Source organism: Enoplosus armatus, chromosome 13 (genome assembly GCF_043641665.1).
Source record: "Enoplosus armatus isolate fEnoArm2 chromosome 13, fEnoArm2.hap1, whole genome shotgun sequence".
Lineage (NCBI taxonomy): Eukaryota > Metazoa > Chordata > Actinopteri > Centrarchiformes > Enoplosidae > Enoplosus > Enoplosus armatus.
This window is the reverse complement of record NC_092192.1, coordinates 14,840,313-14,891,303: the sequence shown is the minus strand read 5'-3', so window position 1 is coordinate 14,891,303 and position 50,991 is coordinate 14,840,313. Positions and strand designations below refer to the sequence as shown.

Genomic DNA, 50,991 nt, shown 5'->3' with positions numbered 1-50,991 from the left:
TTTGGATCAGCACTTAGTAGTTAAACATGTCACTGCTTGAGAGAAAGAATCACACCTTCAGCTTTGGCCCTCTTGGACTTTGATGGCTCTCACAGCCTCACCACAGCAGATATTATCATGTTTGGCCACTAGTCAGGGGAGATCATTTAGATTTATCGTAAAACATGAACAATGCCTTTGGTGAGACATTTTCTTTAAGTGCATATTCCTCTTCACTGTGCAGTTGTATTAATGCAAGGCGAGCAGTAAGTGTGTAGGTGGAGTGCTGAAAATGAAGACCTGCTGGTATCCTGACATTTGACCTTTACAACACCAAACCCAGGGAGTGCATAATTCAAAACCCTCTTCTGCCAAACAGAAGCAAAGAAAACTTGCTCTGGGAAATACATTTGCACATTCTGTGGATCAACTGGTATACTGTGAGTGCACTTATTATTCTACAGTCGAATCAAATGTTTAAATGTCCTGAGTCAATGTTCCACTTGTTCAGTGTGTCAAGTCCCCTCACTGTCAGCACATTTTTCATTGTGTGTTCCCCGCTAATGTGTAACTACAGACAGCATGCTTTACATGTGGGACAAGAAAGTAGCGTGTCATGCGTTAGAAGCTGTATGATGTGTGCCCTCTCCGCCAGCCTGTCGTGTAAATCATAAGTCACTTTTCAAAGATTCCCGAGAGGTCACTGCTATTATAAGACAACCACTGGCCTGGCACCTCACACACTCAACACACCACATTACACTTCTCACAGGAGCAAAGTATCAGGCTCACATGGCACAGTGATTTGGGTATTTCTTTCCCCCCTTGGAGCTGTTGATTCGGGTGTGAACATTGTCCACAGCTGGGGAGTTTTCATGCTGCTGCAGCTGCGCAAATTGTTTGTTTGCAGACGTTCCCTTTCCAGAGATTCTTTAACCAGCTGTTGCAGTTTGAACTCTGTGGGAGTAAAGAAAGTGTGTACAGGGAGACTTCACACCAGGCTGCTCAGGTGTGGCAGTGCCTTCTGTTTTACTCAAAACACCCCGGGAAACAGTATAGATCTTTTTAAACTTGCCTCTCATTAGCACATTTGGACAAAATAAACTACCTACAGCTACCTCATAATTTGCAAACTAAAAGGTAAAGAAAGATACTTTTTTTGTCTTGTTTCACAATAAACGGTTGCTGCAATTTGAATTTCAGCCTGTGAGCACATTTATCCATAACAAGCAAATAATGTGGCAGTGTTGTCCCGGATAATTACATGAAATGTACAAATCACCTCGCAAGTTGTAAAATGTAACCTCAAAATGGTTTGCAATAAAATGTTTCATGTTTCACACATCAATTAGCTGAAAGCCAGCAACCTGGTGGTGTCTCTTTAAATAGCCTGCAGTGGCTTCCTCTGAGGAATGTGTGCTCTGGATAATGAAAGTGTTTTGTATTTTTGTCTCATTGGTGTTTGGTCCAAAAAAGGGTTGGGTGGGGTGGGGGGGCATCCCTGATGCGTCCCCTCTTAAAACTCTGTCAGAGGTCGGTTTGTGACCCCCTGGTGTCAGAGTGACAGATAAGCTGCAGAATGCCATGTCGTATTACTGAAAACAGCTGTTTGCAACAATAATTCACACTCCTAAAACTCCCAAAACTACAATTGTTTATTCCGGATTATCCTTCATGTAGAAATTCTTTGTACACATTTACATTTTTCATTACATTTTTGAGAAACACTAGTGTGAGTTTCCAAACAAACTATAAACACTCGAGAGCTCTATCATATATATATCAAAGCTGTCTAATTTAACTGTCTAACTTCTAAAGTCAGAAGGCTTAGCATTACTAGATGTGTTTCAGCTAGAACACATGGAGCGAGAAGTTCAGCTTTTTCAATATTTATAAAGTGGAAAATGATGCCATAAATACATTAACAACAAGCCTGTCCTCGTGAAATGCTACAAAAAGAATAAAAAAAGGAAATGTGGAGATAAGTCAATCCCTTTAAATGTTCAGTCACTGCACATTCAGGTCTGTGCTGAGAATCTACGGCCCTGTTTCTCTAACAATAGAGATCCAGGTCAACGTGCGGTGGAAACATCCAGCATCGGTGGCTCGTGCCTGTCCAGAAAGCTCTCTGGGCTTTAGCTTTGCCGCCTCACCCCAGATACCCGGCAGGGCTGAGAGAGACCCACTGGCTGCACAGGAGGAGGGGTGGTGGGGGTCCTATTCATACAGCCCTGACCTAAATTAGGCCTTCACAACCTGCCTAAAAATAACAAAGAGGGCAAAACAGCAAGAGAAAGACAGAGATAGGGTCTGTGCTCACATACACATTGGCAGCACACCTCCTGCATGGGAACTTGTCTGTGTGTGCGTGTGTGTGTGTGTGTGTGTGTGTGTACATGTTGTATGTGTGTTTTTCCAGTGGTGGGGGGTTGAGAAAGGACTCAGTACATTGCATCCTCGTATACGTCCGTCCGCAGGCAGAAGAGGATCCCACCGCCCAACATGAAGATGGTGGCTCCCCAGCCGAGCCCGTAGCCCCAGTTGAACTCGTGATAGGTCTGAAGAACTGTTCCGTCGATGAACTTGATCGGGTAGAGGACCAGAGCACAGGCCTGCAGAACCACTAGAACCAAAAGAGAGTCAGTCATAAGGTTTTACCGAAGAAAAACAAACAAACATGTTTCTTGTTTCTTACAAAATGAAGAATTCCAGCCTCTCAGTTGTAAAGATGTGCTGCTTTTGTGTCCTTTTACTGTGAATGCTTCTGCTTTTTCTTCCTACTCATATTTCTTCATAAATTTTGTATTTGACTCTTTATTTGTTAAAATGTCAAAGTCTGCTTTTCTTCTTTCCACCATCTTTATGCTTCGAACTCTGAAGGTAATCGTTCTTTTCAAGATTAGTCCTTTTTATCTATTCTACGTATTTCTTCTGACTCTCCTCGTTTCATGACCTAACGAGGACTGTGTTTGTGCGTTCAACGATTGCATTTAGTCCATAAAAAGCCAAATGATAAATATTCTTCTTCAAATAAGAAACGTGACGTTAATGGCCTTGCTTATGTAAAGACACCGATCTGACAGCTAACGTGCTGCTGTAAAGGCAGAAATGTGACTGTGGCTGGATTTTGAAAAGAGGCTGAAGGATTTTCAGCGTCTGCAAAGAGAACCGAGAGTCGCTGAAGGTAACCAGAGAATGGTTATATAAAGTGATTATCTTCCTCAAGTCAGTGTTTCTTCTGCTTCAGATCATCATCAAAATGAGCTTCTCTTTTTTTTTTCCCATGACGGGAATAACAATGAAAAGTTTGAGAGTTTTTAGGAGCCTATGGATGAAAACAGGAATATCTCAAAACAGGCTTATGTAATTTCCTTCCTCTTCCATTGAGCTGTGTACTATTTACATTCAGTGTGACTCCTCAGTACCAAAGGTTTCTTACTTTACTGTACCTCTGAATAAAACAAACACTAATCAGAACTATCTAATTACAAAACAAACAGTATATAAGAGATTTGAGGAGTAAACAGAGATTCATTACTCTTGAATCATGTGACGATAATAAAACAAATATTGTCTATAAAACAATAGTAAGCATATTCAACCATGATGCATTTTGTTGACAAGCATATAATAATCATTTAACCTTTATAGGACCAAAAAGTGCCTTCCTGTGTACGGTAAGATGAAGTGCAATAACGAGATATAAGATATGTTTTAGCATTTCTCGCCCAGTCTGACATCTCCATAAAAAGACAGAAAACTCTCTTCAAGAACAACAATCTTTGTGTGACACACCTCCCTGTGGGTTTCTTACTTCGTGGAAAGTGAGGACTCTTTTGAAGTGGCCTGTCGTTTTCCCCTGACAGTGACTGATTTAAACATCCCAAAAAGCCTGTGCAGTTTCTTTATTTTGTGACATGTGGAACATGTGGAAATCGTCATTATTCTTTTGACCTTCACACCACTGAAGTAAAATTACTTTAATGCCTCCATCATTGTGAATTATTTTCCCCTTTAAGTCATTCAGGACCATGAACTACTAGTGGTAAATGTGTTGGCGTCACTGTGAGTGTACATGCATGTGTGCGATCAAAGGCGTACTGTGGTCTACTCTCGCACCAGATCCTTTGCGTGCATGCTAGGTGACTCTTGAGGAAGGGACTTTGTAACTACGACTCCGCCTTTCCTTCCTACAGGATGGAGCAGTGGGCGTGCAGGAGGGAACGACGGCAGCCCAAGAATGTGGCGGTGTTGATGGAGCCCAGACTGAGCCTGCAGCCCGCTGAGGTCATATTTCCGGACAGAAAATAAATACCACGCAGCCACGGTCCTGCCAAGGGGCATTTAACAGTCCAATCCCACTGCTGCTACTCTGCTGAGGACTGTGTGCCTGTAAGGAGACCTTATTCTCGCAAGGCTCTTAAAGCAATTACACACAGGAAAGGATAACACTGCATTCCCACGCTTTTCAGTAAATGGTTAACAGTCAAAGGCACAGCCATTAAATCGACAGCACACACTGGTCCTTTGTGACTGACAGAACAAGACAAAAATACCTTATATTTCCCCTTCAAAGTCAGATTAAACATTTTTACACACTGTTTGACAACATTATATATCATTAACATACAATATCTGCTTGTTCCAGCCATTCAGTCTGATCTATAAAATGGGCCACACCAATACATCAAATGGAAAACACAAGATGTATTGTCCATTATTTTATACAGATTTCTACAGTAATATATCCTCTTCATACTGACATATTTGAGAATTAGATGAGACGATTGATACCACACTCATGTCTGTCAGCCAGCAGCTGGTTCACAGGTAACAAAATCCGCCTACCAGCACCTCTAAAGCTCACTAATAAACACGTTATATCTTGTTTGTTCAATCCGTACACAAAACCAAAGTGTAAAAATGTCAAGTAGTGGTTTTACAGGGATTTATGTGCCAGACTATCTCCTGAAGATAAGACCAAACGTGCTCAACTCTCGCATGGACGTTGGAAAGTGGGTGCTGGATCCTAAATGTGGTAAATAATGATCCACCACATGAACCTTTCAGGCAAGACGCCCTTCTTCAGCGTGTATTCTGGCTATTTCACAATCAATATACACAGTTGGGGTTAATTATAGGTGACCACAACCAGCACAACAAGTACATCCCAACAGGGAAGCCACAACCTTGTATGAGTCTCATGATGAAGATACTAAAACATTAAAAATACTAAAACTAAAACTATTTCTTGGCCAGGAGCAGTGACTAGGTTTTATTTATTTATTTATTTTTTTAATCTTTTTGCTTTTGGACAGAGCCAGACCAGCTGTTTCCCCCTGTTTCTAGCCTTCACGCAAAGTTAAGCTAACTGGCTTAATGTTTAACGCAGAGTGATATCAAACTTCTCATTCACAGAAACTCTGAAAAAGAAAGCAAATATGTGCTCCCAAAACGTCAAACTCTTCCCTTAAGTTTAGTCTACAGGCACGACGTTATTTGTGATGCATAACTTTCTTATATAATACAATCTTATTTTGGAAACTGGCAAAACTGGAACTGGGCACGAGTTAAGTAGTGGTAAGTGGTTAGTGTTTCATCACTGTTGTTAAAAGTAAAATAAGCACAGGCTATGACTCAGTTATTACAGCGCCTGTATAGTATATGGAACAATGTGTCTTCACTGCAAAACCTTTGGTTTTAATTATATGTTTTATAGATAGATCTTCCCTCACCAGTGTCAAAATTTGGCTTCACCCAAAGGACCTTCTCACAAAGCATGCAGGAGACGTGCAGTCCAAGTATGAGGCAGTGCTGGGTGAGGAGTCTGTGGTGGCTCCCCCCCCCCCCTCAGTGACTTCACTTTGTTGGTTAAGTCTGCAAATTCTGCGGCTGCTTTTTCTTGGCCCACGAGCCGGCAGCTCCCCAAACTCCACACCACAGAAAAAATGAGCTCAACCAACAAGCCTCGTTCAGCTGCTTCTTTCCTTCTGCACTCTTTTATTCCATGTGAGCACTGGAACAAAAAGCCCCCTGTCTATATGGAAATTGTTGTGGTTGTGGTGAATGTATATGTGCCGACTTTATGTTTCCAAATGTGCATGAGCGCGATGTGTTGGAACATTCATATAAGGCAGAAAATAACTTTTTGGTGGAAAAGTAAAAGAAAGGAAGAGAGAGGCGTACCTGCAGTGAAGAGGAACACAGCCACGGTGCGGTAGTGCCGCCTCTGTGTCCCCCGGCAGAGGGAGATCAGGGCCACCAAAAAGGCCACTAGAGTTGCCACGGCACCGGCCACCAGCAGCACTAGGGTGGCAATCTGCCAGTCTGCAGGACGAGACACACGCAGGTTAGAGTGGAGCATCCCAACAAAAGCTCGATTCACAGGACAGCACTGTTGAATTGAACCGCTGTGTTGACAAACACAAAGCAAAGGCTAATCCCACAGAGTGAAGTGAGTGAAGCAGAATGGATCAGGCCTGCACAGGAACCTGATCCAGTAGTCACAGTCTTTTGAAATATTGGCAATATTTTCATATTTCAGGTACAGTATTTTAAAGGAAAAGTAGACCAAAAATAAATCTCCACATACTGCTTCAGTGCAAGTTGGCCTCAAGTTATTCTCTCACACCCAAAAACATGATTTTATCCTTCTACCTGTTTATACGTGTTTTTTTTTAATTTCAGCAGTAATATGTAGAACATAACCATCAAGGTTTATTATATTTCTATTGATTTTTACATCTTTTAGTCTATTTTGGTGAAATTCTTGGTGCTAATTAATCATTACTGTGGTGTTTTTTAGACTCCAAATATCACGTGTAAGTCAGCGTGTTCAACACTGGGACATCTCCTTGGAGTTTGTGTTTGTGGCTGCCAGCCTTTTCCATGTTGGTTCAGTCATGGTGGCTTTTTTTTAACAACACATTTATTCTGTTTATTCCAAACAAACTCCAGTCGCTCCTCGTGGAAAAATAAAACTCACTTCCCCTGCGTCAGAGGATTCTTCCCTGGAAAGACCTACACAACACTAGGTTGTTAAAACAGCCCATTTTAAATCTTTTCTGAACGGAGCTTAACTCTCTATTCAGTAAACCATTGATACAGAATCTGAAACCAGAAATGTATTTTTTTTTTTAAATGTCATTTTTTCCCATTCCTGCCTGCATTGTGTATTCCCTCTTTGATGCCCCACTTTCCAGTGTCAGAGGAAGGCCTAACCTCAAAAGACTCGACTCGAAGGGAGAATTTGCATTTGATGAAGCTAACAAGCTCAGCGAGCAATCTTTGCTGGGTGTCTCTCTCTCTGAGCTCCCGATTCATTTGTGTTCAGGATGGTAAAAAGGAACTTCTCCCCAAAGAAACATCTGAACTCAATTTGATTCAGCCTTCAGGAAATATTTTTTTTCTAACATCTTTGGTCCATTATGTGGTTATAATTTTGGTTTGGACTAAAAAAATCCACCCTCTCTTCAAAGAATATTCACACAAGTATGTTTTTCTATCGCTCACTGAGGTAGCTTGCCATTTATTCTGTTCAGCAAGATTACGTCACTCCAAAGATAGACTGAAATTCAAGAATCTTGGGATAGGTATGAGAATATGTGCGTAGTAACTCTGCTTTGCCTTTTGGTGAACTGCCCCTTTAACCTCAACACGCCCCTCCACTGTTGCTTCAATGAGCTCTGCAGACACTCAAAGCAACAAACCCGCCTCCTATTCACCCCGACACATTCCACAACATCAGAGAGCGGTCAATGACACCGAGGCTTCGTCTCCCTCTGCATAGCTGTGCATGTTTGTGTCTCTGATGGTGGTGCACCAAAAGTCACTCTGTTCAAACCTATGAGCCTGATTTATATTTAATTTTATATGGTTTGCTCTTAGCCTTTTTAATTACCATTTTAATAGCCTACACAGTATGTCTTATAGAGACAAAGCTCCAGCTAAAAACAAGCCAACCTTCTGCACCAGCCACCAGCCAAGTGTTGGTAAATGTGGTACATTAATGCTGATTTCCTCCCCTGGTGGGGAGAGGAAGGGGGTTGGAGGCATAAACACTCTTGTCATGTGGCTTCTCTGCTTGACATAAGGCAACCTGGTAGGTCCAGGCCTGGTGAGGTGGATGATGGGGAAGATGCTGAGTGCGTCTCGTCTGGTGGTAGGAGTGGGTTAACTCTTTGTGTGCCAAAGGGATTACGTCTATGTTTCTACAGCACGTGTGATCCAATGTTCTTGTTGTTTCTTATCCTAAACATGGAAGCCGACATTGAATGGACCTGGAAATACTGTTAAAGCATCAAAGTCAACATTAAAATGTAAAGTGACTCACCAGCCCTTTGTTAACTGAGTCACCATTCATAATAACACTGAAAACACTGTGATAATCCATCAGTCAAACCTCGCTGGCTGAGCTGAGCATCACAGTGTGTTTGTCATAGTGGCACCACGTCACTGCACTGGTATGAACAGAGGAAATTCATCAGTAGAACGAGGAGCCCTGAACGCCTCAGCTGCTGGACAGAGACCAACAAGCCACCTAAAACAAACTCTTGCTGGGAGATGCTGGCCAGAGCTGCCAAACTTTGTTTTGTTTTTTTCAAACATAGGCTGTGCAACCTTTGAGTAGCCCTAAAAAAAGCCTCTGATAACATGTTAGTGTAAAACCATCTCCACGACTTACAGAGTTATTACACATGGCATGACTACCATACTATACTACGCATTGTATATTACGCCGTGGTCTGAGTTTTCCCTAAAAAAAAAAACCCAGTACTATAACCTTGAGATCACAGCTTTCTAAACCATGTGGCACATTTTTTCAGCACCATCCTACACTGTACAATAACATTGTTAACTATGTCTGCGTATCTGTCCAACAAAACAACTGCATCCTAACTCCAAGGACAGAAAGTTCAAAACAACAAGGACCGGTGAAGTAAACCCAACACTGATTCCTACCAGATGTGAGGGTGGAGAAGCAGCTCCACTGAGCCTCCTCTGTCGGATGCCGTGCCTCGGACTGGGAGCAGGACTCCCACAGAGACAGGGAGAAATGCTCCGCGGTGACCCAGGCTGGGCTCAGCAGAGCCACCACGTCCAAACACAGCGCCAGGAAGACGCACAGCAGAGCGATGAGCTTGAAGGGCCGGAACACGTACACCTCGTTCACAGACATCTTGTCTCATAACAGGGAACACCGCGGCAGGTCAGTCACAGTCTGAAGAGCTCGCTGGAGGTCCGTGTGCGTCCTCACCCACCATAGCCTTCACACTGCTTTGTGCGTGAGTGTGTGTGTCTGTGTCCAACTGGGAAAGTTTAACGAGAGACATCCGGTTAGAGTTGGTATTTTCAAAATAATTGCTCTTTTGTTGGGCCACGTGATAATGAAATCTGAGATGAACAGAATTGTTTTTTTTCTTGTGGATATCCTCCTCCATAATACTATTTTCAAGGACCAGTCTTCTCAAAAGGTTTTTAATTTGTTATGTACTATTTTAGAATACCACTTACTTATATATTGTTCTATTGTTATTATTGCTGTAATTAATATATTGTTCTTCATTGATTATATTTATAGTAATGTAAGCCTCTGGTTTATCTCACTGCTACATTAAAAACACACTAAGAGCTTAAATTGGTGGGTATCAAAATAAGTGAATTATACTTTTTGTTGCAGTTAGTATCTGTTTCAAACTATTATACAAGTATTTTGTAACAAATAAAGGCAACAAAAGAATGGGCAAAACAAATAAGCATCTAAAATTTAAACAAATAAAGAATTATTTAAACACAATCCCACATTTGACTTATATTTGTTGGCCATGATTTCTGTGTCACTATGAGTAGAGCACTAGAAAAACATCTGAGGGGAAAAATACTTCAATACATGCCATTTCAATTCATTTCATGTAGTTGTTATTTGCGATACAGTACTTGACTCAGTGCAGAGTAGCAGTCCTGCTCACCCAGACGTCAATGGATGTGCTTTTATTTTGAAAGCCACGCTAGGAAACCAAATTTGTTTACGCTCTCTGGGGGCAGCAGCATCTTTTCAGAGGGTCAGCAAGTTACTGTCAGTTTAATGAAAGTGCTCAGAGGAGGCATACATCGATGTCCACACACATACAGGTTTGCAAGAAGATCGGATCATTTAAATGCAGAGAGGAAAACAGCAAGGATAAGGACATTAAAGATTATAATCAATCATAGAATTAATTACATGACTGGATGCCCCCCCCCCCCTTGTACATTTCTGCAGTGTTTGCAGTTATTGACACTACATGTGTACTTTCAGAAGAGGAGCGCGACATGCAACCAAAATATTCTACAGATATATCAAAACGTATAAGAAAACTAATTATGCAAAGACTTATTTCCACTTTTGACATATGGTGCTTTTAATAACTCACTGGTGGTGGTAGTGACGTATAGACATTAGCTGCGTCTTTATAGTCCGTGTGGACGGAGAGTAATTCATACCACATTGAGTCAAAATATCTGAACTATCCCTTCAGTGACACTGTCTAAAGCCTGAAGGTTGGAGTAAATGTTGTAATGTGGTAATGGTCCAGCAGATGGCAGACATGTGACATTTTGGATGCTAAAGCCCACAAAACAATAACTCTTTTTCTGCTATTACTCCTTCTTACCACCAATACACCATGCTTTGTGTAATTATTAGTAGTCAGTGACATTTTATGAGCAGCAGCAGTAACAGCAGCAGCATTTATTATGGACATATTGACCACATAACACATGACGAATCCAGTGCTTGCTGAAAATTGTTGTGACTTGATAAGAATAGAGCTGTCTATTAGCTTGTTGGTCTTTTCTCTTAATCCCGTTTTGGCTTCTTCACACAGCCAGTGTGTAGGCCGAGCTCTCTGATATTTTTACCTCTTTTGGGAAATAACGCTTTGATCCATGCTCAAACATATGTTGAGTTTAATATCTCTTACGAACAGCCACAAAATTTAGAAAGACCAAATAAATCCCCTAAATGAAATGACAAGTATAAAGTTGGACTAGATTTGACTACAATGTGGTCTAATCTTCATTCAGTGCACATGTCTTATGCGAAATATTTCCATCTTCTGGTGAACAAAATAACTGCAGGTTATGAGCTCTAAAGCAGGACTTGTGGAAGAATTACTCTTCTATGTGTTGAGAAAAATGCACAACATTTGGAGCATACAGAAACTTTTCACATGTAGCTAGATAAACTCAGTAACTAGTAACGTAAATGACTGCTGGCTTTGATTACTGATCCTGTTAATAACACGAGCAAAGTTCAGCATCACATTATTACTCCTACAGTTAGACATGAGAAGATAACCTGTAATATCTTTAGTATCAGGCTGACTGGCTAACATGGTGAGCTTATCAATAGTTTTGACCTGGATGCAGTCAGTTACTAATCCACTTCTTGATTGACGAACTTCCAATTTACCAAATCCTGTGACATTTGTCAAGATTAAAGGAGCATTTATTAGCAGAAGTAGAGAAAAAAACCTCTTCTTGTCTGACCTTCTTCACACATTTTTGGTTGAGTGATTTATTGACCAACTGTCATGCATCTGCCTCATAATAAAATCACAATGATGAGAGGCAAACAGTTTACTGAATGTGATCTAATTTTTTGAAAGATGTTTGCCTCCTTCCTCCTTGGGTATAGAAAAAGGATTTTGCATATGTAAGGGGATAATCTGCTAGATCCATGTTTCTTTGACTTTGGTGGCATATTTATAGTTCTCTGAGATTTGTTAGTCAATTTTCTGTTAATTAAGTTTATGTTTCGGTAGATGCCTGTCTATTTTCCTTTCTTCTCAGTCTTTCTAACTTAGGTAATACATACTACAAATAAAAAAAGTTATATAGTAGTTAATATTAAAACCCCTCAATTTCTGTGCAAAGGAGAAATTTCTCTGACATTTATGTTGTATTATAGCAATCAGAAGTGAAGGTAGTGACACAGAAAACATATTGGATCACTACTTGAAGCTATTCAGTGCGAGTAAATATTCTGAGCACAGCATTTGCTCTCCAAATAAAGTTGTCTAGTGTAAAGAACAAACAAAACTGATTTGAGTACTTTGAATTACACCTCTTCTGCCTTCTTGCCCAGTTTGGTTTAATTCTACCCCTATCATTTGCCTAGATTAGAGGTTTTCAGTGTATCTGACTGATAATGAGAGTTTCAGACTAATGCCACCCTTCTCAGTCCTAATGGTGCTGCCAAGCTGCCAGCAGGGCATCTGAGTAGGGGGGAGTCTAGTATTAGGCGTATCCATGGACAGAGCATTGCTCATTTCCTTTAAATGCCCCTCCTCCCCGACAGAACAGGCAGAGCGCTCTGTCATCCTCCTCCAAAAGCCCCTCATTAGAAAATCTGCCGAGCAGACAAAGCTACTTGAGTCGGCACAATGGTGACTCCCCACATGGTGATTTGAAAGAGCATAAAGGAAATCCAGGTCATGTTTTACTTTTTTTTGGATCCTCTCTCCCTGATTTTGACTTATCCTCCGAGCTACCCACCTTCTGTTTAGTTTCACCATGTTTCAAATATTCAGGTGAAATTATTCAGACTCCCACATGCCAACACAGAGACTCACATGGCCTGTTAACACATTTCCTCCATGATGAAGGTAGCAGAGAAAATAAAGTGACAAAGAGGTAAAGATAATGAGATGATGGAGGAAAGAAGGAAAGAGCATTTAAAAAAGTAAACACACATGATTCATCTGTGATTCAGCACAAGTTACAACGATGATGATGAAGGTTACATTGTGTCTATGAGGAAGAAAACACTTCTTTGCAGACTACTCATAGCATGACGTCATCCTCCATTGCTCACTGTGGTCTTCCTGGAGTGGCTGCAGCTGATTAGGCTCAGAGTAAGCCTCTCAAGGTTTTTTCCGGCTGTGAATAAGCTTCCATGGTAACCGATGAGGCCTTGTTTAATGATCCTGTCATTACTACAGAGGTCTGTCCTGCTCATCTCTCTCTTTACCGTAACAACAACATCACACCATCACGAGTCATGCTGTTGTCAGACTGAGCAGATGTGTCGAATTTAAAACATTTTACATGTAATCATGAATCAGGAATGTTAATACACTTACTCTCATTCATTCATTTATTAATTCTTGTGGAATTTCATTCCATAGAATAACTATTTTATCACTTTCTGTCATTTCTACTGTACATCACAGAGGTACTTTTTATTTAAAGTAGCCAATTACTGCACCTTTCAAGTTTGCCACAAAATGCTAAAAAGTAAAACATGTCAGCTCATGTAGAGATAAAACTGAACATGTCTTGGAGTTTTGGGGTTGGGTGAAACAAGATTAGCTGACACTCTGGCACAGCGCTGAATTTAAGCTGAATGCTAACATCTGCACACCAACATGTCCCACAGACAATGCTAACATGCTGATGTTTGGCATGTGAAATGTTTACAGTGTTCACCATCTTAGTTTACCATGTTAGCATGCTAAATTATGCTACTAACCACTAAAGTACAGCTGAGGCTGATGGGAATTACACATTTAACCTGTTGATGGTGCTACAGGAAAAGTCAGTGGTAACTAAGTATATTTATCCAAGTACTCTTCTACGATTGATTCCACTACAATTCAGAGGCAAATATTGTACTTTTTACTCCACTACATTTATTTGAACACTTTAGGTACCAGATACTTTGTAGATTCAGATTGATAAAAAATAGAAGCAACAAATAAATTATGATGTATTATTAAAGGTAAAGATCCATCAATAAGTAAAACTTAAATAACTAAGTACATTCTGATACTAATGCTTTTGTAGTTTTACTACATTTTGAATGACTTTGACTTTGTAACAGAGTACTGCTACTTTTACTTAAGCAAAAGATCTGAGTACTTCTTCCACCACTGTGAAAAGCTGAGGGATCACGAAACTTATTACAAAACATCCTGAGGGGGACATTAATGTGATGCAATCCATCCAATAGCTGTTGAGTAACAGACACAATCATCCTCTCTGGATCATGTACCTTGTTTAGCTCATCACTGTCCCTCCTTGTTTAACTTAATAACACGACATGTGGCAGCAGCACATTTATCGTTGTCTCCTGAACATCACACCAATCAGAGCACATGGGGTTTGCTCAAAGTCACCTTGAGACCTCAACCTATTCAAATGTTGTCATGACAGTCCTCCAAGTCAGTACAGCATACAAGTGCATCTCTGAGCAGCTGGGTCTGAAGTACCGTGCTCAAGGTCATGTTGACAGTTAGTGTTAAAGGAGGCGACAGCATGTCTCCTTCATTTCCTGCACTCAGATTGAGCAGCTTGCCAGGGGATTTAAACTGATGGCTTTCCAGTTTCAGGTCTACTCTCAAGACCGCTGCTGCTGCGGTGACTCTGCAAAATGCTGAAGTGGATTATCAGAGGGACTGTGATAGATTAATTTGGACTGCTGAGATGAAGGCTTTCTCGCAGCATCGCCGTCACTGTCTCATCATTTCATGATTTCAATTTACAACAAATTGGACGAGACAGCAATTAGGGTCATGGAGATGACTATGGTGTCCTATTTGGCCACTTATATTAGGGGAGTCATCATCAGTTGGCTCAAAAATATAAAGTGAGACCATCTCAATAGTTACTTTGATATAGTGGACATCACCAGATGGAGCCACATTGTGTGCCAGTACAACAATGAACAAAGACCTTTTATTTTAGTGACTACTGCAGTTCTACTCACTGGGTTGCAGAAAACTCAAATATGGGCTTCATTTGTGTTAAGTTCACTAAATTATACGAGGACAGATGTATTTATGAGAGACTCCAGTGTTTGCGTTCCATATGCAAAGCCCTGCTTGGCTTCACAGTGACTCTGCAGTCCCACTGTGTTCCTGGATGTCCACCTGTCTCTCAGTGGCTCGACCACTGTGGGCCTGTCTGCCAGCTTGTGGACATCTGTTTACTTCCTCCTCCATCAGTCGTCATGGCTGCAACCCCCCCTCCCTACTATCGCCACCAGACCCCTCCCCTCGCCGGCCAGCCTGCCTTCTCCACCCCTCTCTCCTGTTTCCCCCAGACACCAGCTGTGAACCACTTATGCTTTTCCTGCAGCCCACCTCATTCAGCCTTGTCATATCTACGGCAGGCACAGCACTCTTGCCGAAATTGTCACTGTACTTCACTGTTTGTACTCGTTTGCTGACCCACATCACACCTTATTTAAATCTGCACACTGATACTGGCTGCAACTGGGTATATGTCCATTCAGGTTTCCAAAAAACAAATCAGATATGGGAAAGTAAAGTAAGCAAGTAAATTGTAGAGAGATAGGCAAATGCTGTTTTGAATACATCCATTCAGTACTGGTTACAATACTGCAGGAGATGACAGAGAAACACATCTGATCCGACTGACTCGCAATATAGAAGACGCTACTTGGGTTGATACATTTTATGATGTTTGATATATTTTTTCATTTAAACTGAAGCAGCACGTTATTTATCATGTGCCTGATGCACCGGAAATTCTGGCTGACCCGACCTTGACACAAGCTGCGGACTACAAATGTGTTGATTTTATCATCTTCAATAATTTCAGCACTTCAGAACTTTTACTGCCAGAAGTGTTAGTTAGTTAGTGCCAGAAGTAACACTTTTACTCTTTTCATATTATGCCTCATTAGACGTCCAAAGGGTTTGAAATACAGAAAATGTGTGTATGTGTGTACTGTGCATCTGAAAACTCTGTTTACACTGATAAATGGTGACGTAGTTAAATTGTCAGCCATTTTAACTTTTTACTGTTACACAGTATAATGTACACTGTTTTATTAGGATGTTTCCATTTCCATTTCTCTGCAGACAAAACATTGGTGAAATATGAGTAGACAAGAGAGAAGTTATTGAATAATGTGAAACACTTCCTCTTCACATTTCATTTAGGCATTTTCTCTTGTTGGTAACATTTAAACTATCTGTATGGCCAAACAATATACATCAGCAAGCTTTATTTTCTTTAAATCCAAGTCAGACAGTCAGAGAAATGCCTCTAACTCCAACAAAGCATTTCATGATGATTTCATAGCCAAACAAGGAATTATGTGACCAGATTTGGAAAGTCGCTGAGTACATGTTCAGTTTTGGCATGAAACACCGCGTGACATAGCACCCGACTGAGAGCCAAATATCCAAATCTGCTCCTCTTCCCATATGCCCCCAACCTAACACACTACCTCCTGCATCGACGCTTTCTTCCCCGTCCCCTCTGACAGACTGCAGGCAGTGGGCAGCGGCCCTTGGGGAGCTCGCTGAGGGAGGTGCGGAGCAGCCAGTGATCAGAGTGAATTAGAGTTATGCGTGACATGCAAAGGAGAGGCTCCAGAATGTGACAACAGCTGAGTTTTAAAGTGAAGCTTTTCCGCCTGAGGGGAGAGGAATAGATGACAAAGAAGGCGCAGCCTGCTGTGAAAAGAGTCAACTGCTTTTGTTGGCTCTTTAAAAATGGAGACCTGTTATCCATTGGTCTGCTCATTTAAAGCAGTGGGCAACACAGATGTCTTTGGCATCAAAGTAGAACAATTAATTAATGAACACAGTTGTCACAGCCCTTGTTGATATCCTCACACCTTCAGCAGTTGAAATCTCATGTGCAACAGATAGAAAAGAAACCTGCTTCCTAAGTTTCCATTTTTACCACTTTTATATTTTTGTGTGGTCATATTGTGACCAATCCATCAAGCCAGATTCTAAGCATTCACTTACGTTTCTTGCCCAAAAAACATCATATTAAATGTAATTCTGAATCTGCAAGATCTCATTGTATTGTAACAGATTTTGACTCTGACTTCAATCCACAAGATCCACCAGGAGTTAAAATAGTAGTAAAACAGCTCTGAGTCCACAAAATGTAATGTGGATCATGAGGAAAATAACCCAAGAGAATCAGTGCCTTCCTAAACCATCCTTTTGTACACTAACAGAACCAAAAGAATAAATTAATATTTCAAACCATTTTTCAATCACTAATTGCCTATTTTATTATTTATTATTTTTTAGAGTTTATTGAAAACCTTTTCCTGTCCAGATGTATGGGACACATAGACTTAACAAAACATATCAGCGCCATCAAAGATGGATTGTTTTGGGGGGGAGACACACACTTTCACCTTCTGTTTGCCCTAAAGTAAGTTGGTGCTGTTCAAGCATTAGACCAAAGATGAACTTTATGGAATCTTATACGTTTGTATTGTGGCCCAGTTTTGAGGCCCAGAGGTCATTACTGTTCAAGGAATATCACAACAATGGAGTTCATTTGTTTAGTGGTGTTACATTTGTGTTTTGCTGGCCACACTTTAGCCTGTTGGGAGTATCGCGTGACACCTCTGAAACTCTTCATCTCACCTTTCCCCGATGTATGACGCCGCCAGTGGAGTCACCTCCAGCCTGACAGAGCCGTCAGTGAAATCGATACTGCACTACAATAACTAGCACAAAGGCCTTTTTATTAAAACTGGTCACATAGCCACGAGGCTGAGAAAAGTTTACACCCCCAAGCTTGTAATTTTATATGAAATAATGACCAATGTGGGCTTTATAATGACAAGGTGTTTTGGTTTCTTCAGTTTGACGGTTTTCCCCTGCATCATATCTTTAGATCAACAGCCTGATCTATATGGTGACACATCACTTTGCTGCATCTATCATACAAAGTGTGCACAAGCATTTTGCGAACCTGAAAAGTCACTTCTTAAAAAGTCGAATTCAAGACAGAATACAATAACTTTTATTTGATGTACTTTTCTTTGAAGCTGTGTGACACATTTTCAGACTACAGTGCAGGTGTTCTGTCTAAAGAAAGTAGACTGAATGTGTGTCACATACAATGATGTGAGCAATCTGGATGTTTAGTCATTAGATGTTGACTTGGTTATATAGACTTTCAGAGTTTAAAATACTGACAATGAAATACTCCTTTAAGGGGACCAGAGAGTGAGGTCAAAGACAAGCACTGTGGTACTGAAGCTTTTATCCTCCACCAACAAAGAGCTCCACCAGACCAAAAGCATCAAACTGTGCAGGGACACACATGGAAAGCCACAATCTTGTAGGGCGATAAGAAAATAAAATCAGGAGCTGAAATCAGAGAGAACTCTTTCAACTCTTGACAGAAAGTAGAACCCACATATCATGAGATCTCTAACAGGCTCTTTCATCTTCCACCTATTACTGTAAATAATAACCTCCTGTAATTCACACAAGCTTTTTACTGCCCATGTACCTTTGCTGAGGCTGATGTCAGCTCCCCCTCAGGCCACACTGGCTGGTACCTCCAGTGTTTCCATAGTGGGCGGGTCCAGGGCTCGTTGGCTTTAGGACCCAGTGGCTCCTCCAGTGAGGCAGGCAGCGGCTCGGCTCTCAGACTGAAGCAGACAAAGGCGAAGGGAGAGACGGCGTGCCGCTATCCTGCAGCATCGACTCACACATTCACACACACTCCCCAACACACACACACACACTCCCTTCACTCCGCAAGCAGCGACGCAGGTGAGTCCGCTACCCGGGTGGGATTATCCTCGGACTTTACTGGTTGAAGGGGGGAAATTAAAATTGGGGTGGTTTTGATTTGTGGGCAAGTTGAGATGACATTGTGGGTATTTCTGTGTGGAGGGAATTATTTTAGATTTTCAGATGTGCGTTTGAGCAGGTGGATTGTGAGTAGGTGTGTGCGCACACCCAACCCCCCCCCCCCTTTTTTTCTAAAGAAAAACTTGCATTTTATGCCGCTTCTCTCTCTGCCATGTGGGCACACTCATCCATCATACATGAGAAGTGTAGTGTCATGAAACTTTTTTCTCTTCCTTTTGTAGCTGTGATTTAAAACTAGCTCTGCGTGACATGGAGCCTTGTTTCTAGATAGAGACTGTCTGCAGATCAGCTTTGACTGATGACTATGAGAGTCATAATGTGGTGCTGGTTTGTCAGGAGTGTGTAGTCACCGGGGTGTTGTGTGGGTGGCTCAGGCAGGAACACAGAACCAGCCAAAAATATCAATGATGCCGCACAATGTTGCTGCAGTGCTTTAATTTGGGAGAATGTCTGCGTTTGGCTGTGGTGCTGATTTTTATTGATACAAGTCTGACCCATAAAGAGAAGGTACTCATGATGGAAAGCTTGATGTCATGTAGTTTAACACTGAAAACGCTTTTATAGCTGAGAGGAAAATCAGTGCGCCATCATTGTGTCCATTGAGAAGATGTACTTTCTGGACTCATAGGCCGGCTGCTCCTCCAACAAGGAGCAGCAGCAGCAGCCGCAGCAGTGATGGTGATGTCACTCTGAAGGCAGGCACCCCGTTTGAGACAATGGACTGTCCTAGCTGATGCTCCACTGGGGAAGGGTCACTGTTAGCTCTGCCCATTAGTGCGGCAGATGGGCTTGAAACCTGGCCTTTGTCAGCTGAGGAGCACCCATTCCACAGAAGTCCCACCCCTATCAGCGTGCCTGTCATAAAACCCCAGTCAGCAGCACAGCCAGGGGTTAGCAGGGGATTGGAGGGCCCCGCCACATGGATGGGTGGTGGCAGCGTGGCTCCTTGGCTCCTTCAGTTCTATTTCAATGGCCTCCGTTTGTCACTGTGGTCCTCTTTACAGTACTGTATACTTAAATGCATCATGTGGGGCATCAAAGGATGATGAAGGATTACAAATTGTTTTAAGATTCTGTGAGCAAATGAGCATTAATAGACATTGTTGCATTGGTTGGTTTAAATGCATGAGATGAAAAGGGTGAAAGAAGCACTAGAGGTTTGTGAGGATATATTTTTGACGTTTAATATGTTAAATGTTTATTAGAATGTCTGTTAGAAGTCGAACTGCGTCAAATGTCTTGTTTTGTCCAACCAACAGTCCAAAACCCGAGAGATATTCAAATTCACCGTACATTGACATAAAACAGAGAAAAACGGCAAATCCTCTCAGTCGACATTTTTACTAGAAAAATGACTGAAACCATTACTTGATTATCAAAATGGTTGCTGATTCTTCTGTCTGTCAACTAATCAATTTATCCACTAATCATTTCAGTTCTATTCAATACAATGAACGGTGTTCAGCTGTTTTGCATACGTCAGACATGTGAAAGGAGAAGTGAGAAAAACTCAGTTTTGGTTTGTTTTTTTTGTAAAACACTAACACAAAGTTCATATTATAATGATACAATTCCACTCAAAGTTGATAAATGATGATATTGAATATTAAATAGAAGCCTTCCTCACTGAGGGTTTGGTTGAAATTTACTATAAAATGGTGCAAAAATTAAAAATATTTTCAATGACAGAAGATGCCAAACAGTGATGTCAGCTCTTAAACGTCATTGAGGATGAAAAAGTGGCTTAAATGCTTAAAATGCATGACATCTTTGTCTTATTCTGACATTTCTATTGTACTTGTGAATTTGTCATCTGCACAGAGTAACACTGGGTCAAACTGGGCAATGAAAGTCTTAAGGCAAGACTACTCTGCCAAACTGCTGAACAGATAAACATACAAAAGATAGGAATGTGATCACTCTTTGAGAAGAGAACCATATATTGAAAATGAGATTATGTCAATAGAGTGGGGCTTTAAACTGGGCACAGATAACTTCCTCGTTTATGCGGGTGGGTGTGGGTGTTTTTATGGGTGTGTATCAGTGTTCAATGTAAAAGGTATGGTTCAATGAGTTTGAGAACGGAGTTGTGGTCACCAGGTCGCAGGTTGAGAGGAAGAGACAAGGCTTGAATAGAAAAGCCTTTGGCCCGTCCATCCCGTAGCATAAGTGGTTTATTGTTTATTGGCTGAACAGATGCATCGTTTGCATAATTTCCAAGAAGCAGGAAGAACTGGATCTCCTGTAACATTCAAAGCCCCACTCTTTAACATTTCATTCAAATGAGGAAAGCTTCAACTAAGCTTCAAATCCATTTGTAATGTGGTGAAACCCGAAAATTCAGTAGAAATACACTTAAACTCACTTACTGTAAACCTTTCTCCACTTAAATATTAAACACGGCTCTGAGAATCCATTATTTCTACTGAACAGTGCAGATGTACTCATGTACAATATCACAAGACTTTGACAAGACTGATGTTGTAGTCAAATTAAAAATAATACACCGTGACATACCCATACCCAGGATGGTGTTCTTTAATACTTAAATACTATTGATATTGAGGGAATACTTTTACTGCTCCTTATTACTCAACCCTAGTATGGTTTGTCCTGCTACCTGAACATATTAACAGCTGGACAAATGAATAAAAGCAAAGAAATAAACATATACCTCCTCTAACGTGACAAAAACACAGCCTGACATAAGTCATCTGTGTCAACTCACTGAAACAGCAGAGACTGTGCTCATTTGCTAGAGACTGTGTTATGCTCATCTGTTGGTTCTTGGAGATTTTGGGGCTTAATTGATTTCTTAACGAACAATCAACAAGTTACCAAATGTCCTATCAAATGATGATTTAGATCTCTACCCTTGAACTTTATTAGTTGGCCACGTGCCAGTTACTGAATCATCTGGCCAAGTGAGACAACTGCTCACAGGACTATGTAGGCGGAATACAGAGGAAGAGACCAAGACATATCGTATGTGCACCATGCTGCAGCAGTTTAGCCAAAAGCAGATGAGACACTGGATTGTAATGTTACGCGAAGCAAAAAAATATCACCTTAATTCATGATTTGCACATTTTGTTCCATAGCAGTGTGGGTCCAAGCCATTTATTATTGCTCAATAAATCCACCTTTTAACATTAGGCCCTGTTTACACCAGACACTAAAATGCTTCTTGGGTGATCCAAAATAGTAAATCGCAGTGTTGTATTAATATTATTGCAGTATTTTATTTTGTGATACGTTACATAAATTGTTTTCCTTCTGTTCCTAGACTCTCCGGAGCTGGTCACCACCACCACACATCTGTCACAACCATCACAACTTTCAGTCATCATGGAGCTAGACTTTGGACATTTTGACGAGCGAGACAAGACATCCCGCACCCCGCGGGGCGGGCGCATGAATGGACTTCCCAGCCCTACCCACAGCGCCCACTGCAGCTTCTATCGCACGCGCACCCTGCAGGCCCTCACCAACGAGAAGAAAGCCAAAAAGGTGCGCTTCTATCGCAACGGAGACCGCTACTTCAAGGGCATCGTGTACGCTGTGGCCAACGACCGATTTCGCACCTTTGACTCGCTGTTGGCCGACCTCACACGCTCGCTCTCTGACCACATCAACTTGCCACAGGGTGTCCGCTTCATCTTCACTATTGATGGTGCACGCAAGATCTCAACCTTGGATGAGCTAGAGGAAGGTACGTGTATTTATTAATATATTATATATTATATATCTGGTTTAATGCATCTCCGTCATGAGATAAGGGATCGTTTGGATTGTCAGTTTCTTTGTTCCCCAGCAGACCTGCTGTAGTGAGATCAAACTGAGACATTATAGGCCACCATGTTAAAGATGATCTACAGTTTCAACTTGGTTTCTGTGCTGAGAAGATTTCGAACCATAACATTTCCAGTTGTGAGATTAGAAGTCTTATCTTTTCAGTCTAGACTCCTGTAATCTCTTCATATGATGTATCGACTTTTTGCTTGGACATGTGGCATGGTCCTCTTCTCCCAAATGTTTTCACATTGTACATTTTGCTGTTAAGTTGTTTTAAAATGAAACTATATCTTATTTGTATGAATTTAATGCAAAACAGCATTTTCTCTCAAAGACAAAACAAATGAGATTTCTTTTAAAACAGAGCAATCTTAAAAGCCTTGTTTGAACTAAACGGTTACATTCGCAGCACAACCTGTTACTCATATTAATTTGATTTTCATGGGTCTGATTTCAAAGATTTCTTGAACCTGTTCATAAAGCTGAAAGCGGTTCTTAATGGGAGTCTTGGTTTTAGACTCTTCATACTGATCTGTAATGTCAGCTCTTCGCATCTCAGCATGGGTTAAATGGTTCATTAACGGACCACATTAGCATCTAATTTTTTAAAGAAACCTCCAGTCACAATTTGGGAGTGAGCTTTTACTGTTGAATGTCTCCATCAGCATTGATCGTAGCAGTGGGTGGAAATACCGGATAAAACTGCACCTTTCTGTATTTTCATTGATAGCGTAAAGACGATTTTTCTGATTCAGCAGTCGAAGTATTCTACGAAACAACATATTTCACACTGTTACTGATCAGTTTGTGCTTCTGTGAGATAAATGGAGAAGTACAAATGATAGACAGCTTCTTGAACAGCTGCCATCATGGCTGTTTATGTGCTTACAGATTCATGTTCACCAAAGATGATTTGGAATCGTTTTTTGGTAAATGAATGAAGTCTTTGCTTGGCACCAGGCAAGATGATCCATGCCTGAGGACAGTCATATTTCAGTGAATCCTTTGCTTAGATGCAGCAACATAAAGAAGTGGATGGCGGTGTTATGAGATACAGTAAGATTACAAAAGTAAAAGTGACGCTGGAGTTGTTGTTGAATACTGTTTTACCCTGGCAAATCCTCAATCATTGTCAATTAACAACCAGCAATCAGGTGTTTCTCAAGAGTCATTTCAAGATCCAGTCAAATTTGACCCAACTTTAAGTCCTGGTCCACTTGCTGACAAACATTACTTTATGAGCTTATTCTAAAGACGTAGGGCGAGGTGGACGGGGTGAACTTGGGCTAAAGCTAGAAGCTGAACTGCAGCTTAATTTGTTCAAAATGAGATGATCATCTCTGCTCCTTGAGCTGCTTAGGGGAGATAGGAATGTGTGTGATTGCCTCGATGTACTGTTCTGCGTGTGTGTGTGGAGTGCAGTAAAGAAGGGGCAGCGTTGTGGGTGGTGGTGGGGGGGGGGGGCGGCATTTCATTGTGCTTCCTCTTGTGGGATATAATTAATTGCTCAATCTCCTCTGCAATGTGTAATCCTGTTTTGTGCCTTTTGTCTTTGCTGTAATTTCTCCACATTTGGCCTAATTGATGCCTTCTGGATTCCCCTTTTGTCAAAATTACTCTTTCTCTCCATCTCTCTCCCCCTGCTGCATTTTGTCTGTACTTTAACTCCTCTCCTTGTCTGAGCAAGAGCGGCACAATCTGCTGCAAAGTCTGGAGGTCGATAATGACGATGAAAATGGAAGATTATTTAGAGAACTGGAAGAAAGATGGGACAATTTAGGAAAAGTACATTTGTGATGAGGCTGTCAACTCCCTGACTCTTTTTTTGTGAAAGAATACTTAGTCCCTATAAGACTGAAGTCCTCCTTTTTAAAGTCCAACAAGGAAGTCAGTCAGTCTTACAACAGGCTTCATCTGGAAGCATGGTTGTCATAATGTAAGTCTAACCGAGCCAAGGGATACATGCTTTAAACTCGAAACACAATGAATATTTAATTAGTGAAGATGTGTCTCTACTGTATTGCTATTACTGTCAGTGTGTGCTGTAAAGCAGGTGTTGCGGGACTGATCTGTGCGGTGATCTCATGGGAGAACCTCGCAGTTTAAACCACTAGACAAATACATGCAATTGTGAGCTACAGCATAATATCAAAAAAGTCTAAGAAACATTAACATGAAACTCTTAGCTTCTAGTTTCCTTTCTCAAAATGATTTTTGTAGATTTCTTTAAACCACCAATACTGTTTTCAAATCGCAAAAACAGCACTTGTTTCCCATTCATCCCTTTGGTATTTAACCAACCAGATACTGTAGTTTTGGTGTCTAGACATCCCATCCTGAGACTCCTGTCGTTCCCTTAATACAATGGGGCATGAAAAGGCATTTAGTTTGTGGCGATCCAAGGATCAAAACTAACATGGAAAAAGGCAATAGCGGCATGTCTTTCCAGAAACAATGTGATTACTCAAAGCAGCTTTTATTCTCAAAACTTCAGCAAACAAAACTGACAACATTTGCAGTATGTGCTATTTTATTTCAACAAATTAAAATGATTTTTAGTTGTGACATCGGATCGATGTTTGATGAAATCCAAGACGTGAAGAGGTAGTTTCCCCCACCGGCCTTGATGTCTCATAATTTGAGTTCCTGCAGGTTTGGATGTTTCTGAGTGGATGCCTCTGGGACTCTCAGGTGTCAGAGTTAAATAGCTGAGTGTGTTACAACACACTAACCCAATTTTTCTTTGCCGTCGCAGGGGAAAGCTATGTTTGTGCATCAGAGAACTTCTACAAGAAGGTTGACTACACAAAGAATGTCAACCCCAACTGGTCCGTGAATGTAAAGGCCTCAGCGAGCCAGAAGAACATGCAGTCCTTTGCTGCCAAGGCTGCCGGCGAGACCAGAGAGACCAAGGACTTTGTTCGACCCAAGCTAGTCACGGTGATGCGCAGCGGTGTGAAGCCACGCAAGGCTGTGCGTGTCCTGCTCAATAAGAAAACGGCACACTCCTTCGAGCAGGTGCTCACCGACATCACAGAGGCCATTAAACTTGAAAGTGGCGTGGTCAAGAGGATCTACACACTTGACGGCAAGCAGGTATGTCTCGCCTTAAACCATTGCCCGGCTTACACCATGCTCTCAGGCAAAGACGTTGGATCACACGTGCTGCTGCAAACCAAAGTTAAATGGGTCACAATATGCATATGAAAAACTCTAACCTTCTAAAATCCAAATGAACCAAGTTGAACCAACGTCTTCTTCCGTCTGAATTTGTTTAGTGGAGAGGGCCCTTTGTTCGAGGATAACTGGAATAAAGGTGGTACAGTACAGTACCAGTAAAGTAAGCAAAAGCTACACAATAGGAAAATGTGTGGTCAGGATTGAGTACAGTTCATCATTCATGCGTTCACCCACACCCAGGCCGGTATCAGGATCAAAGGAAGGCAGGAAACTAAACAATTTGCTTGAAATGCAAAAAAAAAAAATACTCATACGTTGCATCTACAGTGGTTTCATTTAATGTCATTTACTTTCAAAATGAATACAGTAGGTAGAGGACAAAATGCTATTGTCTGCTCCTACCCTCAGTCACCCTCAATGACATGGCAGGTCCATGAGAACCTCGAATATCCATGAGAACAACCTGTGTACACAAGGACCTTCATTGTTTACAGTCTTTATTCTAACCTTCAGTTTGAGGCAACATATTCTCCTGTCTTGTGGTTCAGGTCATTAGTATCCTGATCAGCCTTTGTTGTGGGGTTAGTTTTTAGGCCATTGGTATTTCTGAATTGATCTGTCATTGAAAAGCTCAAAAGTCCTGGGAAGTTCTGTCTTCCACCCATTATGGTAGTGTACAAAGGGCCAAGCCCTGTATTGTTGTGTTTGATCATTTTGTCCCCATTGTTACTCTATTTGGGATGGTGCACGCTTTTAGTAAAACGGTGAGAATATGGATCTAGAAAAATGTAACTACTCTGGCACCTTGCAATCCTTGCAATTAACTGAGCTCAGTACAGCTCAGAATGCTTAATGTTACTTCTCTTGTGCACACGAATATTTGTGGAGTATGAAAAATCCTATGCACAGGATTCAAGTTAGACATGATGTGTCAGCTAGAATATTAGCTTGGGGGGTAAAACATTTTTGGAAGAAAACGATCAGCTTCCTGTCATCAGACAGTCCTAGAGACAGCCTATCTATCAAAGACACTGGCACATCTAGATTCTCAGCATGAATTCCCATTTTGAGATGATGCTTTAGTTGCATGTTGAGTATCAATATGCAGACATTTCTTGTGTCAAGTAACAGAAGCCACAGAATACAGGGCAAAGTGTCTTCAGTAACCTTGACTATTAAGGGATCATTCGGCTGCTGTAGCCAAACAGAATTCAGGGCACTGAATCCCTGCGAGACCCTGCAGAAAAAAACGTTTAGTTTCCACTGGCTGGCTGTGGGCAGTAAAAACTTGCATTGACATCAGACCTGTATTTTATATACACAAAAATATCAGATTAAAGATAGTACAGTGTCCCCTGAATCAACAAACTCAAGATTAAGGTTGATTTCATTACTAGCAAACATTGAATATTGACCTTGTTAAGACATTGGCAATTGTTATTATTTAAGCCAGGAAAGATGAATTCCAGACAAACGCTCTTTATTTCACAGGAAATATTGAAATACACATCCTAATTTACATTTAGTTTATGGATAACTGAGTCTACCCTGGGTAGCTAATTGGTAGTGCTACTTAATTTGCTAAATTGCAAAATTCAATCAGCAGATGATATTTTATTGTAGAGATTTCTAGAAAATTTCATAACTTTCTAGTTGACTCTCTGGTGTCTGTCCAGTTTTAAGTTAAAGTTTCCCAACGTAGATGGTAAATGGCGCCAGTTAAGCTGCAGCCACAGGCCTGCATTCGTAAAGGCAAGAAAATACTTTCATATGTTTTGCTTTTAAGACAATTAAGTCCAGATTGTGAGGGAGTACATTAGATCGTTTGCTTGGCAACAGTCACATATAAGCTGTGCCCCAATTCCATATACTGTTATAATTAAGCAGATTAATTTCATTTATAGGCTAGTACCGCCAATACAAGTTAACCATGACCATTAGCAGAACTCATACTGAATAGAACGAATATGTACAATGGATTTGGGACGCAGCTGTAAATTCAGCTGAAAAAAAAAAGCACAAGAATGGCGAAAGTTAATCAACGGATCCATATGAGGCACATAACGGGCTTTAACTTTGCCTAAAAGTGGCTCCCTGGGGAAGACTATTGTTTTCTCAACACACTGGGGAAGCTAAAAGGACATAATGTTTTATTCATGTTCATGCTTTATTGGAGCAGTGTTGAGGGACAACCGCAGCCACCATGCAGGGTCACCCACCTGGAAGGTTTTGGAAAGGTCTGTGAGATGAAGCGTCTACTATATCCTTTATATCGAGATGTGTGCTGCTGTAGAAGGTAATAAATAAGATGCGAGTGAGTGCTGTGGTCCAACAAAAAAGTTTGGATATGGGTAGGGGTGCGGTGTCAAAATTTGGTCATAAATATATTTCTGTGCAGTAGGGAGTGACATTCAACCATGATAAAATGTATATTGCAGATAAATACAGGTACTGATCTTTTCTCTTGATCATTTTAAAACTCACACCTGTTTTTGACTGCATGTATCAAATACCTGTGCTTTCCACACTATTGTGAATCACAGTTGATTAACAGAGGTGGGGATGTGGAGCAGGCGTGAAAGCATGTGTGGAGATGAACATGGACATCTGTTCCTCAGTCCTCTCTTTGATATGGTTAAATGTTCACTAATTCTCCTGCGGGGACCTTTTTTCCTGTATTATTCATTACAGATGGACTGGGGATCGAGCCCTGCTCAGCTCCTTTAGGTGTTGTACTTCTTCAGTTTTTTCCTCTGTATTAATAAGGCCTGAATCACATGTGGCTTGGAGGAGGGGAGGTGCGCTGAAATGATAGATGGGGGAATTTGATTTTAATGCTCCCTCCCAGGGGTGCAGTCTGGCTGCCCCAGGTCTTAGCAAGTGTTTCAGTAGGAAAACCAGTATGAGATGTTTGGATATTCATGATCATATTTTCGTGTTTTTATCTTTGTGGTTGGGCTGTGGCTAAGTTTGGTTCCTCTCTTTTGCCATGCCATGCATTTTTAATGATCACGTGTTTCCACAAAATAAATTTAATAGCCACCATATGGTAGCTATCCCAATCTGAGCATATTGATTCTGTTGTCATCACTGCAGATATAGATTAATTATTTCATGATTAGTGTCCAGTGATCGCTGACTCGTGCCAGGGACTCCCAGTTTGATTGCAATGCACAGAAATGTGAGAAATGCTGCACACATTATTGCGGCGTCTTTGTGTGCAGAGGCACACTGCAGCTGCTCGGTGGTGGAGGTGATATGGTAGAAGCAATATTGATGCAGTGCCCGCCCCTCCCTGACTCTGCGCCGATCCTCCTCTTCCCATTCCATTGCGATAGCTGCTGGGACCGGTTGCTAGGAGACCACATCCCAGGCACAAAGAGAGCCCAGCTGGTGTGGACTGGTCTGTCAGATACCACATCCTGTAGTGGGTGTGAGAGTTTACTATCAATGCAAGCCCTTGGTTTAAAAATCCCATGTCATGTTTTTTTTTACCTGTTATTCCATAATTGGATGAGAATTGGAAACATGATGGACTATAGTGTGTGTGTGTGTGTGTGTGTGCATATATAGTTTTAAAAGATCAGTTTTTGACCAACATAAAAGGTGATTCAGGTTGTGTTTTTATAGAATTTTTGAAATGCTCTTGATTTTGCTCTTTTCCTTAGTGCTATGTAGGCTCTAAAGACAGCCTGCCCTCCTCTCTTTGTGAACAAAATCACTCCCATTTCCCCTCAAATGCTGCTGCTTTTCACTTCAATCAGGAAGGGTGGGGCCAGTGGATTCAGGAGTAATTTTCCATTCCTAGAGCAAATTAGGATCATTTTATTTTCGCTGATGGGCAATAATTATTCCCCTAAAAAAAGAAAGAAAAAAAGCACATTTCTTGATTTGCCCTCACTGCTTCTAAAGGCTATATTAAATCAGAGAGAGTTTATTTGATTGCTGGCAGCCATTTTGTATTCATTCCTTTTTTGATAGAAGTGTCTGCATAGGAGAATAGTTCTGATTTGCATTTAAGATCCACTGCTTGCACATCTGAATTGCACTTAAGAAGGTCTTCGCCTAATAGATGCCAAATCCAAATGTCATTTGTGAAATATGTTGAAGGTGCATTGTGTTGCGGAGCGATTTGTCCGAGTCTGAGGGGTCTTTAACGGATGTGAGTGCCCATTATTCTGACCCGGTTTAGAATTGAGGTTTGCATAGAAGTCCTATTTTTTTTTTTTTTTTTTTAATTGATTTGTCAACAAAGAGCCACAGAAGAAAAGAAATGGATGCTTCAGGCATGCTTCAGGCACAAGGTCACACTGTTATTGTCGGAGAACAAAAGATTCCAATTTGCTTTAAAAGTTAATAACTCGTGGTAAGAAATTATTCACTGAATAGGATATGGATAGAGGCATGGGCTCAGGGCTTCTTAACGACTAAAATACATCCAGTAATAGGGAAGAAAAGCCTGCTTTTCCTTGGTTATCAGTGCTCTTGCAGTCTGCCTGCTCTTTGCCATGCTGCAGAAGCAGTTGTCATGGCAATAAGCTCCTCCGTGATGGATTCAGTTTGTGACAATGGCTGTAATACGCTGAGTGTGCTCTTTACATTGGGTCTTACCTGCTTGCTCTCTGTTCCTCACCCTTCAGCACAGCTCACGGCAGCCACATTTCAGTCACGCACGCCCACACACACACACACACACACACACACACACACACACACACACAGGCGCTTAAACCGAGGCAGACAATCAGGCTGACAGAGGGGCGTGGTCCCCATGATGAAGCATCTCGAGCAAGCATGGAAGCCTGCATGCGTCCTCTGTGTCTGAATCCCCTCACAGCCCCCACCCCCCCCCTGTTCCTGCATGAGCACCACATCAACAAGTGAGCATGACCTGGGGGGGAAGAGGAGGAAGAACAATTTAATAATGCTAAGGCCACATCAGTCAGCCAAATGGAAAGCCTGCTTCCTCGGGGTTAGGGAGGGGTGGGGTTAAAACAACATCAGGCACCAGCTGCTCCCCATGACTGTGCAGATATCGCTGCCTAACTGGCTCATCTGTGCTCCAAATGCATCCGGAGCACCTACAGTAGCACACAGACACTGTGCCAGTGCACCAAGGTCACAGATGGGTCAGAAAGGCAACTGGCAATAACGATCATCGTTAGCGTGGTACAAATCACTGCAAAGCGATTGCTGATGCTGAAATATTGGTTTTCTTTAGATTTTGATCTGCTGGATTTGACTTATGTCCATCAGCTGAGCTGTTGCCATGAAAGCAGACAACCTGACATGATTTTTAAAGCCATGATTGTTTTTTTATACTTTGTATTGTCTGTGAAACCCTCAGTTGAAATGGACAAAATGGAGGTGCTGTGTGTGCTTTGGAGGAATATTCCACTCGGTGCAGAGGCACTGATATTGATCAGGTCTGTGTGCCTACAGTGAAGAAAACGGTGTGGGAGTTTCCCCATGGGTTGCAAAGCAAGGTCTTACTGGCTCTTTTTCACCCTTTTTTATACTTCACTTCTCTCTCACGTAGCTCAGTATCACTGAGACTACACAATAGAAAATGTAATGAACTAAATATACTAAATATAAATAAACTAATTTGCTCACTGTGAGATTAGTTTTTTTTGTCTTTTTTTGCTCTTAATCTTTAGTTACATTCTCTTCCCTCAACCTTACTCAATCCACTCTGCTAACAAAGAAAACACAGCAGAATAGAAAATGCTGCAGTGTGCACCGTTGCAAAGCCACTAATTTCAAGACTTATTTATTTTGTTTCCAGCTGATTTGTAGGGAGGCAGAAGGAAACCCTCCATAAACTGATCTGAGATTACTCCTCTATGGTATCCTTCAGAAGAGCAGATTAGTGTAATTAGTTATATTTGATTCTGTTGACTGTCCATTTGCTGACTCATTAACGTCAGTTGTAAGCCTTTGCCATTCACCAGATAAGCACTGATTAGATGAGCCACCCAGGTCACGATAGAGAGTCAAAACGGTATAATGCAACATTGAATAGCTTTACTTCTGCACAGCGATCAATTAACGTGGCTGTGTGGAGTCCGAGATGAGACTGATACTGGACCTGGAGAATGATTGTCGTTCATTCCTTATTGCTCTAAGTGTGCTGCTGAAAGCAGCTGCTTGTAGAAGACAAAGGATGCATGAGCTTTGTTTGGAGATGTTTCCTGCTGCTTCACACAAAAGCTGTGGCCAGGAACTGCTCAATGACCATTATTGACATGAGAGCTTGATCTTTTCTGTTTTGTTTTGTTTAATAGGTTGGCATTAGTTGGTTTAACAGTTTAAGTTTCACCTGAAACAATTGCTTTGAAAAAAAAATCATACCATATATTAGACAGATAACTTGCTCAGTTTAGGTTATTATGACTATTATTAGGATTATAATGTTTTTCAAACTGGATGGAGAAAGGATCTTTTTGTTTTTCTGTTATTTATAACATGCATTAATGTTTTATGATACTAGAGAAAATTGGTATCATATGGTGCACTTATTATATTAAGTTTCATAGATGTTGTACTGTATGTTGTGGTAAATCTCTCTGGCGTCTCAAATAGCTTCCTACCTTGTGTTTTGATGAATGAATCCTATAAAAGGTGAAATATCTCACATCTCAGGTAATTCCCAGAAGTTCTGTTTTGTAGAACAAATACTGAAATGAAAAATAGTGCATTAAACGTTGCGGAGAGGAACTACAGAAATTTGTGGCCCTTTCTCTCCAGGAAGTTCAGAATGACAGAGTTACGCTCAATTTCTATATTTACCACTTGACCGCCATGACCTAATGAATCGTCTGCAGCCTGTGGACGATGGGCCAGAGTCGGGCTAAAGGAACTCTGAATAATTCAGTTGTTGTAGTTGGTGGATCCCTGCGTAGCTGCTGGTGGTGTTGGTGGTTTTCGGGGGGTCATGTGGTCCTGACAGCTGGTGAGGCAGAGATTAGGGATGGGCTTGGTGGGACAGAGGGTGGTGGGCACCTGGAGTCTGGAGGGAGCCAGTTTTCCCAGAAAACCCCACCCGCCTTCCTCCAATAAACACACAAGTGGATATATACACACTGACTCTGACGTGTTCATTGCATCTGCAGTATGTAAATATACACATAAACATGACGGGGCTTTTGATCGTCTTTAAGTTGAATGACATCATGGCGTCGCACATTGTCCTTCTCCTCGATTCTGTTGCCAGGTGGGTCTGCTTGACGCAGTTGACTGACCTTTTCAAATTGAGATGCTTCTTAACCTACATCCAAATGTTCCCAAGCTGGCCTGCCCTTTTCCTCACTGCAGCCGTGTTTCAAAGGGACTCTGACATTTTACTTTTGATTTGATCGCATGCAAAGCAGAGCAGTTTTCCACAACTTTTCTATCAACTGTAGACAGATGTCAGGCCAGAATTCATTGAGGGTTACAGTAACTATTAACCCATGATGGGCATCCCATGTGAGAGGAAAAACAAATGACTTAATCAGAAGTTTGTGCACGTGCAGGTCATGTTTAGGTGATTGTTGTGTCTGCGGGACATTTGATGCACACGGTGCATTAATTATTTATGGGCTTAATGATGCAAAGAGTACTGGTCAGAGATCTGCACTGTAACTGTACAGTGGATCTTAAGTGATCCCTGTAGGGAATAGGATTAGTAGGGTTGCTTAGAAGGATTCAATGTTTTTGTTACAGACTTAAGGAGGATGGGTTTTTTTTGAAACATGACGTTCAACCCTGGTAATGTCACTCTGCCTCTAAATGTTTCTGAGACATTACAAAGTATACATGTTAAGTAGCTGGCAAAGCTCTTGGCCAGATAACCTACAGTGTCATTTTGCTTCTGTTTATGAGAGAGAGAGAGAGAGAGAGAGAGAGAGAGAAAATACGGGTTTGAAAGCCAACAATGAAGTAAGTTCCTTTGCAAAAATCCTGATTGTCTGTGAGTGGACCGATTGACCAGTGCTGCCTGTCAGAAACCTACAGAGAGGACATTTTGAATGGAGATTATGTTGAGAGAGATTAAGGTAGCAGTCTGTTGGATAAACACTTTATCCCTTTAATCAGCTCTGTTCTTAAAGCTATTAAAATGGTCTAGCCTCCGCCCGTCCGCCCTATCCCAGCCCATTTCCATCTCCTCTCCTACACCAGGGGAAAAAGAGTGCTTCCTAATGCTTCCATCTTATGATTAACTGTCAGGTGCCCTTGTTGCACACAACAGTTTAACCTAATGAAAGTAACATGTATCTAATCTCTTGATAATGAACACAGCAGAAAACCCAGATTTGTGGCCTGTAAATTAGCCCTTGGCTGAAAAACCAATTAGATTTTGATCCCTGGAGTCAAAGTACCATCTCCGTGCCTCAGCAGGGATCTGCCAGGCCTGTAGCCGGGGAATCTTGTGGGACATGGAGAGGGTACAGCTGTTGGATGCCTCGCCAGCGAGTCACCACCGCACACTTTTAGCTTGTCTAGCAGTACAGAGAATCAACATGGCAGCTGCCTGGGTGGGGTATTCCCAAATTATCTGCAGCTCATAGTTTGGATGTGTATCACAAAGGAAACCATGATGCATCTTGGCTATCTTGGCGAACGTCCCAACACAGGGTAATCTTTCAGGCCATGGACCTCTCAGAGAGCCCAGCAGAGAGCCTTGAGTCAGTGAGAGCGTCTTTTGGCCCCAAAATGTGCCATGTGAATAAGGACAGAGTGAGTCATCTGTAGTACAATTAGTTGATATGTCTTGATCCTTTAATTCAAGAGAGGAATAACACATTTCAAATGGTGTTGAAAGGCAAACTGGAAGCTTGATGAATCTCATCTGCACCGGGAGGAGAAAAAAACAACCAAGGGGAAACACAGCTTTTAGCTTGAATGGCTGTAATAGGTGTGCCTGAGCTGGTAACGGGGGCCTATATAATGGAGAGCAGAGGAGAAGGTGTGGCCCAAAGACATCTGTCCACTAAGGCCATATTGTGTCAACAGCTGCTATAGAGTGAAAAGACCCTGGGGAAGGAAGTTGAATCATTTAAACATTACAGCAAAGGTGTAACATTATACTCTCTGTTTGGGCTTTTTTGTGCCTTTTGTGAGCTTGTGTTTTGTTACACGCAGCTACTCTAGCTAAAGGCATGTTAACATGACAAGTAAAACACAAAGGCAGCCTGCTCCTACCTGAAGCTGACTAAATCCTTTTGGCTGGCAGACAAGGAAGACCTTATTTGTTACTGTGTGTTTTTTGAATTAAATGTAATCAGCATTTAACATTTTCATATCTGTCATCACATCATCCATGGTGCTTCCTCTGCTATTTGCAACGCTTCATCATGCTGGAAATGCCTGTATGGATGACATTTTTTAATTAGTCCTGAATCAGCATTTCAAATGCACATTAGATTATGAATAATAACAGCACGAATATAATCAGATGAATATGAACAGATAATCCTCCTTTGGCAATTTTATAGTCTTGGGTTCTGTAACTCTCTCAGTAAGTGCAATAAATGCATTGATTAGCATTTAAAACTGACATTTTTAGCCCTGCTAGCACCGTGGCTCTAGGGATGGCAACGTCGATCGGTCCACCACTTTGGTCCAGACTGAAATAGCCCAACAACTTTTGGATGAATTTCAATGAAATTTGGTACACAGTAACGTTCCTGTCAGGATAAATTGTGATAACTTTGGTGATTCCCTGACTTTCCATCTTGCCCCATCATCAGGTCAAATTTTTGATTTGTCCAATACTTTCACAACTTAATAGTTGACTAATGGCATTCTTAATAGCCTCAGCTGTTTTAATGCTATTTAGTAAATGTTTGCATGCGTACACGCAAAACTAAGGCGGTGAATGTTGTAAACATTATACTTGCTTAGCATCTACCTGTTAGTATAGTCATAGCGAGCCTGTTAGTGTTTAGCTCAAAGCATCGCTGTACAGCCTCACAGAGCCGCTAGCATGGCTGTAGACTCTTCGTCTTGTTATGATACCAGTTGATGCTTTGATGCCAGATTGTTCAGGGTCTCAAGTTTTCTGTCTTCTGGCTTCACAGGTTACCTGCCTGCAAGACTTCTTTGGTGATGACGATGTCTTCATTGCATGTGGACCAGAGAAATTCCGCTACGCCCAGGATGACTTCTCTCTGGATGATAACGGTGAGCGTGACAGCATTAGTCTGTATTTTACATCATAGTATACAATAAGTACTGTAAAGGCCAGTAGCTGTATATGCGGTGTACAACAGTTCATCAGCTTTGTGCAATATTATTGTAGAACCATGGTAAACATACAGTATGAGCTTTATAGTAATCATGCAGTAATATTGACCTAAGGACAGTAAAACATTGTAGCTGTGAAAAGATTAACATTAAATGACACCCACAAATTTGTCCATGTATACATTAAGACACACTTGATGGGGCTTTTGCAATGTTTATGTTTGCATTTGGACTTAAATAAACTGTTTACATGACTGCAGTTAGTGGAAGGCATCCAGTGGAGTTTATGTTTTGCACTTTTTATTTTAGGAATTTGGCTCATGCTTTTACTGAGTCACTGAAAGTGCAAACCGTACAGCAAATGAAATGTGTTTATATTAATGTCACGGTTGTGTTTGTGTGTCGTGAGATTTTAAATTAGTGCAGTCACAACGGGTTAGTTTACCCAATATTCTCGACTCTCACTGTATTACAGACTTCCACACTGTGAAATCCCATCCCATCTGTTTAGTAATCATAATATTGTGGGATGAACCTGATGATCAGATATTTAAAAATGGGATTTGAGAAAAATAATTAAAGAAGAGCAATTTTGCAAAATCCTTAACATTCAAATTTACACAACAAGTTTGTTGCTGTGCAGATAAAATGTCTTGTGTGTGTGTGTGTATATGTGCATATATATATATATATCTCTTGGGTGTCAATTGATATACCAGTGTCCCATTAGGGAGTCTTTAAACTTATCTTAATGGATTTCTTCTGTCAAAGATGTTATATTCACATACAAAGTTGTGTGCTTTATATTGAGGAGAAAAATTATGTATGTGAGAGGGAGGCCTAGAAAGAGAGGGAGTCAAAGAGGGAAGTCTGTTATCTGCAGCCGGCAGCAGAGGGAGGAAAAGGTAGAGTAGAAGAAGAGCCATTAATCTGTCCGGTGACAGGTTTAGGCCAGCTGATCTGTTGCTGCTGATACTGCTGAGAAGTCGAGGAGAGAAAATGTAAAACCAATCCTCTCACAGAGTCTCTCTGCTCCCCACAGGCCTGAAAACCCTATTTTTAACAACCCACTTCCACCTACTAACTCCTCCTCGAAACATTTAGTATCTTTTATAGATGTTTTTTAATCTTAACGCAGCACTGATACAGGGCTGATTTGTCATTAGGTTCCCTTCATCCCTTCTCCCCCCTCAGTTCCGTCTCAGATGTTGGTAGGATGGAGATGCAAGTTCATTTATAATGATCTGGGTCCTTTCCTTCCAGCATACTCTCCCCCCCATGGAACCAAGGCTAAATTGTTCAGTTCAGTCTATAATAACCTTGGGGCAATACTAAGTAAAATGGCTGAGAGGCTTGAGCATCCAGGCATCAGTGAGAGCCCTGTCTGATACATCACATGGACATTACGACAACACACAGGTTTGAAGTGTTTTCAAGGAGTTAAGATTCTATATATGCAAAAATCAGAGACACACATGCAAAGAAATGTTCCTTCTATACTTTTGTATGGGCTGGAGATGAACTTTCTCTCTTTTCGTCTACTCACACAGTTACAGCTTACCAAAATAGATTTAAATCCCTTGTGGTTATTTTTCACACTCTGTATGTTAAACATAAGACTATGCAGATGGACATGCAGACAGAGAGGAGCACATGTGTACCTGCAGCTTCGTTTATGCAGCGACAACATCAGTTGAAGCTGAGAGGGAACCTGCGCAGACAGACTAAAGGCTATTTCGAGACCACTGAGTAGACTAGACAAGCTGCCAGTCTGAAGCACTGTCAAAGGCGTGGTGGCACACCTTGCAAACAATAGCACATGAATGTACGTCTGTATCCAGCAGTGTGCGAAGGTTAAGAGAGTGAAGACAGACATGGTGCGATCCCAGGAGACGGAGGGAGGACAGATAGTATAATTAGCATCAAAAGTGGAAGAGAGGAAGGAGGGGGAGGAAAGAGAGAGCCTGACAGTACAAACAGAGGGGGAAGATGCAGAGGGAGGAATAGCAATGTCTGGAGTCTGTCTACCCTGATTAATACAGTGACCCAGAATATACTGCATACATTTCTATATGATTTATATATAAGCACTCACTGTTACACATTTACATGAATTGACAAGCAACAGACTTAGCTCTTGAATAAAGATAGCAGTCAAACTAGTCAGGGCTGGGTATTGTTCAATTTGGTCAGTACTGAGGTTCGATTTACAATAATAATCACTGAAGTCTAGAGCTCTACCACCCATTGTCTTGCTTCAGCAGGTGTAACACTGATGTATACAAAAAACCAAAGTGCGTCAATAAAATCCATTCTACTTGACACGTGTGCACAATGTGGCCTTCACTGACCATTATAAAAGCCTGTGTGCTGGCTGGTGTGAATTTCTTGACAGAGGAGACATGGTGACATTCTGCAGAGAACGGTTTCTTGTATTTTATGCTTTTCTACTGTATTCCTGTCTCATTGTCATGCTTGTGTTGTGGGCCCACTCAAAACTGGGTGTGTTTCCATGCATCGTATGTTGTTAGAACCGCAGATACTAGGGCAAAAGGAAAGCAGCACAATACCAGCAGGCAGCTGAATCCATTTAGCATTTAGAAAATTAACGAAAATTTAAGAAAATTATTTGGTGTCCAAACCTCGGTAAATAAATACAAAACAAAATTATTTAGAAAAATGAAGCAAGCAACAAAGGGAAAAAGGGCTTCGAGTGGAACTTCCTGTCTACTCACAGCAGCTACCTTGCTGGCTTATGAAACCTACACATTGAGGGCCTGTGAGTTGGTTGTCTTGTATTACATTTTATTTCCATCAATCATTATTCATTATTTCAGAAGAAAAAGATTTTATTAAGAAAAGTATTGTGGTGGCAGTTTCTGTTGAATAAAGCACAAAGTCAAAACGTGTCTGTCTTGTAGGTTTAATTCAACATCTGGACTCAACAGCACGGTCAAATAAGTGAGCTGAGCGAGTGAGCCCAGAGCAGCAGGAGAAGTCACTTTTTATACACATTGTTACAGCAAGGTTGAAGAAATCATTATCTGCAGCGGACCAATTCAGGCCATCTTATCTGGCCTGTCCTCCGACATTGAGTAAGACACTAGCAGTTTGTGATTTGCAGAGGAGTAAAACACAAGGTTTCTTCACATTTTCTGCTTATTCGCAGTATTAAAGTACAAGGCCTGTCATGTGAGTTGACAGGTTTCTACAAGTATATGGTCATCTTTATAGTTTGTACCTGGGGTCTGGAAATTTCCAGATGCATCTGTATGCATTCAACTTTTCCAAACTTTTACCCATTTTACATGATCAGGATAGCACCAGAGTCAGATTCATTGTTTGTCAGTTAACCCAAAGTATAAAATAAACATGTTTTATCATTTACCCCTAGTGTTATGTAGCCAAGTGGTATCTAGGTAAACCCTTGCTCAGTTCATTGATCACAGACATTATGGATAACTTTAACCAACACAGCTACCCTACCAAACATTAACACATGCAGCTCACTCATTCAGTTTTTTTGGGAAAAAAGTGATGACTTGACTAACTTAATTGTGCTTCTTTCCACAGAATGCAGGGTGATGAAGGGACCCACTAAAGCTGCCCAGCGTGGCTCAAAGAGTCCTGGTCCGATCAGGCGCAGCAAGTCTCCTGCTGAATCGAGTGAGCCCATTATTATCTCCCCTACACTGTAACGTTCTTCCTGTTTTTAAAGTGCAGCAGAAACTGACCTCACCTTGTTCTGTGAATCAAAACGAAGAGAACTGGTGGAAAATAAAAACTAGGCCATTTCCGTTGCTGGAGATGAACTCAAATACAACATGAAATACGACAGCAGAGTGATACAGTGATCAGCTCCTGGGCTTGTGTTGTAAGATGCTAAACCTCAACTAGATCTAGTGGTTCTGATCTTTAGCTGACCTTGACCTTTGACCTTACTCTGAAGGGAATAGCGAGCATAAAGATGGATTTCTCCTTAAGATCAATAATGTATGATAGAAGATGGCTGAAATGCATATATACATATCAAGCTTGCTTCCAATGCAACACATTTCAGAGATGCTAATGAGAAAATATTTGTCCGACTATAATCTGCAATTTGACAAAATGCAGAGAAGGAGTTAAAATCCTGGTTCCTCTCTGTGTTGTCTGGTTGTGCTTTGAGAGCTGGAGTAAGATTGTTTTTACCGGGGGGTCCAAATGACATCAGCTCCTTAATCTCACTACAACACCTCATAAAAATCCTCTAATGCTCGAGACTGGGGACAGTAAAAATCCAGCCTTTGTTTGTTTCACTAAATCTGATGAGATTTGCTGTAATGTTTCTTTTTAAAAACCATGAATAAAACATAAAAAGTAAACAAAAACCATGTAAACAGCTTTCAGCTGTTTGCTTGATATTTAGGCATTTTAACATTTAATAATATCCAGGAGCCAATAGAACATAATGGAGACACTGGTGCCCGCTCATGCTTGAATCTTTTATGTAGATTTTAGTGCTGGAAAACGGTGCTATACCTCTTTTAGGTTACAATGCTGCCTGAGTTTATATAGCTGCACTGTCAGTTGGCTGAACAGTTGGTTCATGAAATCTGATCGGCTGCAGGCCTGACGACAAAAAGCTGTATTGACAGCTTTCACGTAAACTATGAACGCTGGGAAAGAAAACACTCAGAATCACATGGCATCAGTTTTTTTTCTCATGTTTCACATAACGGGTTCAAATTATTTAAATTATTTATATATATTTTGTAAAACTGTATTAATTCTCCCACTGGTTATAACTATTTACTATGATGGCACACCCACATAGGTTTTGCTACGTCTTCTTTAAGCCTGTTAAAGTTTGAGCGACAGTGGAAAGACAGAGCAGGTGAGTTGTAAAAGCCCCTGTAGGATAAATGTAGAGAGCTGATGCTCTGAGTTGGAGGTGTCAGGCAGCGTGGTAGCAGCAGGTAGTCCTCAGTTCATGTTTCACGCCACTTTACACGATAGGTGGTGGTGGGGGGGTCGTTGGGGCGTTGGGGTCTCCAGCCCTGTGGGTTCCCTCAGTCCTTCAGCGGTCTTGAATATTTTATTGATCACTGATGGGGGGTGTCGGGCCTTTAAGACAGCAGATGGTGGGCAACATGCTGGGGAGGCAGTAAACTATTGTGTATTAACACCTCTGTAATACCTGAGAGGTCAGCAGGGGGATAATGGGGTCATGGCTGAATGTGACTTGCCTGTGTTAGCTGGGATTACCACTTGTAAATAATCATTACAAATGAGGGAAACCTCAATGATTTTCGAGGCTGAAATTAAGTTTTGAATTAATGAAGAAATAATGCTGATGAGTTTTCAATCATTCAAAAAATATTAACCAGAATCAAGAACCACCTCCTTTACTTTTTTGGGGCAGCGGTGATGGAAGATTAATTTTTAGTATGTATGTTAGACCACTCCATACCTATTGCTATGAGTCTGTGTGAGGCTGAAATACATCTTTTGGGATCTTGGCTTATCTGGACACTTTACTTTATTCTGGTCACTGCACTGTTATTTATCTTATCTTATTTTTATTTTTATTCTTATTCTTATTTTAGCTTTTATATTCTACTTATTTGTTATCAAAACAATAGCACCTTCAGACCACAGCAAATTCCTTGTAATGTATGTTACTTGGCAATAAACAGTTTCTGATTCTGATTCTGATTCTGATTTGCCACACTTAAGACGTATGAATTAAAAGCCCTAAAAATAAAACAACAACCATCTAAAGCCAAATATATCCACCCATTTAGTACGTGTTTTAGTTTAAATATTTCCTGGCATGGATTTAAAGAATCATCTACACATAACCTGCCCAATACGATATTTTAGTTAATATTGGGATGACTTTAAAAAGAGATATCTGGACAGATTCAGGGATCTGCCAGAGAATCTGTGTACTTTATATTACATTGAAAATGGCCCTGACTAAAGCACTACACTGTGATATTATCATCGCACATGAAAAACTATGAATGTTGCCATCTGTCTCTGAATGCTTCTCCTGCCTCTGATTGGTTAACAGCTGGTTTGGAGGCATCTTATTGGCCAACAGCTCAACAATAGGTGTGTACCTTCAAATGAACCACAGACTTGAACCACAGACTCCAGCATGTTATATCAGTCTAAAATAGATGTCGAATTTACAGAGCAGTTAACCTGCTTACTAGCACTTTCCTCAGCCTCTGGCATCTAAAAACAAAAAAAACAACTTGTGTTAGAGTGCACTGAGTTTAATGAGTTGAATGCACTAGTGTGTTTGGCATGGTCCTGGGACGAAAGCCCACAATGAAACACAGTGATCTTCAGTTAAACATCACCACTCTGGAGGGACGTTTCTACAGAGGATGTATAAATCTCTCAAATGTAGAAATCTGTAGACAAAACCTGGACAGTGTGGGCAACTGTGCTGTGTATAGGAAAGGTGAACTCTGCCTCTGCTGCAGCTGACTGTTTGGTCTTAATAAAACAGCTGCCCTCTCTGTTCAGTGTGTGGGGGTGCTGCTCATGTTTAGATATACTTTAAGATTCCAAGGTAAGAGGACTTTTGGGTTTGTCCTTTCTTTTTTTTTTTAAAAAGTGTTTTACATTCACATTTGTAAGACTGTTTATCTGGCTGAGTGGTTAAATTAAGCCAGTGGCATTAAGTTGGCCAACAATGAAGCTTTATCCGCGTTGTGTTTTCAACACTCATTGGCTCAAATTTACACTGGCCATCTGGCTCATAGTCTTCAGAATTCTTTTCATCTCTTATAGACAAAAACTCTTTTAAACCACTTAACACACACAACTACATCACATCGCACCGCTCTTAGACATAAACACAATGTCCCACACAGAGGGAATCCTAGCAACGTGGCAGGACGCAGAGTGAGTGAATAAAATGTCATCTAACAAACCGAGTGCTTGTCAGCTACCTAAACCTGGACCAGCAGCGTCCCTCTGTGCTGAAGCCAAATGAGGCCACAGTTCAGGAATGACTTTTCTCCAGAGCCAAAGAAAGAAGGTTCATGTCTCTCTTGCACACTTTCTAATCCACACTATTGTTTACCTCTTTTTCTCCTGTTTCCCTCCTCCTCCCTTATCCCTCCCTCTCCTCTCTCCTCTGGTCTGTGGCCTCTCTCAGCCAACGGGACGGGCTCCAGCAGCCAGCTCTCCACCCCGATTTCCAAGCATTCCCCCACCTCCTCCCCCAACAGTCCAGGCCTCAACAACAAGCAGAAGGTACCCGGACCTCTCTCCCTCTCCTGACCTGTCATTTGTTTTTTGCTTTTTTTTGTCTCCAAATCCATATTTTTTTGCTTCTAACTGTAAATTTACGCATGTGATTTTGCTCCTTTGTGTTTTCAGGATCTCTACTTGCCCTTATCTCTGGATGATGATGATTCTCTCGGCGAATCGATGTAGACTCTCCTCCTGCAGCCTGCCTCCTTTTTTGGCCTGAAACACAGAAGTTTTTACACCTCTGCTGCTTTCCACCTTCACTCACAGTGCCACCTGTTGTTGAGGAGAAACCACTCTTTGTCTCTTTTTAAGGCCTTAGCCACCAGGGTTATGACACCATTTGCTGCTTGAGAATAACACAAACCTTTTTTTTTTTTTTTTTAAATCAGTTTGACCACGTTTCAACAATCAGCTCACGAAAGTTCAGACGTATGTTTCTATGTGGAGGTTAGCCACTGTTTCTCAAAAGGGTTCACTGACCAGCAGATTTCACGGTGTAAAAATTTCACTTTGGTCTCAAACGTTTTGTTAAAGGATGCACTCTGACTTTAGTATTTAAGTCACACAATTCCAAGCAGCAAATGGATATTTTTAGGGGTGTTAGTCAGAGCTGACTCAACTTTTGTATCACTTGTATTCGTGACGTTCCTCCATGTCCTCCTGTCCTTCTGCCCTGCGGTTAAAGGTGTGAAAGTTAATGGTTCCTTGTCAGAGGAAATCTGCTAAGCCAGATAAAGTCCTTCTAACCCGCTGTAAATACTGTGTATAGCTATCCATCATAACATCTCTGCCCAATGTCCATTGCTGTGCTTCCATAACGTCACTACAATGTCCGTCTAACATTTGCTCAACATGATACAGGGTATGGTCAAAGTAAAAGAAGAACCAAAATGAAGTCCCACCACAGAGGGTGAGGATGTGTGGGATGCAGCTCCTGACTGAAGAGGATTATTGGTCAGAAGCCAACGCCTCCTCAATGAGAATCCATGTTCCCAACTGGATATATATATATGAGAGAGATTATAAAACCGTCTATAAGATGACGCTTTTAAACCACCATAACCACGGAGGCCTCTAAATCCTTATGTTGGCAATAATTGGCATTCATCTTGTCTAATCAGGGACAAGGAAATAATCATGTGAGAAAAAGCATCCCACATAGCCCTCAGTGATGTCTTTATGTTGGCGTTTCCTCTATTTTGACCCTCTACATAGACAGTAGGCTATACATGGTATATACCCTCTGTGTTTTAGATTTTCACAAACTGCAGTGCATGATCTTGATGAATGATTATGAAACTTTGGGCATGTAAAAAGCTGATTTGAAGGACCTAATGATGCGTAAAAACAACCAAAGGAAAAAATACTAGGCCCTTTTTAAAAAAAAAAAACAACAAAAAAACACATGTTCAGTACACAGTTTTATTGACCAAGTCTAAATAATTCCCCTTTAAGCCAGTTTATCGCCACGACTAGTGGAGATGTTTTATCGTACAATGTGTGAAAATCAGAGATTGATTAATAAAGGTCTCAAAGCCAAAGTACGATTTTTAGACCAAGAATTATAGAAAGGGGGAAATATGTAACTTTTATCAGTTGTAAAATTCTTTTTAATATTCTGGGGGAAGCACACCTGGAGATTCATGCATGTCATTTTTAACGCATCAAAATAACGTCAAGATGAAATCATGGTCATCCGAGGCAATTAGTTTTATCAGGGTGCTAAACAATAGTGGGATTTCTCCTATTTTGCATGGCTCAGCATAGTTCTCAGATACAGGGGAGATGAAAACGTAACGGTTGTCTAAATCTATGTGTGGGTTTTAAATTTTTATAAAGTTTATTAATTTATATCAAGGGTACTTGTCTAGGATTTTTTTTGTCTAGTTTTAACTTGCTCTACATGAGCTCTAAACATTAGTACTTTTTTCAAGCCTCTGTGTGCAACTTTCTATGGCCATATTTCTTTTTCTATTGTCACGACTTGCATCGTGCGTCTTACTGACCTACTGAAAAGAGTTATCTCAGATCTCTGCAGAGTCGAGCCTGAGTATCTCTAAATTGGACGACACTGAAGCACAAAGCAGGGAGCTACTACAACAGACACTTTACTGTCTACTTGCCAGCATTACAATGCGTGACCACAATTCCTTTCTCAATATATTGAAAAGTAAAGCTGCACATGTACAGTAGCATGCTTTAGATTAACATCTATGCATTCGGATTCAAGAATAGTTAAAAACAATCTGCTTTTCTTTTCTGTAGGAATGGCCTTTTCTTACACAATTGCGTAAAAATAAATTAACTAAAACTGAAATTTCCATGCAGTTATTTCATTGTGATGATGTGACGGTCTGAAAGTTGTATGTCTTAGGAGTTATTCGGTGCCTACCCTCTGGATAAGCTCTGAATAACTGTTTTCATCAGCCTCTTAATACTCAAGACAAACATTCACCAAACTATCTGGTGCTGTGAACTACACCTTTTCTCCTGCAGGGAGTGCTGTCACGCCAGCACAATAGCTAATAATATCAGCTAATCCAACAGCAGGGACACCTCACTTTACCCGCCATTTTGTACAAAAAACCCCATTTGTTGTCATTTTTCTCAAACTATCGGTTCCGTATAACCTTACATGCTAATAATGTTCTTGTTTCCTTGGGTTTTTCTACAGCTTATTACAGCGCTACAGCATATAAAACATTTACAGAAAACGTTGGTTGTCTTGTGTTAACCGGCCCGCCACCATGTAAGATGGATGGTGTGAATTCATCACCTAAAGTGGTGCCTTTTTTTTTAGATTACTGTCTTTTGATAAATAAAAAAAAATGAAATGGGACATCGAAGGCTTGTTCTTTGTTAACAGCTGTTTGTAAAACATTTTTAAGCGTCTTGAATGAGGAGGCCTCCCAACACACTTTGTTTTGTAGAGTTACAGGACACTTTATCACAGTGTAAATACGCTCCCTTCCTGTACTCTTTCATATGTATGCCTTTCTGATCGAATGAATGACTTTTTTTTCTTGGAAATTTACAATGTCCTTTTTAGTGGTATTTTGCAATGTCACAGTGGCTTGTTTCAGTGCTTCATTCAATGTATTAACCGGTATCCTTTTGCAATTAAAACAGTTGTATTTCACCTTTCTGGTCTCGAGTTTATTACAATGACGGCCTCTTAAAGATTGTTTTCTTTTCTGATATACACAGATATACGCTCATATATGCTTTTGATTTTCACACCCATTTCCCAGTCACTGATGAATTTATAATTCCGAATTTCTATAGCAAAGTCAGAAAGGGATTGTGTGTGTGTGTGTGTGTGTGTGTGTGTGTGTGTGTGTGTGTGTGTGTGTGTGTGTGTGTGTGTGTGTGTGTGTGTGTGTGTGTGTGTGTGTGTGTGTGTGTGTGTGTGTGTGTGTGTGTGACTAACACTAATGACAGATGCTCAATGTGTGCTATGAATCTATTGAGAGATGTATAAATAGATAAAAGATTTTGGAGTTAAAAATAATATTGTGTTCATGTGGAGATCACTACGTAACCATCTTCATCACCATGGGAACAGGAGATCCGTCTCTCACATTTTCAGAGTGGTGGCCAAACAACAGCTCAATATTGCCAGTTTATTAATTATAACATATTTACGAAACATGACATCAATTGCTCTTTTGTATATATTATCAACATTTCTAACAATTGGCTAATTAAAATTTGTAAGCTGCTTGGAGAACCAAATACTTTAGTATGTGGCCCAAGTTTTATCCATTTTTTATGAATTGATCAAATCGAATATTGTATATGGCTCAATTGATGCCATATGAATGTAAACCACTAGTACAAACATTTTTACAACTAAACTGCAAAAGATCTTAATTTTGGCAGCTAGGTCCCTCCATGGACCCCTGGACCATTCCTGTAATTATAGTCAACATAACAAATACTGAAGACAGCTTGTATTCAGAACAAAAGTTCATGATAAAATCCATGTTTTTGTTAATGACCAACTAAACCATTTATCAAGAGATACAGGCAGACCTCAGATCTTTCATACTACTAAATATATTAAATATGAAACATCTTAATGTAGGTTTATTACAGCCTTTTCAGCCCAGACCATAACACACATTTTTATTGTGGTGGTATTGTGCTGGAGAAAGCTGGATCTGACATGCTGAAGTTTGAAGCGTGGCCTGCTCTGGCGGCCTCTACTGCAGGGCTCAAGTATGGACACACAGATGCCATTTTTAGCACAAGTACACATAAAGACACTCGTTTACCTTAATGAATGTCCTGCCATCTGCTGGCTATAATGTGTGTATACTGTAATTGGACATTTCTGCCCTAATGGGAAGTCCACACTTAGATCTTAATACAACTGACTGCTTGACTCACTGACACTTTTGGATTGGCATCGTGCCAAAAATGAAGAAAGACAAACATGAACTAAAATGTTATCAGTCACTATCTCATACTGTAAAGGTACTTTAAAAAAACTGTAAATGTTTAACATGGGCACTGGGAATTGAATGTGTGTATTTGTTTCCAACCATTGTAGGCCATGTAAGGTCATGAACCTGTTTTTCAAACAGATTCTTCAAATCTTAAAAACATCAGCAGCAAAAAGTAATTTCTCTGTAACTACCCTCTAAAGTTTCCACAGAAGTGAGGCTGCATGATGTCACAGGGTCTGGCTGTCGTCTGGGTTGTTATCGGCTCGTCTTAAGCAGCTCATTTGATTCTTTCATTCTCTGGTTTCAAACACAGAAACAATGATTTGTTTTAGGTAGAATGAAATAATAAATATCACTCAAAACAAGCAAGCATGCAGTTAATTCGCCATTCTGCCAAAATCATCATTTATAAGACATGTGGCCATTTGGTCTTTGAGTGGTAAATATGATGGAAAACTCTTATGTTCAAGTCAATAGTGGAAGAACAGCTAAAGCAAACAGGCTTTGTTGAAATATTTAATGTAGGAATTCATATTTGTGATTCCTGTGGCCAAGAACAGCACAGGCCAATCAATATTTGTGAAGAATACTCTAATCTCTGATGAGATTATGATGAATCCTGAGAAGCTCAGTTGACATTGTGGACGTCCCGCTATTTGTTTAGTGCCAGAGAATATACCCTCATTCCAATGACTCTGTGCTTCTTACGATCATCCTACTTCTCATTCTCTGGATCAGTTTCAGATTTCACATCTTGATGACAATAAGGGTCAAAGTTCACCGGCCTCTGGTTTCGACGGAAATTGTTCACAAATATTGGCTGGACGGATATTTCTCTTTGACTTGTTCTGTTCTAATCAAATTCAAACACAGTATCCATTATATGTCACAAAAGTGTGTCTCTGGGGTGATGAGGGGTTTTTCTTTAAAAGAAAGATGACAAGGGAATCATCTAATAATGATACATATATCAGCGTGGGACAGATTTCTGCTGGAGTGCAATCTCAGCTGTTGAGTGAAAAGTCTGAATCTCTGCTAATAGCCCCAAGAGGCTGTAATGTTCCTTACATCCCACATAACTAAAGCGTTGGACAGAGTCTACAACAAAGTGATACAGTAATTGTGCAATTTGTGGAGACTTAAATGTGTTTGTCCTCAGGGAGGCACAAGAGGAAGGGACATATGGTTAAAATCTCTGTGGAAGCATAATCATACTCTTTACTTTCAGTGTGCTTATCAAGTTATGAAATATTTTGACGATGAGTATATTTTTAGCCTGAAGGAAAGCGGTCCAAAAGTCAAAAGGTTCATCCTCAGGGGAGCATGAATGTACTCAGGAAATGTCATAAAAATCTGCGCATTAGATTTTGATATTTCTTGTGTGCAAATTTTTTTGTGTGATGATGATGCGAGATGAAATGTGAGGAGGTCACCAAAAGGATTCCTCCTCTGGGGACTTTGAGTATCCACAGCATATTTCATAAAAACTGAAAAAGAGCAACTGATCGACATCATCATCCTCAGACCCTGCTGAGTGGTCCAATAGACTGAAGCTACTTCAAATTAAATGGTATACAGTATACGTATGTGTGTAATTGTAATTATGTAATTATGTAATCATGTAAAACATATGTCTACCAAGAGTGTCATTTATATATGTTTTTTTATTCAAAATAGCTTTTTTCAGTCTGTTTTTGCTGCATAATTCCATTATTCCCAAAGACACTTTTATTTCATGTCACTTTTTATGATTTAATTTTCTATTTGATGTCACTTTACATGACATGATTCCCTCATCTCTCAGCCAGTCACATGCTCAACAACTGCTTGATTATAGTAAATCATTTAATGTAAAATTAAGCATGATGAAATGATATTGCATAATTAGTCGAGTCTTAATCATTTCTTGAGTTATTTCACAATTCATTTGTTTATTTATATATTTTACACAATTTATCCATACAGTATGAGTATTCGTCTTAGTCATTTATTTGATATTGATATTGAATTGGCTCCATAACTATGAGGAACATAATCAACTTTCAATAAATTGAGTTGATCATTTAAATATGTATAATAAGAATTTTTAGAGTATTTAGAGTTTGGACAACATTGTACATAATTACATGCAAGAACCAAGACGTGGAAGTTCTGTGATTGCTTCCCATTTGCTTTTGTGTTTGTTTCTTACCAACATCTCATTAAAACTAATGTCTTACTTGTATGACGTTTCTTGAGCACATATACATTCCCACAAGGAAGAGATCGTTTGACTTTGGTGACCCTGTGACCTTTTCCCATGGATGTATTATAGGATCTGGATACTGGACCCAAAGATGGTGTCTATTCAGTCCAATAAAAGTTGCTCGCCTGGCACACATGCCAAAAAAGTTTCTAGTTTCCAGGTTTACTTTTGGAGGTTTGTGGCCCACTGAATATGCTCAGTGGTGTTTCTCCCGCTGACCCCGCCTGGGAGTTCCTGCTAGGCCCATAGACTTTACATTGTGATGATGACACATTGCTTTTCTCGGCTGGAGGAAGTTTTACAAATATAAAACCTACATGGATCAAAAATGAATAATAGAAAGAGTCATAATTGACCTTGTTTGCAATTTGAGGTGTTCTGAGCAACGGCACCAGAAGTAGGGGGTTAGGAAGTAGGGAAGGGGCCACTGGCCCACATTCATTTTAAGTCGACTGTTAATGGTCGTTCTTAATGGATGTTTGCGCAAAATATCATCATATGTCAGTATGTGGTTGTGGTCCAACTCCTGAGTACTGAGTACTCATCTAATAATGTAGCCTACTAATGACTACTGAGTCGTCATGGGTCAGAACGTTAACATGTTGACCAGCGTCACAGCTGGTGTGATCCCATCGCAAGATGGTCTCGTTAGGCCTTACCGATGGTCTGAGCTCAGTGCTGTCTTCTTTTTGAATAGGTTCATGTCATACACTGTGTGACTAGATATTTTTCTTCCCCGTTCTCAAACATTTTCTCATGAACTTGTGATCATATCTTAAACCTTGCACTGGTCCTCTCTCATATCCCTGCTAATCCTAATGATTTACTTTCATTTTGTGGATTTTCTTCAGTTTCTTCCTCAGCCTGTCTACTTAGCTACTGCATGGATTTACCTTATTACTGTTGGCTTCCTACAAACATTCTTCATCAGCTTCCTCTTTTGCCCTCAGTGTCAAGACTGGAATTATCCAGACAAGATTTGTACGTCTGAGGGAGTCAAAGTGCTCCTTGTGCTCCTTAAAAGTTAAGCCCGGACCACTGAGTGCCTGCCAGTTGGCCATATTACCACAGTTCACATACAGCTTGAGGATAGTACATGGATTATTAGCAGTGTTTGTTCAATTTGACTGACCTCTGGCTAACTGGAGGATGTTTCCTTTTTTTGGTGAGGCAAAACAAAACACAACGAATGATTTAACAA

At 40.7% G+C, this 50,991-nt stretch overlaps 2 protein-coding genes across 3 annotated transcripts; one reads left to right on the top strand and one right to left on the bottom strand.

Moving 5' to 3' along the window:
* Window positions 1–1,624: 1,624 nt before the first annotated feature.
* LOC139295550 (transmembrane protein 47-like) lies at window positions 1,625–9,157 on the bottom strand. 2 transcript variants are annotated; one of them, XM_070917748.1, is made up of 4 exons: window positions 8,941–9,157; window positions 6,166–6,306; window positions 2,428–2,602; window positions 2,221–2,239 (listed from the first exon to the last, which is right to left on the bottom strand). In XM_070917748.1, the coding sequence occupies exons 1-4, from the start codon at window positions 9,155–9,157 to the stop codon at window positions 2,221–2,223; spliced, it is 552 nt and encodes a 183-aa protein (XP_070773849.1). The 2 variants fall into 2 exon arrangements, with proteins under 2 accessions (XP_070773848.1, XP_070773849.1); XM_070917747.1 differs by having other exon boundaries at window positions 1,625–2,602.
* Window positions 9,158–21,926: 12,769 nt separating this feature from the next.
* On the top strand, window positions 21,927–43,277 carry LOC139295722 (neuronal migration protein doublecortin-like). The gene is made up of 6 exons (XM_070917973.1): window positions 21,927–22,344; window positions 25,183–25,523; window positions 35,672–35,774; window positions 39,411–39,503; window positions 42,997–43,094; window positions 43,221–43,277. The coding sequence occupies exons 1-6, from the start codon at window positions 21,981–21,983 to the stop codon at window positions 43,275–43,277; spliced, it is 1,056 nt and encodes a 351-aa protein (XP_070774074.1). The 5' UTR covers window positions 21,927–21,980.
* Window positions 43,278–50,991: the final 7,714 nt, after the last annotated feature.

Excerpts from the sequence above, each read along its gene's own strand:
- LOC139295550 (XM_070917748.1), bottom strand. The coding sequence starts at position 9,157 with ATGTCTGTGAACGAGGTGTACGTGTTCCGGCCCTTCAAGCTCATCGCT. Across the intron at positions 6,307-8,940 it reads CTTCTCCACCCTCACATCTG|ACTGGCAGATTGCCACCCTA; the intron begins GTAGGAATCAGT and ends CTCGTCCTGCAG. Across the intron at positions 2,603-6,165 it reads TGTGTTCCTCTTCACTGCAG|TGGTTCTGCAGGCCTGTGCT; the intron begins GTACGCCTCTCT and ends TTTTGGTTCTAG.
- LOC139295722 (XM_070917973.1), top strand. The coding sequence starts at position 21,981 with ATGGAGCTAGACTTTGGACATTTTGACGAGCGAGACAAGACATCCCGC. Across the intron at positions 22,345-25,182 it reads CTTGGATGAGCTAGAGGAAG|GGGAAAGCTATGTTTGTGCA; the intron begins GTACGTGTATTT and ends TTGCCGTCGCAG. Across the intron at positions 43,095-43,220 it reads GCCTCAACAACAAGCAGAAG|GATCTCTACTTGCCCTTATC; the intron begins GTACCCGGACCT and ends TTGTGTTTTCAG.